We start from the raw sequence: 61733 nt of genomic DNA, 5'->3' as shown, positions 1-61733 counted from the left end.
TAAAAATAAAGATCTCTACTCTTTTACTTTTCCAAAAATCCCGTTTTAAATCAAAAAGGGCAAAATAGTCAACTTTATGCATAAACCGGAAACATGCATTCGAATAGGCTAAGCATAGACTCAATCAAAGAAAATTCCAGAAAGTTCAACTAAAATAAAAATAGTCAAAAATACTTTCCAATACAGATCTCGAACATGCATGTACGAATCCGAATCGATAGTCTACGAAATAATCGTTTTACAAGACTTTCGGTTCCGATTCGTGTCTATACTATAGATTGTCGAGTTGATGATGATTAAAACACCTTCTTATATGTATTACAAGTTATTTATGATGATCAATCAGATTGCATGTCATCTATATCATTAATCATGTCATTTTTCACAAAAATCGCTTCTGTTGACTTTTTAGAAATAGGTTTGACTCGACATTTAGCATGCATGTAGTGGGAATCAGTTTGTATCCTTTAGAGGGTTTGTTTCCCACATAAATACCAATCTATAACAAGTTTCAATTCGAGAAATGACTGAAAGAAATCCGTTTAATCGGAAAGTCAAAGGTTATGAACACCCAGTTTGACTTTTATCAATAATCACAACAAGAATGGATTAAAGAACGAATTGAAAGCTTACAAAGGTCCTATAGGTGTTTAGTGAGCACTAGAAGTCGGCCTTGTTGATCAGATTACCTCCAGAAAGCTTGCCTTGAAGTTCTTGAATGTTGAGAGCACTTGGTTACTATGAAAATGCTCAAGAAATGGATGCAAATTCGGATTTAAAGCAGATATTTGAGGTTTACTGTTGATGTAGGCATGCAAGGCTTCTTATTGGTGCATTTGGAGGCGAAAACAACTGTAATCAACTCAAATTCGGACCCAATTTCACCCAAATACGATTTCTGGTCGCTGGCAGCCCCACGCGGCCCGCTTGGGCTTTACCAGGCGGGTCGCCTGACCCTGGTTCAGCCAAAACAAGTTTTAAACTTGACAGCTTTGGCCCCTGGACTTGTACGCGATGTTTCGGCTACTTTTCTCGACCCGTAAACCCCCAAACTTGGTTTCTAAGGGCCTTAGGACTTTTACCAACATGGTAATGTCCTCGGATAACTTTGCGCTCAACCGAAAAGCCATGAAATTCGACGTTGACGCTTTTAGTCCCTTAAGTACGGTTTTGGCCATAACTTTCTCATACGTTGACGAAACTTCATGAAATTTTTACCACATATTCTAGTGAGTATATTTTAGCTATACAAAGCTTCGGGTCTGCCAAAAGTTCACTCAGAGGTATAAATTAAACATGTTGACACTTTTGGCCCCTATAGTTTACAATACTTCACTTTTGTGCAATTTCCGCGTCGTATGATCCATGAACCATCCGTTTAAGGTTATACACATTATGTAGGGTTATCATAGAGCCTCTTTATCCATTGTTGACACTTTGGACCCTTACGTTCCATAGTTTTCACTGTTTGTCACTTTTAGTCCCTCTAAAGTATGTTTTCACATAACGGAACCTTATGACACGTGTCAAGACATTATTGGACGAAATTTTTCGAGGTGTTACATCCTCACCCCCTTAAAAGAAATCTCGACCCCGAGATTTATTCAAACAAATGGTGATATTTTTCTTTCATCGTGGATTCCACTTCCCACGTGTATTCGGGACCTCTACGGGCATCCCACTTGACCTTAACAATAGGCACGTGCTTCCTTCGAAGCTTCTTTACCTGTCGATCCTCAATCGACAAAGGTTTTTCCACAAATTTTAGACTTTCGTCTATGTGTATATCTGTATGCGGTATAACCAGTGAATCGTCAGCGAAACACTTCTTCAAGTTACAGATATGGAACACATTATGAATAGCACTAAGCTCTTCAGGCAAGATTAACTTATAAGCGACTTCCCCGACACGTTCGATTATCTCGAAAGGTCCTATGTATCTCGGGCTTAGCTTGCCTTTCTTTCCAAATCGCATTACACCTTTCCAAGGTGATACCTTAAGCAACACTTTTTCACCCACATCAAAGTGAAAATCCTTGCGCTTAGGATCCGCATAACTTTTCTGCCTATCCCTGGCAGCTTTTAAACGATCACGGATCTGAACGATCTTGTCTGTCGTCTCAAAGACGATATCTGGTCCAGACAACTGGACATCTCCAACTTCTGCCCAACAAATGGGCGATCTACACTTCCTACCGTATAGGGCCTCAAAAGGCGCAGCCTTTATGCTGGAATGGTAGCTATTGTTGTAGGAGAATTCAATCAGTGGTAGGTTCTTATCCCAACTACCACCTAAGTCGATCGCACATGCACGAAGCATGTCTTCCAAAGTTTGAATAGTACGCTCACTCTGACCATCGGTCTGAGGATGATAAGCCGTACTAAAATTCAAACGAGTGCCCAACGATTGTTGGAAACTTTTCCAAAAATGTGACGTATATCTAGTATCTCTGTCAGAGATAATAGATATAGGTATACCATGTAGCGCTACTATCTTATCGACGTATAATTGAGCCAACATATCTGAGCTATACGTCTCTTTGATGGGTAGAAAATGAGCTGACTTAGTCAGTCTGTCTACTATGACCCATATGGTATCATTTCCCTTTTTCGTTTTCGGCAACTTGGTGATAAAATCCATCGTCACCATTTCCCATTTCCACTTGGGAATTTCAGGTTGCTGAAGCAAACCTGACGGCTTCTGATGCTCAGCCTTGACTTGCGCACAAGTCAAACATTTGGCCACATATTCGGCCACGGACTTTTTCAAACCAATCCACCAGTAATTTGATTTTAAATCCTGGTACATCTTATCAGCTCCAGGATGAACGGAATATTTAGAGCTGTGGGCTTCCTGGAGGATAACATCCCGAAGTCCTCCATAAACTGGAACCCATATTCGTCCGTTTAGGCGTAACATTCCATCTTTGTCGTGGGATAACTGCTCCTCAGTTACTCCCAACTTTTCTGCAGGATAGTTAGCTTCCAGCACAGCTTCCTTCTGTGCAGCTAACACCCTTTCATTCAAGTTATTTCTTATTTCAATGCGCTTGGCATTGATTCTGATCGGTTTACCCCTTTCTTTTCTACTTAAGGCGTCGGCGACCACATTTGCCTTGCCTGGATGGTATCGTATCTCGCAATCATAGTCATTGAGAGTTTCCATCCATCGCCTTTGACGCATGTTCAATTCCTTCTGATTGAACAGATGCTGAAGACTCTTGTGATCCGAATAAATTATGCACTTGGTGCCATACAAGTAATGTCTCCATAGCTTCAATGCAAATACAACCGCACCCAATTCCAAATCGTGGGTGGTGTAGTTCTTCTCGTGCACCTTTAGCTGGCGAGAAGCGTAGGCAATGACTTTGCCTTTCTGCATGAGTACGCAACCCATGCCCGTATGTGATGCGTCACAATACACCACAAATTCATCTATACCATCGGGCAATGTCAACACTGGCGCATTGCTCAGTTTCTGCTTCAGAATGTCAAAGGATTCCTGCTGCTTAGGGCCCCAATCAAACTTAATCTTCTTACGGGTCAACGAGGTTAGGGGCGCAGCAATCCTTGAGAAGTTCTCGATGAATCTCCTATAATATCCTGCCAATCCGAGGAAACTGCGGATCTCGGTAGGAGTTTTCGGTTCCTGCCAGTTCATGACTGCTTCGACTTTAGCGGGATCTACTTGGATACCACGCTCGCTCACTACATGTCCAAGGAATTGGACTTCTCGAAGCCAAAATTCACACTTCGAGAATTTGGCATAAAGCTTCTCTTGATTCAGAAGTTTGAGGATACAACGAAGGTGTTTCTCATGGTCAGCTTGGCTCTTCGAGTAGATAAGGATGTCATCAATAAAGACGATAACGAACTTATCTAAATAGGGTTTACAGACGCGATTCATGAGATCCATGAACGCGGCTGGTGCGTTAGTGAGTCCAAACGGCATCACTAGGAACTCGTAATGTCCATAACGAGTCCTAAACGCGGTCTTGTGTACGTCTTCCTCCTTGACCTTCAACTGATGATAACCTGACCTCAGGTCAATCTTGGAGAAATAACTTGCTCCTTGCAACTGATCGAACAGATCATCGATCCTGGGTAACGGATACCGATTCTTGATAGTGACCTTATTAAGCTCACGGTAATCGATGCATAGACGCATCGACCCATCCTTCTTCTTAACGAACAAGATTGGCGCTCCCCAAGGAGACGAGCTAGGTCTAATAAAACCTTTGGCTAAAAGCTCATCTAACTGCGTCCTCAACCCCTTCATCTCCGTTGGTGCCAATCTGTATGGTGCTCTTGCTACAGGTGCTGCACCTGGTATGATATCTATCCGAAACTCTACTTGTCTATCCGGTGGCAACCCGGGTAGCTCTTCAGGAAATACTTCAGGATATTCTGATATAACAGGGATATCCTCAATCTTCGGCTTCGGCTCATCAATGGTGACTTGTGCCATATAAATGACACATCCCTTCTGCATGCACCTGGATGCCTTGAGCATGGACACTTGTTCCGGCAATCCATGCTGGGTATCTCCTTGAATAGTAAGTGACTCACCAGACGGAGTCTTCACTATCACCTGCTTTCTATTGCACAGAATCTGGGCTTGGTTACTCGACAACCAATCCATGCCTATTACTATGTCGAATCCAGCTAACTTAAAGGGAAGCAAGGATAGCGGGAAAGAATGATTCCTAATGGATATAACACATCCATCTAGAACAGTCGAGGCGGTTTCTATGGTTCCATCGGCTAATTCCACCTCATATTTCACACTTAAGGTTTTAACAGGAAGGTTCAACAGTTTACAAAACTTATTATCTACAAACGACTTATCAGCTCCAGAATCAAACAAGACTCTAGCAAAAACATCGTTTACAAGAAACGTACCGGTAATGACGTTATCATCAAGGACTGCTTCCTTTGCGTCCATTCTGAAGACTCTCGCATTAGTCTTCTTCCCTTCCTCGGCCTTCTTTGCAAACTTTGGGCAGTTGGGCCGAATGTGACCTTTTTCGTTGCAACCAAAACACGTTGCATCCTTCATCTTCTTGCAATCCACAGCTTTATGATCTGTGGACTTGCAGATTCCACAACGTTTCTCCGAAGACTGGGATTTTGTTTCTAACCGACACCTCCCAAAGTGGTGTCTCCTACAAATCTTGCATCTGGGTTTCTCACCCGACTGATGATCACTTTTCCTAGACCCCGACCCTTTCCTGTGGTCGTTGTTCCCTCTATGTCGCTTTTCAGATCTTCGTGAGGTGTCATCCTCACGTTTTCGTTTGTTCTCCTCAGAGCTCTTCATAGCTCTCAATCTAACCACGTCTTGAGTGAGGGAGAGGGATAGATCTGCTACGGATCTAAATGTTGTAGGTCTTGAAGCTTTAACACTCGCCTTTATCTCCGGTGCCAGACCCCCAATAAATCGAGCAATCCTACGCGGCTCCGGGGTCACCAAGTAAGGCACTAAACGAGACAATGTGTTGAACGTAGTAAGATACGCTTGACAATCGAGGTTCTTCATAACTAAGGATACAAAATCCGATTCGATTCGTTCGACCTCGTGCTGCGGACAGAAGTTTTCTTTAATCAGGGCCACAAACTGTTCCCATGACAAACCGTACAGTGTGGCCTTACCGGCAGCTTGTAGGAGTGACTTCCACCATGCTAACGCATCTCCTTTGAATGACTGGGACACGTACTTAACGACGTCCCTATCAGCACACCCGCTGATATCAACCACAGTATCCATCTCGTCAATCCACGTCATGCAATCGACGGCTCCCTTTTCCCCAGTGAAATCTCTGGGCTTGCAAGATACAAAATACTTGTACGTGCAGGACCTGCTGTACGTGTCATGTTTCAGCTTAATCTCCTGCTTTGGGATGCTGCTGTGGTTGGAGGAGTGATTATCATCCTCAGCTTTCTTCGACTCACTCTTTTTAGATGGCGGCTTACTATGAGCCTCAGAATGGGTCTTGGGCTTGACATGCGTCACTGTGCGGGTTCTACTCTGAGTACCACTAGATTCCTTGAACTGCCTATCCATAGCCCTGGCGACAGCATTATCTATCAGTGCTTGCAACTCTGCACCGGTAACGTGAATCTTTGCATTATCTGAGCGTTCCCCAGAATGACTGTTGGTTTCTTCCGATTTGGCCATCGTAGCTTTAAGCTACAATAAAGGACAAGGTCTTATTTAGAACCTAACAGTATTATCGTCCTAGACGATTTATTAACCATGGTATCAAAAACCTTAGCAGTTAATTTAATAAATTTCATTCAGGCTCTTATTAGCAATCAAGGAATGAAAATATATATATTGGCACCATAGGCCTAGTCACAACAGACAATTACTAAATTATAAATTTAGATTTTCATAGGATTATAAATTGTATAATTGAACAAATAATCCTTTACTAGACAGAGAGTCATAAGCCACGACTGTCATTATATAACATAGTTATAACCCGTAGGTATCAAGCCATTAATAGACTTGTATACAGATAAAATCTGTAGATGTTTCTTTCCTTGGCAGGGAGTTATAAACCACAACTGCCACTATATGACATAGTCATAACCCGTAGGTATCAAGTCATTAATAGACTTGTATACAGATATAATCTGTAGATATTTCTTTACTAGGCAGGGAGTCATAGACCACAACTGCCACTATATGACATAGTCATAACCCGAAGGTATCAAGTCGTTAATAGACTTGTATACAGATAAAATCTGTAGATAATTTATTAAAAAGGGTGGCTTGTGTGATTTTACAGATCACGTTTGGCCAGGAATGTTAACATGTTTTCAGATGTTAACAGGGAGTTGAATCCTTTCAACCAGGTTTTACCATCAGGGCCAGGTCTATTAATAAGACATTCAAGCTAGGTTATACCTTACTAAGATTCTTATAAAATGGCAAATCAAGTAAAAATTGATATTTTCCATTATTTTATTATTATTCATGCATATAAATAAAATGATAAATTCAAACTAACCATTTCAAATCTCAATTAAAATACCAGTACATATTTGCCCTAAACGGGACTTTGAAATAACATGGATAACATGAATAACATGAATAACATGCCCGCGCAGGGGCTAAGCAAATAACAACAATAACTAAATAAAACAAAGCAAACCCACGCAGGGGTCAACAGAATAGCATACCCACGCAGGGGTAGAATAAGATAGATATACCCACGCAGGGGTAGAGTACAAGGATAAATGTCCACACAGGGACATGAGTACATGAGACAAAAATCGAAGGATTCAATGATCCCTCTTGCTCTTACCCTTGAGCAGGTCAAATACCTTCTTGAACATACCGCGGTTGTGTCGGCGATCATTCTGCAATTCCCGTCGCATGCTATCAATCCCATGCAGGATTTCCTGAACCTGCGGCGGCGACATCATAGGCGCCGGTGGCGGTGGCTGGTACTGCTGCGACTGCGGTGGCTGGTACTGCTGCGGCTGTGGTAGCTGCTGGTAACCCGGAGGGTAACCAAAAGTAGACTGCCCAGCAGCCCAAGTGTCTCCCAACGGACCACTGGGTGGGAGTGAGCTGTAGTTCACAGCTTGCCAGTAAGGGTCTCCTGTGTAATCATAACCCTGAGGGAAAACATGCTCGAACGGGTTAAACTGAGCGGCACTAGCATAAGCCGGAATCGGCTCTCCATAGTTCTGCGGCGGCAGAGGCGGGATCGGTACGGAAGTAACCTCCGATACGGGATGCTGAGACTCCCCTGTCTCGGACTCCCCGGGAAGAGACGTGTAGCGGCTGCTACTAACATGTGGAGGGGTGCCTATGCGAATCCCTCCGCGCGTAGACATGCGCGCGTTCCTCCTCGGCCTCTGAGGTGGAGGAGGTAAAACTGGTGGCGGCGGTGGTGACGGAGTGATCACGTCACGCCACAGGGCCTCAGATAGGTCCTGCGGTAGAGGCGGCTGCTGCTGAAGCTGCTGCTGCTGCGAGTGGTGCTGCGAGTGCACCGGTGAAACCTGGTGAGACTGAAGCATCGGAGAGTTGTGGCTGGGGGTGAAATACCAATCATGCTGCTTGAATCTCTCCTGAAAGCTGTCCCCACCATTATAGGATGATCCCCTAAATGGCGACCCATCCGATATCTCAATCGGATGGTTAGGCGTACCTGACGGTGGTAGCGAGGGGTCCTTATCCTCGTCGACATCCATCTCGTGACCACCAGAAAAGTGGTCCTCCGGTCCAAGTGGGTTATGACCCACTGGCTCGTCCACAAGAGCATCAGGGTTATACAAACCCTGGTAGGCTGGCGCTGGATACTAGTGCGGTGACTGCTGCAAAGGTATGTAGGATCCATGCGAACCATGGGGCCCATTCTCCGAGTGGGGCCCAAACGAGTGGGGTAATGATGGTGAAGTACTCGCGGATACCGAGTGTCTAGCAGGCTCGGCGAAAGACCTCCAAAGGTCGTTGGCGGCTGTGTTGTGCGTGGCGGATGGTGCTCGCCTATGCGAGGGCCCTGCCTCATGGTCGTGGGTAGTAGCAAATCCTCCTCGACCTCTCATTCGTGGCGGCATAGTGATCCTGTCAAAAGTCAAACAAGTTGCACAACAAAATATATAAGACAATGCAATAATAAATAAAAATAAATTAACGAAAGGTTGAACATTTCCTAAGTTCTTTGTCTAGACTCGAAAATCGAGGAATGTGCAATTTGTGTAACTGAGATTAAACACATTAGGATAGTGTTTAATTCACTCAGCGTTGGCTCTGATACCAACCTGTCACACCCCGATTTCCACGTGTCACCGGTGGGCCCGGTGTGGGGTACAGTGACGTAGTTGGCATCGTCATAGACAATCAACACAATATAATAATGCACAGCGGAAGCAGAATAGAAACATTTCAACTTTAAATAAAGTGCAATAATAATTATCACAGTAGTTGAAATGGATCCACAGGCGGATCAATAAAATAAGATAAAATAGTTCAACAGATATTTGTCGTCCGAGTTTGCGAGACTATTGTGGACGCTCTTTAGGAAACAGCCAGCCTATTTCGTATAGTACCTGCACTTAACCTTTTGGGGAAAATACGTCAGTTTACACTGGTAAATACAAATCAACCGACTCATTTTGAAAATGATTTAAAATTTATTTAAATGCACAAGGCATAAATATTTTATTAACTTGGGATAATTATATAATATAAACTTGTGAACGATTTACATGCACTTGTATCTCTGGTGGCCCGGGATCTACTGTCCGGGCTAGAGATTTAATTGACACACCACATTAAAGAGTTATACACGACGAGTGTACGCCTACACCCCGTGCTCTGGTCGTGGCCATCTCGTAAGATAATGCCAAGGATATCCGGGACATGGTCAATAACCCCCCAAAGCCTTTAAGTAAGACAAGACTGTTTAAACGAAATCACACAAGCTATTCAAGACTGTACACCCATAGGGCGCAGGACTTGTGCGCCCGATCAAGCGGTATTTTAAATACGGTACCCCAAGCCCGCATAGGGAAAATAAGTCAAAATGTATTTACCTGAGTAAGTATGTAACACACAAATGGTAAGAGCGGTAGCTTTTACTGGGCCTCCTAATCTGGAACAAAGGTTTATAATTAACCTATTAGATTCCTAACGGGTCTTTTATTTAAGCCTAAGCTTTGACCGGTTAGTTTTAGGAATGATACGGTTTACGCACGATTAAGCGAAAGACCGGATAGAATGTGATTTAGACCCGACAAGTTTGAATACTTGTATAATATGGGTATACTAAATACATTCTGGATTTTGAGATAAAAATGATAATGTTTGACCCGTCTCGGTCAATTTACGCAAACTAGTTACGTAAACCGAACCGAACGCGATAAGGGCGATACGGGTAGCCAAAAGATTCAAATGCAAGTTCCCTGAGATAATATGCTTAAAATATGATATTATATCAGTAAGTTATGTTCTATATTGCCCGGAAAAATTTTAAACCCAATTTATGCCTTAGAAGGGCATTTTGGTCATTTAAAAGATAATAAAAGGGTAAAATTAGAAATCTGTGTTTCGGGTCTGGTTCATACAGTAAATATACTTAATATAACATATTATATCAGTAGGGTATGACCCATATATCAAATTTATCATTTAAAACCAAACTATGCACCGTAGGGGTATTTTAGTAATTTCACAAGGGCTAAAAATGCCAAAACTGGAAATCTGAGTTCATATACTTATACTTACTGTTTTTATATGAAAATAAGCTAAACACATCAGTGGGTATAGGTCTTATATGTTTAAAACAAGTATAACGCTTACTATGCGCTTAAAACGCTAAATATGCGATTCAAGGGCGTTTTCGGGTTTTCAAATAAAATCTGAGATTTTTATATTTCCAGAATACTTATAATAATTTATTCATCATACAAAATCAGTAGAAAAAGGTTTCGGGTCAAAAGGATGTGTAAAACTCACTTTATGGCTAAAACGGTCAAAACCGACATAAGCCGAAATGACTAGGCGATCTAGGATCCGTTCAGCCAAAAATTAATTAAAAATCATCAAAATTCCCAGAATATTATATTACTTCTGTTGGTAAAAAGTTTCGTATCAAAACGTGGCCAGAAACGGGTTCTATGCGAAAAGGACCGTTTATGTAAATTTATAATATAGTTTTACGCTAATGGCCATAACTCACAATCTGGACCACCAACTGATCCGAAATTTTCGGTGCAAGTTTTATATAATAAAAATAAAGATCTCTACTCTTTTACTTTTCCAAAAATCCCGTTTTAAATCAAAAAGGGCAAAATAGTCAACTTTATGCATAAACCGGAAACATGCATTCGAATAGGCTAAGCATAGACTCAATCAAAGAAAATTCCAGAAAGTTCAACTAAAATAAAAATAGTCAAAAATACTTTCCAATACAGATCTCGAACATGCATGTACGAATCCGAATCGATAGTCTACGAAATAATCGTTTTACAAGACTTTCGGTTCCGATTCGTGTCTATACTATAGATTGTCGAGTTGATGATGATTAAAACACCTTCTTATATGTATTACAAGTTATTTATGATGATCAATCAGATTGCATGTCATCTATATCATTAATCATGTCATTTTTCACAAAAATCGCTTCTGTTGACTTTTTAGAAATAGGTTTGACTCGACATTTAGCATGCATGTAGTGGGAATCAGTTTGTATCCTTTAGAGGGTTTGTTTCCCACATAAATACCAATCTATAACAAGTTTCAATTCGAGAAATGACTGAAAGAAATCCGTTTAATCGGAAAGTCAAAGGTTATGAACACCCAGTTTGACTTTTATCAATAATCACAACAAGAATGGATTAAAGAACGAATTGAAAGCTTACAAAGGTCCTATAGGTGTTTAGTGAGCACTAGAAGTCGGCCTTGTTGATCAGATTACCTCCAGAAAGCTTGCCTTGAAGTTCTTGAATGTTGAGAGCACTTGGTTACTATGAAAATGCTCAAGAAATGGATGCAAATTCGGATTTAAAGCAGATATTTGAGGTTTACTGTTGATGTAGGCATGCAAGGCTTCTTATTGGTGCATTTGGAGGCGAAAACAACTGTAATCAACTCAAATTCGGACCCAATTTCACCCAAATACGGTTTCTGGTCGCTGGCAGCCCCACGCGGCCCGCTTGGGCTTTACCAGGCGGGTCGCCTGACCCTGGTTCAGCCAAAACAAGTTTTAAACTTGACAGCTTTGGCCCCTGGACTTGTACGCGATGTTTCGGCTACTTTTCTCGACCCGTAAACCCCCAAACTTGGTTTCTAAGGGCCTTAGGACTTTTACCAACATGGTAATGTCCTCGGATAACTTTGCGCTCAACCGAAAAGCCATGAAATTCGACGTTGACGCTTTTAGTCCCTTAAGTACGGTTTTGGCCATAACTTTCTCATACGTTGACGAAACTTCATGAAATTTTTACCACATATTCTAGTGAGTATATTTTAGCTATACAAAGCTTCGGGTCTGCCAAAAGTTCACTCAGAGGTATAAATTAAACATGTTGACACTTTTGGCCCCTATAGTTTACAATACTTCACTTTTGTGCAATTTCCGCGTCGTATGATCCATGAACCATCCGTTTAAGGTTATACACATTATGTAGGGTTATCATAGAGCCTTTTTATCCATTGTTGACACTTTGGACCCTTACGTTCCATAGTTTTCACTGTTTGTCACTTTTAGTCCCTCTAAAGTATGTTTTCACATAACGGAACCTTATGACACGTGTCAAGACATTATTGGACGAAATTTTTCGAGGTGTTACAAAAAGGGCACATTAAGACTAACTGCCCTAAATACACCAAGAAGCCTGAGGAAACAAAGAAGACTAATGCCAGAGTCTTCCGGATGGATGCACGGGAAGCCGTTCAGGACGACAATGTGATTACAGGTACTTTCCTCATAAATGATGTATATGCTAGAGTACTGTTTGATTCTGGCGCTGATAAGTCGTTCATAGATAATAAGTTCTGTGAATTGTTAAAGTTACCTGTTAAAACCTTAAGTGTGAAGTATGAGGTGGAATTAGCTGATGGTACCTTAGAAACAGCCTCGACCATGTTAGATGGATGTGTCATATCCATTAGGAACCACTCTTTTCCTCTGTCCTTGCTTCCTTTAAAGTTAGCCGGATTTGATATAGTATTGGGCATGGATTGGTTATCGCATAACCAAGCCCAGATCATCTGCAATAAGAAGCAAGTGGTGATTAAGACTCCGTCTGGTGAGTCACTTACCATTCAAGGAGATACCCAGTATGGATTGCCTGAGCAAGTGGCTATGCTCAAGGCATCTAGATGTATGAAGAAGGGTTGTGTTATTTACATGGCACAAGTGATGGTCGACGAGCAGAAGCCCAAGGTCGAAGATATTCCAGTCATTTCGGAATACCCTGAAGTCTTTCCTGAAGAACTACCTGGTTTACCACCAGATAGGCAAGTGGAATTCAGAATTGACATCATCCCCGGGGCAGCACCTGTTGCTAGAGCGCCTTATAGGTTGGCACCAACAGAGATGAAGGAATTGAGGACGCAGCTAGATGAATTGCTAGCTAAGGGTTTTATTAGACCTAGTTCGTCTCCTTGGGGAGCGCCAATCCTATTTGTTAAGAAGAAGGATGGTTCGATGCGTCTGTGCATCGATTACCGAGAACTTAATAAAGTCACTATCAAGAATAGGTATCCTTTGCCCAGGATCGACGATCTGTTCGATCAATTACAAGGGGCAAGCTACTTCTCTAAGATCGATTTGAGGTCAGGCTATCATCAACTGAAGGTTAAAGATGAAGATGTACATAAGACTGCATTTAGGACTCGCTATGGTCATTACGAGTTCCTAGTGATGCCTTTTGGGCTCACTAATGCACCTGCCGCATTTATGGATCTCATGAATCGCGTCTGCAAGCCTTATTTGGATAAATTTGTCATTGTTCTCATCGATGACATCCTCATTTACTCGAAGAATCAAGCTGACCATGAGAAGCATCTCCATTGCATTCTGAAACTGCTTCGTCAAGAAAAGCTTTATGCCAAATTTTCTAAGTGTGAATTTTGGCTTCGTGAAGTCCAATTTCTTGGACATGTTGTTAGTGAGCGTGGTATCCAAGTAGATCCCGCTAAGATCGAAGATATTATGAATTGGCAAGAGCTAAAAACGCCTATGGAGATTCGCAGTTTCCTAGGACTGGCAGGATACTATAGGCGATTTATAGAAAACTTCTCAAGAATTGCAGCACCCCTGACTTTACTCACTCGCAAGAATAGCAAGTTTGACTGGGGGCCTAAGCAGCAAGAATCCTTCGAAATTTTGAAGAAGAAGTTGAGCAATGCTCATGTGTTGACATTGCCAGATGGGATTGAGGAGTTTGTGGTATATTGTGATGCATCACACACTGGTATGGGTTGTGTGTTAATGCAGAAAGGCAAGGTTATTGCCTATGCTTCACGTCAGTTAAAAGTGCACGAGAAGAATTACACCACCCATGACTTGGAGTTGGGTGCCGTTGTATTCGCACTAAAACTGTGGAGGCATTACCTGTATGGAACTAAGTGTGTGATCTATTCTGATCACAAGAGCCTTCAACATTTGTTTAATCAAAAGGACTTGAATATGAGGCAATGACGCTGGATGGAAACTTTAAACGATTATGACTGCGAAATAAGATACCATCCAGGCAAGGCAAATGTGGTTGTTGATGCCTTAAGCAGAAAGGAAAGGGTTAAGCCCATAAGAATCAATGCCAAGAGCATTGAGATAAAGAATAATTTGAATGAAAGATTGTTAGCAGCACAGAAGGAAGTAGTGCTGGAAGCTAACTATCCTGATGAGAAGCTAGGAGTAACTGAGGAGCAGTTATCCTACGGCAAGGACGGAATCCTAAGGTTGAATGGACGAATATGGGTTCCAGTTTATGGAGGACTTCGGGATGTTATCCTCTAGGAAGCCCATAGTTCCAAATATTCCGTTCATCCTGGAGCTGCAGGATCTAAAGGCGAACTATTGGTGGATAGGCTTGAAGAAGTCTATAGCTGCCTATGTAGCTAAATGCTTGACGTGTGCTCAAGTCAAGGCTGAACATCAGAAGCCGTCAGGTTTGTTGCAACAGCCTGAAATTTCCACCTGGAAATGGGAAATGGTGACGATGGATTTCATCACCAAGTTGCCAAAGACTAATAAAGGAAATGATACTATATGGGTCATAGTTGATAGATTGACTAAATCAACTCATTTCCTACCTATTAAGGAAACTTACAGTTCTGATATGTTAGCCCAATTGTACGTAGACAAGATTGTATCCTTGCATGGCGTACCAGTATCTATTATCTCTGACAGGGATACTAGATATACATCTCATTTTTGTAAAAGTTTCCAACAGTCTTTGGGCACGCAATTGAACTTTAGTACGGCTTACCATCCTTAGACGGATGGGCAGAGTGAGCGTACTATCCAGACTTTGGAAGACATGCTACGTGCATGTGTAATTGATTTAGGTGGTAGCTGGGATAAGCACCTGCCATTGGTCGAGTTCTCCTACAATAATAGCTACCATACAAGCATTCAGGCTGCGCCTTTTGAGGCATTATATGGTAGGAAATGCAGATCGCCCATCTGTTGGGCAGAAGTAGGAGATACTCAATTATCAGGACCTGAAATAGTTTTCGAGACGACGGATAAGATTGTCCAGATTCGTGATCGCCTGAAAGCTGCCAGGGATAGGCAGAAAAGCTATGCTTATAAAAGGCGAAAACCCCTCAAGTTTGAGGTTGGTGATAAAATTTTACTTAAAGTGTCGCCTTGGAAAGGGGTGATGCGATTTGGTAAGAAAGGTAAGTTAAAACCGAGGTATATAGGACCATTCGAGATCATCAAATGTGTATGATCAGTGGCTTACAAGTTAAACTTACCTGAAGAGCTCAGTGGTATTCAGAATGTGTTCCACGTCTGCAATCTGAAGAAATGTCTAGCTGATGAATTACTAGTCATACCACACACAGATGTGCATATAGATGAGAGCTTAAAATTTGTGGAAAAACCTGTATCGATTGAGGATCGGCAGGTAAAGAAGCTTCGAAGGAAGTATGTACCTATTGTAAAGGTTAAATGGGATGCCCGTAGAGGTCCCGAATACACGTGGGAGTTAGAATCCACGATGCAAGAAAATTACCCTCATTTATTTCAGTAAATCTCGAGGGCGAGATTTCTTTTAAGGGGGTGAGGATGTAACACCTCGAAAATTCATGTCCAATATTATATCGACACGTGTTATGACTTTAAACGTGTAAAGGACTGAATTAGAAGGGCTAAAGTTGACAAACAAGGAAACTGCGTGAATATAAGGATCCAGAATGTCAACAATGGATAAATATATTTTAAAATAGCCCCACAAGATGTTTATACCTTCCAACGAATAAGTCATGGATCATACGAAGCTAATTGTGAAAGAAAGTGAGGAATTACAAACTACAGGGGCTAAATGTGTCAACATGTTTAAAGTATACCTCTGAGTGATCTTTTAGCAGACCCGAAGCTTTGTAATGATAAATTATACTCACAAGAATGTGTGATAAAAATTTCACAAGGTTTCGATAAAGTATGAGAAAGTTATGACAATATTCGTGTACGAGGGGTTAAAAACGTCAACGTTGAAATTCAAGGCCTTTCGGGTGATCACAAAGTTAACCGGGGACTTAACGATGTTTGGTTATGCCCTGGAGTCCTTAAAAGTCAAGTTAGAGGGCCAAAAGTTCAAGAAACAAAGTTAAAACCACGTTTAAAAGGTGTAGGGACTAAAAGTGTCAAGATTGAAACTTTTTTTGCTGATATGTTGGGTGGTGGCGTAGCGCCACGGACTCCCCCTTTTGCCGTCGCGCTACGCGACGGCCTGTGCTGGGCAGAAACATGATTTTTGAACTGCAGCTTGTTCTTGGAGGACCTTTCTTGCAAATTATTGGTGTGGGCATCAAGTTAACACCTCTCCAAGCAAATGATAGCTGTCCTTAAACACTTGTATGGCCAAGATTTGTTACTTGGGGGCTACTCAACCACTTGGGATGATCCTATAAGTCCCCCACAACTATAAATAGCCCTTTAGTGCAGCCATTTCACTTGCTCATTCAAACATTCACTTCTACCTCACTTGTTCTTGTGTTCCTGATCATTTCTGGAGTTGGCAAGCATTAGGAGAAGACTAAGAAGTGTAGAAAAGATAGCAAGGACCTTATGTAAGAGTTTAATCCCTCCTTAGTCATTTTAATTAGCTTATATTCCTAAAAGTCAAACCGTCGTAATTAAGATTTGACTTTGTCATTAATCTTAATTCCTCCAGCCAATTTTCAAATTGATAATACCTATGAGTTGATAATTATGTGGGCAATAAACCCTTAAAAGGGCACCCTCTGATTCCCACTCTAACTAGGTCAATTGTCGAGTCAAACTTAGTTACAAAAAGTCAACAGGAAGCTATTTTGTAAATAAACACATAATTATCAATGTGTAAGCTATGGAACCTGTTTTGACACTCATATAACTTGGTATCTAATATAAGAACATATCTAAACATGTTCACCTCGACAATTCTCGGCTTAGGCTCGGTTCGGGACCGAAAGACGCGTAATTTGACTTATGCATTGACTTTCAGTTCTGACCCGTTTGAGCATGAATTAGGAATGCCTTAGAGCTCCAATAGGACCAAATTATCTATAAGTATAACCCTCTGTGATTATACAACTTGGTTCATTGGTTATCCAATTCATATGCATGATTCCGTTAAATGCTTAAATGTTGACTATTATGCCCTTATCACCTTAAAATGCGATTTTGGAAAAAGTGAAAGGATAGAAACCTTCACTACTGATTTATAAACTTGTCCCTAGAATTTGGCATCAGTTTGAGGTCTAGATTAAGAGTTATGCTCATTAGCGTAATTAAGAAGCCTTTAAGTAAATAAACCGCATAATTAGCATATAGCCTATCTAAACCCAATTTTTAGTACCAAACTTATTACCCACTGATGTTATATAATATTTTGAGATTTTTGAAGATTTTTATTTATTTTTAGGATGAGCATAACATAGGGTTCTAAGCTTAATTCGTAATTGCCGGTTTTGCCCTTTTGGGCTACAAAATAAGTTTTACAAATCCTTTTGACCCCAAACCTTTTTCTACTGAACTAATATGATAAATAAAGTATTTTGAGCCTTCTGGAATAATAAAAATATCAGATTTTCTTTAAAAACCCGGAAATGGCTCCAAATCGTTTTTTAAGCGTTTTTAACGCATAGTATATATTAAAACCATTTTTATAAATATAAGGTTTGATGCTTACTGATATTTTTAGTAAATATTTACATTCTAACAGTAAGCAAAAGTCTTAAACTCAGAATTTCAGTTTTGACCTTTTAAGCCTATGTGAAATTACCAAAATACCCTTAAGACACATAGTTTGGTTATAAATGATAAATTTCACATATAAGTTATACCCTACTGATATAACTTAGTAAATTGAGTATTTTTACTGATTACATCAGACCCGAAACTCAGAATCATGTTTAAACTCTTTTATAACCTTTTAAATGACCAAAATACCCCTATGGGGCATAAATGGTTTTAAAAATCATTTTGGGCATAATAGAAGACATCCTACTGATGTCACAACATATTTAAGGCATATTAACTTGTGGAACATGTGCATGACTCTTATGGTTACCCGTTACACATGTTTCGCGTTCGGATCGGTCTATGTAACTAGTTTACATATATTAGCCGAAATGGGTCAAACCATATTATTTTTGTCTCAAAATTCAGAATGTGTTTAAGTTACCCATATTAAACAAGTATACAAGCTTGTCGTGTCAAAACCACATTCTAAGCCGGTCTTCGCTTTATCATGCGTTGTACCGTGCCTTCCTTTGAAAACTAACCGGTCTAAAGCTTAGGCTAAATTAAAGACCCGTTAGGATTCTAATAGGTTATTAAAACCTTCGTTCCAGATTAGGAGCCCAGTAAAAGCTACGTGCACTTGCTGTATTTGAATTATACTTTGCTCAGGTAAATACCCTTAACTTATTTTCCCTATACGGGCTTGGGATACGGTACTATAAAAGTACCGCTTGGTCGGGTGTACGTATTCATTTAAATCGGATTGTGATTAATGTATTGCATGACCCGTTTGATATGTATTATTTGATGTATGGCCTTTGGGGGTTAAATAACCATGTCCCGGATATCCTTGGCATCATTCATGAAATGGCCACAACTTAAGCACGGGGTGTAGGCGTACACCTGACAGTTGCATTATGTAAAAACTGGTATCCCACTATAAGGAATCGACCTTGTGGGCATTATACCTGTGGCGTGTCAGTTAACTTAAGTCCGGCCCTACAAACCGGCCCTAATGGACGACAAATGAGTAAATCTGTATACAAGATTATTTTTAAATAATTGTCCCAAGTTATAAAATATTTTTGCCGAAGTGCATTTAAATAAATTTTCAAACTCTTTTCAAAATGAGTCAGTTAAGTTGTATTTACCAGTGTAAACTGACGTATTTTCCAAAAAGGCTAAGTGCAGGTACTAAACGAAATAGGCTGGCTACTCCAGGCATCATTACTCAAGTTTCGCAAGCTTTAGATGCCAAAATCTGTTGAACAATTTTCCTTTTTATTCGATCCGCCTGTGGATCTGTTTCGACTGTTTTATGATACTTAATATTACAATTTATTCAGTTGAAATAAATCTATCTCTTTTGCTTCCGTTGTGCATTTATATGTTGTGTTGTTTGACTATGATGATATCAATTACGTCACGATACTCCCCACCGGACCCACCGGTGACACGTGGAAAATAGGGGTGTGACATAAAAAATATTAATTCAATTATAATGCAACTAATATTCGTTATAAAAAATTAATTACATCAACTATAAATACTCCTAAATTTTGTTATATATATATATATATATATATATATATATATATATATATATATATATAGTGGGGTTTGGCTACAAAGTCCATTTTTCCTATAAAGTGTACAAAGTCATAAAAAACCACAATTTTAGCCATAAAACACACTCAATACCCACAAATAACATAGTGAATATCACTAAAACACAATATCCAAACCCTAACAGTCCTTAAAAACTTCAAACACACCATAGTACAACTATAAATATAAAACACAACATGATAATCAACATAAAACACACCAATGTTAGTCATTCAATAATCAAAGCCTTATCATCCAAAACACAACACAACACAACACAAAACCCACAAATATGGTGTTTTAGTAATCCTTACTATGTTATTTGTGGGTTCTAAGTGCGTTTTATGATTGATATTATGGTGTTTTATGACTTTTTACACTTTGTAGGAAAAATAGACTTTGTAACCAACTCCCACTCTATATATATATATATAATGTTTGAGAAGAAATTTTTATCTAACAAAAAATGTAACAATAGATACCTATTCTTTAGAGATGAATAATCTGTCACACCCCCAAAATCCACACGCGGAGTATCACCGCTTGGAGGCGTGACATGACCAGGATCCTAACCACCAATCATATTGAACATGTAATATAATTAAGTATAGCGGAAGCATTTAAGTAATCCAAACAATAGTATGTTTGATTTAACATAAGTGTTGAAACATCATTCAAGATCCTTTGCCCACAACGACCTGCTCCTCCCTGTGCAAGCTCCATAATGTACCTAAGGTCCTGCAAGGCATGCAGCAAATAATCAACAAACTAGTTGAGCGAGTTCACAGAAAATAAGTTCAGTAATGGAGTAGTATAGCAAACATTTCGTTTGTTTATCTAGTCATGCATCGTATTAGTTCGTTCATTGTTCATGTATAGTATTGATTCGTATCGCGGGCCATTTCGGCATGTATGCGAAGATTGGGGAAAGTTCCCAAGTATTCTAGACTATGTATATTTGTATCGCGGCCACCCTGGCATGTGTGCGAAGTTTTAGTATATAGTTCGCGGCCTATCCAAGACATGTGTGCGAAGATCAGTCATAATATCGCGGCCAACCCCTGGCGTGTATGCGAAGATCAGTTCAATTGGTATACTAGTCTAGCCGTATCTTATCATTCACCACCCTCACCCTGAGGACTCATATCATTATGTTCTGTTAACTAAGTATGTACGTATAGTTTATTCAATCCCATTCCCACCCTGGGAACCCCATGCCTTGGCTGTGTGAACTCACCTTGGATTGCTCGGCAGATACACAAAGAGTACAGGTAGCAAGTAAATGATCAACCACGTCCTATCATGGTTTATTATGTAAGTCAGGTTCGGTTCAAGTATCGCACGTATGTATCACATAAGTTACCACGTTGCAAGCATACAAGGATTCATGGTAAACACGTACACGTATCGATAAACAATCTAAGTATTCGTCCCAACCATAACCCGGCCCAATAGTATTCACCCAAATAGCATGTCGGCCCAACAGGTAAGCAGTCCAATAGCATAACAGTCGTACGATTGGGCCCGTGACAAAGTAGGCCCAAAACAGTGTATGTGTAATAGCCGGTCTCGAGTCGCAACGGGGATCTCGAGTCGCAACCGGGTTACGAGTCACATCAGGAGATTACGAGTCGCAACAGTAGGTTGCGAGTCGCAATGGCTGGTCTCGGTTCATCATGGTCCGGTTACGAGTCGCAACGGGACTCGCAACCATGATTGCGGCTGATGTCGTTGTGGTCTCGAGTCGAGACTGTGGGTTCCCGACTCGCAATCTGAGTCGCAACCATGCGTGTAACAGCTTTTCCTGAATTCCTTAAATAACAATAACAACTAATCCGTGATTTCAGCAAACATATTCAGCAGTTTCGGAAACAGATCAAATACCGAAAATAACAGTTTCATAGCATCTTCAAATTAGCATCATTAACATATTCATGACAGCCTCAAGAACACGTAATCAGATCATCAAACAGACCTAAACCGAAACATGAATCATATTATTGAACTAGCATGCAACCTAGCCGGCTAACATATACTTGGACCGATTAATCATATACGCATCAAAACAATAACAGGAACATAGTGTCCGATTAACATCATGCAAACCGAATTGTATGAATATTATGACATCAAGAACCTTCATTAATAATCATAGCAAGAACCCTAGTTATCACATAATATCATCACAACCAATCAATCCGAAAGCATACAACATACATCATTCAACCAAGAAAACACAAACCACTAACCGATTGAAAGGAGAGTAGGATTGATCCGTGGACAATGATCTCCGATGGGGGAAAGTCCTTGGCTGCCTTCGGTTTGCGAAGAAGAGAGGGAGAGTTTGTGTGTGTTCTTGATTGCTAAGTTGTGTAAAACTAAAACCCTAGAGGTAATGTGTGTATATATGCGTGTGAAGGGAAGTGGGCCGAAACCCCCACTTGGGTTTCCTCATGGTCTCGAGTCCAACCATATGGACCGAGTGGGTTCTTATAAATGTTTCACTAATCGTTCAAGTAGTAACATATGCAATCACATTAAATCACGTAACATGTAACATTTAATCACTCACACAACCGTGTAACACAAAACATATCATGTATTCGTTCAAGTAACATAGTTCTGGAGTACGGGTTGTCACATTATCCCCAACTAATTGGAAATTTCGTCCCGAAATTTGGTATGCACTCACTGAGGAAGCTAGGTAAGTTTAATCGTTCACTGGTTTTTCCTGGGGTGTCACATCCTCCCCCCGTTGATCTGGAATTTCGTCCCGAAATTCCGAAGTAGTAGCTTCAGCCTCAGTAGTGGTAGCATTGGTTTCGAATAACTGGGGGTACTTTTCTGTCATCCTGTCTTCGCGTTCCCAGGTGTACTCTGGGCCACGTTTGGAGTTCCAACGAACTCGAGCAAGAGGGATTTTCTTGTGTTTGAGGACCTTCATATCCCGGTCCGTGATTTCAACTGGTTCCCCGACGAACTGCAACCGCCCGTCGATAGTAAGTTCTTAAAAGAAGTGATGAGGGTTTCATCTGATAGGCATTTCTTTAAGTTCGACACATGAAAGACATTGTGAACTGCCCCGAGTTCAGCTGGTACGTTCGATCTATAGGCTACCCTGCCTATGCGTTCTATGATCTCGTATGGTCCCCGACCTGAAATTCCAATGGCTTTCTACGCTTGTCCGCGTAGGCTTTCTGACGGTCGCGTGCTGCCGCCATGCGTTGTCGTATCTGTGCAATCTTTTCTGTGGCGTCCATTACAATCTCTGGACCCGTGATCTGACTATTCCCCACCTCTGCCCAACAGAGAGGTGACCGGCATCTACGCCCGTACAATGCCTCGAATGGTGCGGCTTGTATGCTACTGCGCTCATGTTTAATCGTGAGTCGGATGGTTTGTGCATTGCTTGCCAAAGTTCTGACGTGAATCGTGCATCGCGACCCGCAATGATGGACGTGGGCACCCCGTGCCTCAAAACAACTTCTTTAAGATAGATGTCTGCGAGAGTGGAGAACTTGTCCGTTTCCTTAATCGGTAGGAAGTGTGCAGACTTGGTGAGTCGATCCACGATCACCCATATGGTATCGTTCCCATGCTGGGATCGAGGTAGGCCTGTAACGAAATCCATGGAAATTTCTTCCCATTTCCACTGAGGTATCTTAAGCTGCTGAAGTAGGCCCTGTTAGTTTCTGGTATTCAACCTTGACTCTCACTCAGGTCAAGCATTTTCCGACGTATGTAGCAATGTGGGCCTTCCTACTAGGCCACCAATAAGTAGTGCTGATGTCTTAGTACGTTCTATCCGACCCTGGATGTACTGAGTGGTAAGGCTTGTGAGCTTCATCCATCACAAGTTCGCGTAGACCGCCATAAAGTGGGACCTAAATACGCCCCGTTACATAGTAGGCGCCGTCTGCCTTCTGTCCTAATCGTTGTCGTGAGCCGCGTAAGGCATTCAGCCTTGACGTTTTCGGGCTTCCGTGCTTCTATCTGAGCAGTTCGTATCTGTGCTGGCAGGCTAGTCTGGATCGTAAGCTGTAGCGCTCGCACGCGCTGAGGTAGGGTGTCCTTCCGACTGAGGGCGTCCGCCACAACCTTGGCCTTGCCTGAATGGTACTTGATGGCGCATTCGTAGTCGCTAAGTAGTTCAACCCATCGTCGTTGACGCATGTTCAAATCCTTCTGCTCAAGAATATGCTCGAGACTCCTGTGATCGGTGTAAATCGTGCACCTGGTACCGTACAGGTAGTGTCGCCATATCTTAAGCGCGAACACATCAGCTCCCAGCTCTAAATCGTACGTTGTGTAGTTGTGCTCGTGAATCTTGGGTTGACGAGAGGCGAAAGCGATAACCTTGTCGCGCTGAAAAGCAGTCTCCTGGGGCTCTCCCAGCAATAGGTGACACCCTTCTGTGTCAGTAACATAAGTGGCTGAGCAATCTTCGAGAAATCCTTGGTAAACCGTCTGTAGCTCGTGGTGCAGGCCAGTTTCTGGTTGAGTCTACCTTGGATGGATCGACATGGATCCCATCCCTGTTCACTACGCGGCCTAAGAAGTGAACTTCACGAATACTATGACGAACTTGTCTATGTAGGGTTTGCACACCCTGTTCATAAGGTCCTTAAATACGGCAGGAGTGTTCAAATAATATCAAACCATCCATCATATCAAACATAAAGTATAGTAATTAAAATAGTCCATAAAACCCAGTACGATTCGTGTTCAAACCAAACTTTGTTTGAGTAACAGAGACATAATAAAGGAAATCCCAAAACGAGTTATAAGTTCAAACAGCGTCTCCTTGTCCTAGCATGAAAGCTCGACCCCTTGCCTCGTTGCCATTATTGTTGTTGTTGTTCCCATTGCCCTGGTTATTGTTGTTGTTCTGATTCTGGTTCAACTGTGGGCAATCGCGCTTGTAATGACCTTCTGCCCCACACTGGAAACATCCCCGATTTCCACGTTGTGGCTGCTGCTGCTGTGGGTTCTGAGGAGCTGGTGGTGGAAGTTGCTGATTCTGGTTTGCAGGTCGTGAGCTCCTGCAATCTTTGGCTTCGTGTCCTATCTTGAAACATCTCTGGCAACGTTCCTTGCGACACCTTCCACTGTGGTGCTTGTTACACTTGTTACATAGTGGGTGTACTCCCCTGTATCCACCCTGCTCCTGACTGCCAGATGATTGCTGACTCGGATTCTGGTAGTCATTCGTCCTGCGCTGCTGTGCTTGAGACTGTTCGGAATCCCCATCCCATTTCCGTTTGTTGTCGCTGGGTGTAGCAGTAGTAGCAGCTGAAGTGACTGTAGCAGTAGCGTTGACACGCTTAGGCAGTTTATTCTGATCCACTGCCTGGTCGGTGATGCGATGAGCGAGGCGTTGGATTTCCTGGATGTTTTCGAGGTTAGCCGACGTCACGTGGCTCTGAATCTCTGGCGCCAAACCCTTGAGATACAACTCAATGCGCTTGTATGGAGGGTCCACCATAGTAGGACACAGAACTGCCAGCTCGTTTGACCGTTTCGTATACGCTTCGATCTCCGACCCAATCATTTTCAGATTATACAGCTCGTCTTCCAGCTTGTGAATGTCTTCACGCGTGCAATACTCACGCTTGATGAGTTCCTTAAAATCGTTCCATGGGGTGGCGTTAGCAGCTGCCAACCCTAAGATTTGAACTTGGGCGTTCCACCAAGTTAGTGCTATTCCCTCCAAGGTGCCGGTGGCAAACTTGACCTTGCGAGCCTCAGGGCACTCGCACATCTCGAATACTGATTCTAGCTTCTCGAACCAGTGGAGGAGTCCAACCGCTCCTTCTGTGCCGCTGAAAGAGTTTGGACGACAGTCCATGAAATTCTTGAAAGTGCAGACAGGCTGCTGCGCGTGTTGACCTGCTTGAGCTGCTGCAACTGCCGCAGCAACTTGAGCTTGAACGAGAGCCTCTAGCTGGGCTTGAGTCATGTTGATTCGTCCAGACATGATCTTCATAGTAAAAGTAATGTAAATAAGAGTGGCTCGCGAGTAGGGCGATGACAGAAAAGTATGGGCATATAGGTGTTCTCATGTAATCAAAGCATGTGTATCTAAACGTAATGCGAGCAAAGTTCTAAGCAGTTCTAGCAAACAGGCAATAAACATAAACCTTATTACCTAAGATGTCGAGTCTTGCACGTGGAGCGAAGCGTCGTTGTGGATCGTTGAGAGCACTGTTCTGGTTATAGTCTGGTTTTAATAAAAACGTTTTCCCACATTAAAACCTAGTTCCCTATAACCAATGGCTCTGATACCAATCTGTCACACCCCCAAAATCCACACGCGGAGTATCACCGCTTGGAGGCGTGACATGACCAGGATCCTAACCACCAATCATATTGAACATGTAATATAATTAAGTATAGCGGAAGCATTTAAGTAATCCAAACAATAGTATGTTTGATTTAACATAAGTGTTGAAACATCATTCAAGATCCTTTGCCCACAACGACCTGCTCCTCCCTGTGCAAGCTCCATAATGTACCTAAGGTCCTGCAAGGCATGCAGCAAATAATCAACAAACTAGTTGAGCGAGTTCACAGAAAATAAGTTCAGTAATGGAGTAGTATAGCAAACATTTCGTTTGTTTATCTAGTCATGCATCGTATTAGTTCGTTCATTGTTCATGTATAGTATTGATTCGTATCGCGGGCCATTTCGGCATGTATGCGAAGATTGGGGAAAGTTCCCAAGTATTCTAGACTATGTATATTTGTATCGCGGCCACCCTGGCATGTGTGCGAAGTTTTAGTATATAGTTCGCGGCCTATCCAAGACATGTGTGCGAAGATCAGTCATAATATCGCGGCCAACCCCTGGCGTGTATGCGAAGATCAGTTCAATTGGTATACTAGTCTAGCCGTATCTTATCATTCACCACCCTCACCCTGAGGACTCATATCATTATGTTCTGTTAACTAAGTATGTACGTATAGTTTATTCAATCCCATTCCCACCCTGGGAACCCCATGCCTTGGCTGTGTGAACTCACCTTGGATTGCTCGGCAGATACACAAAGAGTACAGGTAGCAAGTAAATGATCAACCACGTCCTATCATGGTTTATTATGTAAGTCAGGTTCGGTTCAAGTATCGCACGTATGTATCACATAAGTTACCACGTTGCAAGCATACAAGGATTCATGGTAAACACGTACACGTATCGATAAACAATCTAAGTATTCGTCCCAACCATAACCCGGCCCAATAGTATTCACCCAAATAGCATGTCGGCCCAACAGGTAAGCAGTCCAATAGCATAACAGTCGTACGATTGGGCCCGTGACAAAGTAGGCCCAAAACAGTGTATGTGTAATAGCCGGTCTCGAGTCGCAACGGGGATCTCGAGTCGCAACCGGGTTACGAGTCACATCAGGAGATTACGAGTCGCAACAGTAGGTTGCGAGTCGCAATGGCTGGTCTCGGTTCATCATGGTCCGGTTACGAGTCGCAACGGGACTCGCAACCATGATTGCGGCTGATGTCGTTGTGGTCTCGAGTCGAGACTGTGGGTTCCCGACTCGCAATCTGAGTCGCAACCATGCGTGTAACAGCTTTTCCTGAATTCCTTAAATAACAATAACAACTAATCCGTGATTTCAGCAAACATATTCAGCAGTTTCGGAAACAGATCAAATACCGAAAATAACAGTTTCATAGCATCTTCAAATTAGCATCATTAACATATTCATGACAGCCTCAAGAACACGTAATCAGATCATCAAACAGACCTAAACCGAAACATGAATCATATTATTGAACTAGCATGCAACCTAGCCGGCTAACATATACTTGGACCGATTAATCATATACGCATCAAAACAATAACAGGAACATAGTGTCCGATTAACATCATGCAAACCGAATTGTATGAATATTATGACATCAAGAACCTTCATTAATAATCATAGCAAGAACCCTAGTTATCACATAATATCATCACAACCAATCAATCCGAAAGCATACAACATACATCATTCAACCAAGAAAACACAAACCACTAACCGATTGAAAGGAGAGTAGGATTGATCCGTGGACAATGATCTCCGATGGGGGAAAGTCCTTGGCTGCCTTCGGTTTGCGAAGAAGAGAGGGAGAGTTTGTGTGTGTTCTTGATTGCTAAGTTGTGTAAAACTAAAACCCTAGAGGTAATGTGTGTATATATGCGTGTGAAGGGAAGTGGGCCGAAACCCCCACTTGGGTTTCCTCATGGTCTCGAGTCCAACCATATGGACCGAGTGGGTTCTTATAAATGTTTCACTAATCGTTCAAGTAGTAACATATGCAATCACATTAAATCACGTAACATGTAACATTTAATCACTCACACAACCGTGTAACACAAAACATATCATGTATTCGTTCAAGTAACATAGTTCTGGAGTACGGGTTGTCACATAATCACTCATTAATGTTTAAAATAAAAATAAACTTAGAACGAAAGTTATTAAAAAATAAAATTAAATGATAAAGAAAATACTACTGAAAAAACAAATAGATGCTTAAACATAATAAATTTCTATTTATCGACGATTTTGGTTTGGCATGACAGCGACACAGTATCTATCTTCAATAAAATTTATATATGTTGAGAAAAAAATTAAACATAATAGCGCAGTTAGATTTTCTTTTATAAAAATTAACATACACAAGTTATTAGAAGAAAAAACAAGTGGAACCAATTCATATCCATCCGATCATATTCATCTCCATTAGGCAATAATATCTATACACTAATTCAGGAAGAAACCCAATAAATTTAGAAAAAAACCCCATTGTAAAAATTGAATCCAGGATCTAATGGTCCCTATTCCTTATCGTGCCGAAAATGACACTAGGCTCTTATTCCACGAACAAATTTTCTAAACTATATCTTGAAAATCGCCATTGTTATAACTTATAAGTTATGTGTGAGTTGAGCCAAAAGTAGCAGTTTCATTTATGTTTTGGGCCTCCAAAACCTGAGACCAAAACAAATGGGTTGGAAACATCAAGTATGGGCCAGACTAGGATATCAAACGGGCTCATTGCAAACCCTAACCACGGTTTGGAGCCTTAAAACATACACGAAGAACCCTAGTCTCGCTGTGCGGCTCTGCATCTCATCTCTCTGCAGCCATGGTAACATATTCAACCTATCTTCTCTCATCTTTTTTTTTCATTAATCGAACTAGCAAGCTGCTTTGACCCATAATCTGTATTATTTATGATTAGATTGTAATGTATATGTACACGCACCGGATTCCGTTCTTGTTTATTTGAGTTCCGGTGAATGATTTGTCGTGCTAGATGAATTTGTAATCTCTGTTTCTATATTATTGTAGTTTAATCTTTTTCATGCTTATTTTCTGATTTGTTTTAAGGTTTTGAGCTGGTTAGATTCTTCTAATTGAATTTATTTATGTAAATTTTACTGTTCTTTTAACCTGATGTACGCGTATTTAAACGATTATTTTAACAAAAAAAAGTTTGTGAATTAGCAAAGTAGCGTATTAAATCTGCCTTAAAACAATTTGAGTTAAATTAGTTCGAGTAAAATGCCATGTTTGTTCCTAAGGTTTGGCCAGTTTTTCCGACCATTGTCCAAAGGTTTGTTTTTTCGCATCATTTTCATCCGGCTCGTTAACTCCATCCATTTTTTCTCTGTTAAGTTAGGGGTATTTTTGTCCTTTTTGGTAACTTAAAGGCTATTTGGTCTTTTTTTCAGGGATATTCGGTCTTTTCTATAAAGTGAAAAAGACATAATTGCCCTTTAAGTTAACTAAAAAGACAGATGTACCCTTTACTTAACAAAGAAAAATAGATGGAGTTAACGGGCCAAATGAAAATGGCAAGATTTCAAAGCTTTTCAATCTAGATGCGGAAAACAAACCTTTGGATGAAAGTCACACAACCATTATCAGTTTGAATAGGATTTATTTTTTCTAATGGTTTATTTCTTTGATATAACAAGACACTAACCATTATCATTTGCACAGATAATTAACCATTGAACACTTTCTATGTGTCTAACGTCTTTGTTCTTTAGTTTGAATTTGTAACGTGATTCAATTTTTGTATGTTTGTTACAGGTGAACGTTCCGAAGACCAAGAAGACTTACTGCAAGAACAAGGAATGCAGAAAGCATACCTTGCATAAGGTGACACAGTACAAGAAGGGCAAAGATAGCTTGGCTGCACAGGGAAAACGTCGTTACGACAGGAAACAATCTGGTTATGGTGGTCAAACTAAGCCCGTCTTTCACAAGAAGGTATAAACTGAATTTTATGAAAAAAATATTATTTAAATTAAATAAAACATTTGTTACATCTTGTTATTGTATATTTTAGGCAAAAACCACGAAGAAGATTGTGCTAAGGTTGCAATGCCAAGGCTGCAAGCATGTCTCACAGCACCCAATCAAGGTTTGTCGTGAATTGCTATATATTTATGTTTGTGTTTTGTTGGTTGGTGACTGATGTTTTATTGTGTGTTTTTGTTGCAGAGATGCAAGCATTTTGAAATTGGTGGAGATAAGAAGGGCAAGGGAACATCTCTCTTTTGATCAGTTTTGTGTAATTTTGTTGCAGCAGCTACTATTCTTTCTTTTTGTTGTAGCAGACTATTAACTGTTTTAAGTTTCTGAAACTTGTAATGCAAGTATCTGTTTTGATTTTACGTGTTGATTCCGGCTTGTGTGATTTATCTGGTGTTCAGTTATTCTATGGATTAAAATGCAAAAGCTTTTTCCGATTTAAAATGAGTCCAAATAGACCTCCATTCGTTTCTTGTTTTTTGCCATCGCCGGTCATAAAACAACTATAGTAACTGAGCCTCTTTTGACTCAAAACTTGTCCTGTTTTTTAAAGATGTATGATTTGACTGAACATATTTTGATCTGTTACACAATCTGTAACACAAGTGCTAGTATGTATGCATGTAGCAACTTACCTGTTTCACAGGCCAAAGTGAACAACAGTGGCGAAGCTTGACCCGAATGACGAGGGGTCGAAAACGTATATACCCAAAAATTTCTATAGAACCAAGGGGTCGAAAACGTATATACCCAAAAAAAAAATTTATACGAAAACTAGGGCTGTACAAGTCGAGCCGAGCCGAGCCGAGCCAGGGTGGGGTCGAGCTCAAGCTCGAAATTAATTCAGATGGTTAAACTTGGCTTGAGCTTTACGTCGGAGTTTAACGAGCCTAAGAACGAGCCAACGAGCCGAGCCATGGGCCGAGCCGAGCTTAGCTCGAGCTGGGCTTGGTTACAAAATGAGCCAGCCTGGTTCACGTCATCTCAAATTGAGTTTTTTTAGCTAGTTTTTCTCGAGCTTCTTTCGAGCGAGCTATGAGCCGAGCTATGAGTCGCGAGCTTTATACCTTTCACTACATATATAAAAGACAAAATTACATAAAACAACCTTTATGTTTGCCTCAAACTTCACTTTATACCTTTCACTATGAAATCGGCAAAAACCAACCTTTATGTTCACGTTTTATTACACACTATAACCTTTAGCACCAACCACGTTAAAAAATTCAGTTAAATGGACTCACATACCTTGCACATGAGGGCATTTAAGTCTTTTACTTTTAAACTAAAACAATTTTTTATTTATTAATAAAAACCCAATTTGTTTCATAAAGCACATGCTATCATATCCTCGATATACATATGTGCTACCATTATTAAGCATTGTGAAGTGCTAGTAGTTACACTATGACGGCTGAAAATGCAAATCCTCCTCTTGTTACCAACAAGAATCAAGATCAAATGTTAACCCCAACAAACTCAAGAAAACAAAATAGTGTTTTCATTAACTACAATCACGTTTCTTCTTTCTTCCCGATCATCTTTTGTGTCGTGTGGCTTCTATACATGAGACGAGGTAATTGTGAACAAGTACTACCGTTACCAAAGCTACAAGTCGGGCTCGTGGTTGGATTACTTGTCGTATTTGTCCTTAGCAATGGTGCACTTTTCTTAAAATCGCGATTCTTAAGGTTGGGATTTGTTGTTGTTATGGTGCCACTCATTGTGATTCTCACTATCGGATTGGTACTCAGAGGGGCATATAAAATAGAGACACGAATGATCCCTGGTTCGTCAGCTTGGCTTAAAATGATGGTATACGATGATAATAATTGGAAAGCTATCGAGTCTTGTATATATAGTACAAGAACATGTCGAGATTTGGTCGTACAATCATCAATGGTTAGAGCTTACGATTTCTCAAGGAGTCATCTCTCCCCAATAGAGGTATGAGTATTGTCTTATGTATTATTCTATATATACAATTCACGTATGATCTTATGAACAATATAACAAATAGCCAAAAATTGAAGCTTATTTACGACACTACGATTACTAAAAAACAATTGTTGAACTTAATAGCAGTATTATTACTTTACTACTATAAATAGTGTCAGATGTCTTTTATTTATTTATATGTGAAACATAGACATATTTAATCTCATTTGATGGTCATTTGCTTCCTTTATTGTTTAATTTGAATCATTTACTTTTGTTAGTTAAAAAAACTAAATATGTAGATTTGTTTATTTTTCTTTGTCAACATCGTGATATAACATTCTTTTTTTTTTTTAAACAGAGTTGTATTCAAAATGAAGTTTTTTTTTTCATAGTAAACTATATAAGTATTGATACCACTATATAACCGTAATCATATCGCACCATACCATGGGTATATTTGGTAAAAGTAGCTGGTGGCTGGTGGCTGGTGGCTGGAAGCTGGTAGTTGTTAGCTAGTAGCTGTAACTTTTTAGATATATTTGGTGTTTGGCAGAGTAGCTGAAGCTTTTAATAAAATGTATAAAATGACCAAAATGGACATAACAAAAAATTTAAAAAGCTTGTGCATTAAAAAGTTCATTATTTTAGAGGTTAAATTAGTCATTTTTTCTCTAAAAGTTTGTAGCTCTTTCGAAACGCTACTAGTAGGAGCGTTCAACCAAAAGCTTCAAGCTCCTAACCTAAAAGCTTCAAGTTCCTTCAAACAAACAAGGTTTTTTTTATTGAGTAGGAGTTTTTTTATTAAAAGCTTAAAGCTAGAAGCTCCTAAAAGCTGCATGCCAAACATACCCCATATCGAACCAAACCGGTATCGACATTTCCATAGGTACTCGTCTTTATGGTCTTCGGTAGATAAAAAAACATGTAATGATATTCTTTTGCGCATATCACGATTTTTTTTTTTTGGGGTTTTCTCTTACTGTTGTTATAGCGATGCTAATACTGTAACAAACCAAAATGATACGCATCTTAGAACATATATATCTTAACCGTTTTTCGTTATTTAAGATTCTGGGGCCGCTAGTTACCGTTAATTTTTCTACTCTTTTGATGATGATGATTTTTTTTTTCTAATTAAAGATCATCATTGTTCTTGTCAAATTTTGCTAGATAAAGTCATAAAACTCATATCATTTACCAACCAATAATTGTAATGATATAATTCAAACTAATGATCTATATGTTGAACAGTTACACATATCATTTCACCTCGTTTCTAATACAATACAAACAAATTGAAATTAAAACACCAAATGATTGTAACTCACATGTCACAAAAGACCCTCTACTATAGTTTTCGTGTCGAATCAAACGTTACTATCTTCGACTAACGGCTTGCCGTAATACCACAAGTACCATTTAACAAACTCCCTCAACCCGGTTTGCAAATCAGTCGTCGGTTTATACCCGAGTTCCCTCTCGGCTAAACTAATATTCACATACGCAAATGAATCATCGCCATCTCCGCACATATCCACCACGTCTTTTTCCACCCTCATCTTCAAATTCTCTTCTAGTATCGCCACCAAAGCGGGTACTGTCACAGGCGACCCGTTACCCAAGTTAAATATCCGATACGGTGCACTTCCGTTCTTCAACCCGCCTGACCCGGTACTTTTACCCGAAGTATCCAATGACGCAACACACCCTTTCACAATGTCATCAATGTAGATAAACTCCCGGGCCGGATCAACCCGGTTCTTAGCCCGATATATTGTTATCGGTTCCCCCTGTAAAATATTCCTGACGAACGAAAAATAAGCCATGTCGGGCCGTCCCCACGGGCCGTAAACCGTGAAAAACCTCAACCCGGTTATCGATAACCCATGAAGACGATTATACGTGTGCGTGATTTCCTCCCCCGTTCTTTTTGTCGATGCGTAAATAGTATCGGGCGGGTCGACCCGGTCGGTTTCGGAATAGGGTACTTTGTTATGAACCCCGTAAACCGAGCCCGAGCTGGCCCAAACGACGGCCGGTTGCGGGTGGGCCGACTTGCATTGTTCTAGAAGCGTGACGAGGCTCGCGACGTTACTACGGACGTAGGCGTACGGATTCTCGACCGCGTATTGTACGCCCACTTGCGCCGCTAAATGCATCACGTGCGTAAACTCCACCGTATCAAACAACATGGATAAAAGACGGGAATCGTTAATATCCCCCTCAACAATATAAACGCCGTTAAGTTCTAACAAATCCCTACGCGTTTCTTTCAACGAACGTCCGTAGTAATTATCAAAATTATCAACCCCTACAACTCCATCACCTCTATTTTTCAAAGCAATGGCAACATGCGACCCGATGAAACCCGCGGCTCCGGTTACAAGTACGGATAATCCATTAGCGCGAGTTACGTGAGCCGACAAACGGACGTTTTTCTCCACGGATGAACCAGGGTCGACGAGGATGATATACGAGGCGGTAAAGGCGAGCAAAAGGAGAGCCCAGATGAAGACGGTGGTGGTGGAGGGGAAGCGGCGGCGAAAGGCGGGGATCATGATTGGATTGGAGGAACGAAGAATTATGCATGAAGGTGATGATAATAATAATGGTTCCTGATCCTCCAATGTTGGCATTGGTTTGTTAGTATTCTTTTCTGCCTCTAACAAGAGAGAGATATGGTGTTGAATTCTCTTGTATTCCCCAACAGGAAGGGGAATTTAGAGACAGATGCAGAGATTGGGAAAGGGTTCCTCTTCTTCTTCACCTGCTCAAATGATGAAAAGAGGTCGTTGAGGAAATATATAGGAGATGGTATATATATGAGATATGATATATTTGTAGTTGGTGATTGTTTTTAGGGAGGGTCCATGGGTTTGGATTATGGGTGTTTGGGTATTGCTATTTTTGGTTTGTTTAGTTGTAATTTTTTTTTCATGTTTAGAACACAAATGAAGAAAAATATAAGTTCTTCAAAATAATACATTGTTTTCCAAGTATTAAAAGATTTATACTTGTGTATATAGTTGAATGATTTATTTATTATCCAAGTATTAAAAGATTGTTAGATTAGTTTCATGACAATAAAATTAAAAACTAATTTTTATGTTTGTTAGATGGCGATGTATGTTAATGTCATAATGAAATAAATATTTTTTCTTTGCATTCCAAATAGACATTATTTATTTGTTTTCAAAAAGATAAATTATGTGGAATGTTTTATCAAAAAAGTTTGTATTTACAATGTATACTATGTATAAAACCCTTGCAAAGCAAGGTTGTAGATTTAGTCGCTCCTCCGTTAGACTAGTGGGTGTGGAGGAGGGTAGTCCCTCGAGGATGATGTGCCACGTAGGCGTTCACGTCAGCGGGTGTGGAGATGGGCCTAAGGTGTGAGGATGAGCCCCTTTGTATATATATGTATACATGTATATGTGTGTGTTGGAGGATCGATATCGTCACCACCAGCTTGCAGAAAGACGATGATTGTCACACCCCAACCGATGGCGGAAACATCGGGATGAGACGAAGTGTGTAGATTGCTCAAAACGTCATAACACTATGTGACAATAATTAATTTAAATTTAAATTTCATTTCAAAACTAAATGTCATACATAATTCAAAAGGAAATAACAACTTTGTTTCATAACATAACATAACCAACAAAGTGATAGATTAATCTAGGTGTGTATCTAGTCCACCCTAAACTTGTTTCATGAATCATCCATACTTCAAAAATCAACCTGCAACATGTATTAAAATAGAGTTTCAATGCAAAAGCAAAGAGCGAGTATACAAGTTTGTTTACATAGCATAATAGAATAAAAACTCATATCCAACATGAACATAATAAAATAGTTTAAACGTGCTAGTTTACGTAGTCCATGTGATAGCCCAAGTTTCCCAATGCGTTTAAAGTACCTAACCCAAAGTTTAACGGGAGGTTGATATGTCTCCTCCTAACAATACCCCAAAGAATAACGGGGAGGTGCATTACTCCTATAGCGCTACTATTGTTAAGGCGGAACTACACACAAGAATTAAACGTTCACATTGCACAAAAAGTCTCAAGATTCACAAGTTTCATGTTTCATGTTTAAATGGATAGAGTAAGTTTCAAATAAGTTTCAAGTGTCGTGTGCGTTTAATATAGAATACATGTTGCACCCAAAGTGTTAAAAGTAGAAATGGGTTCGAGTATACTCACGGTTTACAAGTGGTGACTTGAAGTTCCGAGAGCAAGTTTGTAGATGAGTTAGTTTGGAGCACCTTGTCCTTCTACACAAGGAAACGTAGGTGTGTGAGTTTGGCGTATACGGAAGATTATAGATTCGGAGTTTAAAATATAAAGAAAGTAACATAGGTGAAAATAATCATCTTGTACACATAACTCTTGTTCTTGACACTATTGAAACTCAAAAGAGTTGGTATGATTTCATGGATTCTAAGATCCATTAGAGTCGTGACAAGGGCATGGTCATAGATGATGTAACGTCCACTTAACAAATAACTATTAAGTCATCATCAAGTCTTAGTTACTTAGATGTATACGTATAGAATAACTTAGATATTATATAGTTTTACAAGTCTTAAGATTCAAGCATGAGGTAGGAGATTAATGTCTCCATTTAGGTACCTCTTTGTGTCATAGAATACATACATGAGGTAGGAAGAACAAGCTTCCATTTAGGCACCTCTATTGTTCACCACTACGCTTGTTGTTATAAACGACAAGGAGGGTCATGAACATACAAGTATCAAGGTATGAACAACAACTAATCTATAGTAAAACATCAAGTAATGAGTGGATTCTTATGAAGGATAGCCCAAGCTAATCCAACCATCACACATACATCAAGCTTCACACTTGAACACTACTTGTGGGTAAAACCCTAATTAAAACAGAAAGTTTATGAGGTTTTAACCTCTGATTTAGATGTCTCAACCATGTTTTTAAGCTTAACCAACCATGAGAGGGGTTGTAAGCATTAGGACATTGGTTTGAGATGTGTTTCACACAAGTTAGATGAAGTTTGCATAGGTTTGAAACAAAACAGAAAGTTTTAGTCCATTTTAGGGCAAATCCAAGCCTGATTCTTCCAAGGAAAAACCAAGGATTCAAACCCAAGGAAATAACAAGGCAATAGGAAGAAGAACCAAGTGATTTGGTTGAGAAATGAGCAAGTTACACTCACTTTTGTAAGTCTTCACGAATCTGTCCAAAACTCAGATTCTCAGCTGATTAGAGAGTAGTTTAGTGAAGATTAGAGAGTTGTGAAAGTGTCAAATGGGTTGGAGAAGGTGGGTATTTATAATGGAGGAGTTAGAAGGTGATTGGAGGTGATTAGAGGTGGATTAAAGGTGATTGGGTGGTTTAGGTTAATGGGATTTCGTGCACAATCAGCTCAAGAAAACACATTCTGCCGAAACAAGGGCGTCGCATGACGCCTAGCACCCTCGCGTCGCGCGGCGGGTGTGGTTGTCCGACTTTTGTTTTTGTTACACTTTAGCCCCTGAAGTTTGTAATTGATCCCTTTAGGTGCATATTTGATAGTTTAGGGACTTGTTTTGATGTAAAAGCATAGTTTAAGGTGTAGTTAAGCATGATGATCATAACCGAAGTAAGTTTAAGCGTATAAATGTCATAACCAAGTATCGTTCTCGTTCAAAACACGTTCAATGCGTAAGTTCAGTTTAATTACAAGTTTCGCACATAGTTTCCAAGAATCACGATTAAACATAGACTGATTCACCAAATTGAACATACGAGTATACATAGAATGCGTTTAACATAGATGTAACAAAATATAAGCTTCATTAATGATCCAAGTCTCGATTTGATAAAGATTACAAGGAAAGAAACGATTACAAGAATACAAAGTTTCCAAAAATAGAATTACGAATCAAACTTTCTATAAATGGAAAGTACAAAATAGCCGGGCGTTACAGTCTCCCCTCCTTTAGGAAATTTCGTCCCGAAATTTAGGAAGACGTAGGGAAGAGATGAGGATACTTTGACTTCATATCCTTTTTGAGTTCCCATGTAAATTCAGCGCCACGTTTTCCTTCCCATCTAACTTTGACGATAGGAATCTTGCTGCGCCTTAATAGCTTGACTTCTTGCTCAACGATTTCCACTGGTTTTTCCACAAAATGCATAGTATCGTTGATTTGAAGATCTTCGAGAGGAACTTGGAGTCCTTCATTAGCGAGACATCTCTTTAGGTTCGAGACGTGGAACGTTGGATGAACGTTGCTGAGCTCTTGGGGTAAGTCGAGTCGATAAGCCACCTTACCAATCCTTTCGAGTATCTTGAAAGGACCGACATAACGAGGGGCAAGTTTTCCCTTTTTACCAAAACGGACCACTCCTTTCCAAGGAGATACTTTGAGTAGGACATGGTCCCCAACGTTGAACTCCATTGGTTTTCGTCCCTTGTCAGCATAGCTCTTTTGACGATTTCGAGCCTTGAGCAGATTGTCACGGATTTGGAGAATCTTATCCGTTGCCTCTTGTATGATCTCAGGGCCAGAAAAATGCTTATCACCAATCTCGTGCCAGCTTAAAGGAGATCGGCATTTGCGACCATACAATGCCTCGAAAGGAGCCATTTGAATACTAGAGTGGTAGCTATTGTTGTACGAGAACTCGATCAAAGGTAAATGCACATCCCAAATACCACCAAAGTCGATGACACAAGAACGGAGCATGTCCTCTAGGGTTTGGATAGTACGTTCAGTCTGTCCATCCGTTTGAGGATGGAAGGCCGTACTGAGATTTAAATGAGTACCCATAGCGGACTGAAAAGTTTGCCAGAGACGCGAAGTGAATCGACCATCACGATCAGAAATGATGTCGAGAGGAACACCATGATGGCGTATGACTTCATTGGTATAGATACGAGCAAGTCGTTCAACCTTGAAATCCTCACGAATGGGAATGAATTGTGCGGACTTGGTCAAACGATCAATGACCACCCAAATACTATCGTAACCAGCAGGTGTACGAGGAAGTTTAGTTATGAAGTCCATCGCAATGCTATCCCATTTCCAAACAGGGATCTCAGGTTGTTCGAGTAGGCCAGAAGGTCGTTGATGCTCGGCTTTGACTTTCGAACAGGTAAGACACTTGGAAACGTACACAACAATGTCTCTCTTCATACCAGGCCACCAATAGGATGTACGTAGATTATGGTACATCTTGTCGGCGCCAGGATGAATTGAGTACCTAGATTTGTGTGCTTCGTTCATGATAAGGTCACGAAGATTGTCGCGATCTGGGATCCAGACGCGATCACAACAATAGAGAAGACCATCAGGTTTCGAAACGAGTTGACTTTCAGAAGCCCCACGTATTTCTACAGCCATGGAACCTTCATTGATAGACGAGTATTGCGCTTCACGAATACGATTGTGAAGATCGCTCGAGATATGAAAACAACGAATGACATTGATGCGTGTCAGTGTGTATATGTTTTTAATAAATACTTAAGCCCTTTTTACACTTTTAACCAAGTTTTAAATTTATAAAACACGATATTCACTAACACTAAACACACATATGGGCAAGTGCACCCATCGTGGACGTAGTATAGTGTTGGTAAGATACCGAGGTCGTCCAAGGACACAAGAGCTTTTAATACCGGTTTATCCTCAACGTCTAACCAAATCAAAAAGTTAGAAAAATGTTTTAAACTAAGAAAAATAAAAACTAACTAAATGCTGAAAAATAAAATAAAATAAAAACAGATAGACAAGATGAATCACTTGGATCCGACACGTGTATTAGTATAACCTTTGATTATTTTCGCACTTTTGCACTTGTTTAAGAGATTATCTTAGTTATTGTAGTAGGCCCCTCTTTTGAAGGCGACGTTACCCTCAACCCAGTAGTTTGAGTCAGCAAGGATACAATCCTAAAGGGTCGGATTATTGAAAGATAATGAATTAAGTTATTAATGCAAATTATGGTAGGCCCCGCTTTTGGCGGTGACGTTACCCTCGGCTAAGTAGTCTGAGTCAGCAGGGATACAGTCCTAAATAGCCGGGTTATAGTATTAATAGTAGTTAGCTTATGAGGGGGTCAAAGAGTTTGGATCCCCGCCATCCAATACCTATGGGCATTGAAGGAGATCCTACTAAATTTGACCCAGGTCCCAAGCAGGACCTCTAAACGCTGAACAAGGGCAAGACCTTTACCAAACCGTTCCCTTAACCCCCGACCAGGTAGCCAACATATCTCCATATAGACCGTGGAGATATGAATGGTGAAAATCTTTTATTTTATATAGACAGTAAAATAATGCCAAGACACCACGGACAAACGATAAGGAAAGATCACCTTCAACATAAGTAACTAGTTATTAAAGTCATTAATACAAAACCAAATAAAAAGTGCAAAAGATTAAAAATAAAAAGTATTATACTAAACACTTGTCTTCACCAAGTGATGTAAGAGACTTAGGCAAACATGGCCTTGATTGTCAAGAACTCTTACGATCAATCTTGGATCCCGAGACGACTCACACACTCTACGATGGACAATGGATGATGGTGGTGGATGATGGTGTTATGGTGGTGGTGGGTGGTGGATGAGGTGTGAGAGAGGTGGTGTGCCAAGGGATGAGGGAGAATGAAACCAAGCTCCTCTATTTATAGGATGGACAGAACGCTGGACACGGCCCCGTGTCCATTGGACACGGCCCCGTGCCCGTCTGACACTCTCTCTCTTCATTAATTGTAATTGCGAATTACAATTAATGCGCCTGCTGTACTTTCAACACGCCCCCGTGCCCGCTGGGCACGGCCCCGTGGTGAGCAATGGAAGCTTCTACTGGTTTGTCTTTTCTGCTGCTTCCTGGGCACGCCCCCGTGTTCGCTGGACACGGGGCGTGTTCAGACTCTGTTTTCTTCTCTTTGTTTTGGGAGGTGCCGTTGAGGGTCCGGGCAGTCCACTTTTGTTCCTTTTCTTGTATTTATGGTAGAATTAGTGGTCTTTTTGCTTCTTTTGTGATTTTGAGCTCATTTCATCCTGAAAATACAAAAGGAAGACAAAAACACTCTTTTTCCAACATTAGTACTTAAAAAGGGTTAGTTTTATGCCTTAATTGATGTGTTTTATATGTTGCATTTTACACACATCAAATACCCCCACACTTGAACTTTTGCTTGTCCTCAAGCAAAACTCTTTTAATGTGGCTTACACTCCCAAATGGAATAGGTAGAAGAGAAGTTTTTTAGCTTGTCCTAGAGTGTCGGGAATCCAAGGTTTTTATAGGTTTTATTTTTATTTTATTTACAATCCTATTCGTCATGATTTATTTTGAACTTTTCATAAGATAAACTACTTATTTTGGTATAACATGACTTATTAAAATTCCATTTATATACAAGTTCACATACCTCACGGGAGATCACTCAACACTCGGCCGAAGGTGTATATTTAAGTGAATCGCTCGAGAGCGGCACGGACTTACGTTTTCCATAGGCTTGCCAAGCGATCAATCCTCCTCCTTTTTAACTTTTTACCTTTGTAAATATCAAGAGGACTTTTGGGGTGAAGGCTTGGGTTTAAAGGTGGGTGGTTGGTTAGTGGTTAGTAAAAAAGGGCGAAAATCGTAACAAGTGTCGGTTTTCATACCCTTTTTTTTTTTTTAGTGACATTTATTTTTGAAGTATTTCTCCAAACAAGCTTTTGTAGCTTTTGTTTGCTTTTGACTTCATTACTCATATTTTTTTTATTTTTTATTTTTTATTTTTTTATTTTTTTTTTTCGTCACGTAGAGGGTATGTTTATGAAAAACCGAGCTTGTTACTAAAATAAGGGTGAAAAAAAATGAAAAAGGTTTTTGGTGGGTAAAAAAAAATTGTTTTGGGGGTAATGAAATGAAAGGTTTAGGCTCAAAGGGGTTTTTCTAGGGGGATTTTGGGTAGGTAAAAAAATGAAAAATAATGGTTTTGAAAGAAAAATAGTTAGTCCTAATGCCTCCATCATTTACTTACTTGGGTTTAAGTTGGTAAGGACCGGGAATGTATCGTCGTGGCAAGTTCTAGATTTGTAAAGACCGAGCGGCTATTCACACAAGAAACGAAAAATGAGCATTTAATCTAAATATGTATATTTTTATGCTCAATAAAGGCTCAAAACTCACTTTTGTGGGAATGGGTTTTTAATGTGACCAAGCATATATAATCGAATTTTAGCTAGACTTGTTATACCGTTTCATAATTTTCTTATGTTAGTTCTTTTTATCACGACGCTATCGGTTGTAAAAAAATATATATATAACCCTTTTATAACTTGTTATTCCCAACTTAAACTAAGACAAGTAAATAAAAAAAAATGAAAAAGTTTTTTGAAAAAAAATTTGGGGTGTTTAGCGGTTCCAATAGAGTTTTGTGTAAGGCTTGTTTTAGGATTTTGCAAAATTTCAAGGTTTTAGCATCCCCCCCCCACACTTAAATTACACATTGTCCTCAATGTGTCCAAAAATGAAGTTTTTGGTTGATTAGAATATGTAAAAGTGTGTTTAAAAACAAAGATTTGTGTTACTGGCGCTCTGGACACGGCCCCGTGTCCATTGGACACGGCCCCGTGGTGAACTGCCAGTAACGAAAAACTTACAGAGGGTGGACACGGGGGCGTGTTGGGTGAACACGGCCACGTGTCCGGCAAAAATCTGCAGGTCAGTAGCCAAACAGCAGAACTGGGAGATGGGCACGGGGGCGTGTCGGCTGGACACGTCCCCGTGTGGACAGTCTGTTAGCCACAAAAATAGGTTTTTCCCCCGGTTTCTTCATCCTAGGGCTGCAAGTGCCAATGTTTAGCACTCTAACCCTTGCATTGCACCTGTTCAATCATTCAATACCATCCAACCAAGCACAAACCATCCTAATCTTATCATTGCCAAATATTATCCAAACATAAAGTAAAAACAAAATAAAGATAAAAAGAAAAGAGTTAAGGAAAGTAAATTGTTTGACAAATGGCACGCAGGCCATGAATTGTTCGATGGATAAGAAGGGTAATCAAACCTGTGGGCTCATCACCAGCTAGCCCCTTGTTCCTCCCACTTTCCTACTCCATATCTTCATCACTATCTCCACCTCCGCCTCCCTGCCCCGCCATGTACTCCCGGATGCTACCGATATCATCTTGTATATCGTTGACGCTGCGTTCGATAGCTCCAACCCGGAGGTGTGTGTTGTTGGCGAGGTTGTAGGTGTTCCTGGTGCACATGAGGTTTTCCTGCAAAAGATCATGTAAACTTTGGAAATTAGGAAAACCGCCTCCTTGAGAGGAGGATTGACCCGGATCGCCTTGGGGAGGGTATTGATAATGTGGAGGTGGTGCATGAAGAACTAGAGCCTCCTGCGGGTTCCATGCATAGCCTTGCGTTCTCTGAAAGCGCACCGTCCCGTCCTCCGCTTCATAAAGCAAGTTCATGGATCGGCAAATGTTATAATCGACCCGTCCCGACCATGGACTCCTTTCGAAGGACCTTGGGATATTCGTGAAGTGCTTGAAGAGACGGTACACCCATCCTCCGAAGAAGATTGGTGTAGGAGCAGAGGCAAGGCGGTTTAGGTGCATGTTTCGCAGTAGGAGGTACGGAACATCTAGAGGCTTCTGGTTGTGGATGCAGTGAAGGACAACCAAATCTTTCAACCCAACAACGCCACTACTGTTGTGGCATTGGTTCAGTGAGTACGATAGGAGCCTGTGGATATATCGGTATAGCGGGTCCCTCAGTTTGGTACTTTTGGTGCTGCTTGGGTTGTAGATCCCTTCACCGATTTGAGCCCATGCGGCTTGGCGTTCAGTTGCGTCCAAGTCTCGCAATCCCCCGGTATTCTCTTCATTCCCCGCTTCTTCATCTTTGTACAGCCCAATGATTGATCCGAACTGCGCCATGGAGGTTCTATAGGTCGTTCCTCCACATCGAAATTCGACCGCCTCGTGATCAAACGGTTCGCATCTCGAGTTGAAGACGAACGTACTATAGAACTCCATTGTGCATTGATGGACTGACCGAAGTCGGGCAGTCAATGCGACGTGCAGTGGACCCGTCACTATGTTGTTGAAGCGGTCCAGTTGGTTTACCATTGTCAGCAAATCAGTACATGCCCGCCTTGGATACTCTTCGGGCCTTGTTTGTAGGACCTCGTAGCGAGCCCTGGCGTCAAGTTCGCTGGCGTTAAACCGTGTGAATTTAGACATCTGAAAAGAATACAGCAAAAGTTAGTGCGAAACATGGAAATTCAGGTTGAAAACTGCAAACAGTGGGCTGGACACGGCCCCGTGTTCAGCGGACACGGCCCCGTGTCCAGGCGTCTGTAACACCTAATTTTCATTTTTTCGTCCCGGTTTCGAAAACCTGAAAATTTTTAGCCTAGTAGCAGCGGTTTCCCCCGAAAATGAAACCCTAAGTGTCATTTTTCCAAAATCAAACCATTTACCCTTTCAATTTTGTGTTTTTCGGTTCAAGAACAAGGGTTTGTGTTTTTAGTTGGAAATCGGACAAATCTATCAACAATACATGTCTATTTACTTCCTACTACTCTACTCTAAACTACTACTAACAATTTTCATCAAAAATTTTGAGTTCGATCCGGATGAACATGAAGAACCCTAGATTTCCCCCAATTTTTGATGTTTTAACTCCATGCAAGTAACTAATCTAACTACTAAGAAGGATAGAATCATACCTTGATGTCGTTAGGTTCGGTGGTGACGTTCGAAATCTGCAGAAAATCGCCTCTAACCAGAGAGTTTTCGGCGAAACGGGGCGTGTGGAATGGTGTAACTGATAGAAAAAGAGGGTTTTATCCCGACAGTCGCCTCGACACGGCCCCGTGCCCAGCGGACACGGCCCCGTGCCGGGTGAAGTTTTTGAAATTTTTTTTTTTTTTTTTTTTTACGTGTTCGTGTGCATGCCCCTTATTTCCGAAAAATGGTTAGATGATTTTTCCGGTTTTGAACGTATACTTACCTGTAACATGTCGGATATGAGTTTATTCGTTGACCGTTTGAAGTGCGATTTCCTCTTCCTCATCCTCAATGGATCCTCTGTAGAGTTTCAGCCGTTGGCCATTGACCTTGAATGGTGTCCCATTTCGAGTTTTAATTTCTACTGCACCGTGTGGAAAAACATGGGTGACTGAAAAAGGTCCCGACCACCTAGACTTTAACTTACCAGGAAACAATCGAAGTCGCGAATTAAACAATAGAACTTGGTCTCCAACCCGAAATTCATTAGATTTAATATATTTATCATGCAAATTTTTCATCTTTTCTTTATAAATTTCGGAGTTAGAATATGCATAATTTCTAAGTTCTTCTAATTCGTTTATTTGACAAAATCGATTTTTACCGGCAACTTCTAAGTCTAAGTTTACGTTTTTATTGCCCAGTAGGCTTTGTGAGCGATTTCTACTGGCAAGTGACAACTTTTTCCATAGACGAGTTTATATGGGGTTGTGCCTATAGTGGTTTTATAAGCGGTTCGAAAAGCCCATAAAGTGTCGTCTAGTTTGTCGGCCCATTCTTTTTTATTTATTCCTAGGGTTTTCTCAAGTATTCGTTTTAAACCTCGATTAGTCACTTCGGCTTGCCCATTTGTTTGAGGATGATATGCTGTTGAGACCCGGTGATAGACCCCATACCTTGTTAATATTTTTTCGAGTTGATGATTGCAAAAATGGGTACCTCTATCACTTATTAATGCTTTTGGTGTCCCGAAACGAGAGAACAACTTTTTCAGGAATTTTATCACTACTCTTCCATCATTTGTTGGAAGAGCCTCGGCCTCTGCCCATTTAGACAAGTAATCGACTGCCACAAGTATATATTTGTTTCCCTTTGAAGGTGGGAAGGGTCCCATGAAATCGAGTCCCCACACATCAAAGATTTCGCAAACGAGAATGCCATTTTGAGGCATTTCATTTTTGGAAGAAATATTACCTGTTCTTTGGCAGGCATCACATGTCTTTACAAGGTTTTGTGCATCCTTGTAAATGGTCGGCCAGTAAAATCCCGAATCAAATACCTTTCTTGCGGTACTTGCGGCACCATGATGTCCTCCGTATGGACCTTCATGACAATGACGGAGTATTCTTCGTGCTTCATTACCATGGACACACCTTCGGATGAGTTGGGCGGCACACATTTTGAAAAGATAGGGGTCTTCCCAAAAGTAATGCTTTACATCAGCAAAGAACTTTTTTCTTTGATGATGTGGCCATCCTTTGGTGACTATACCACTGGCTAAGAAATTAGCGTAGTCGGCATACCATGGTTCTTGTCTGCTTTCCATCATTTCCAGGGACTCCGTGGGAAATTTTTCGTTGATTTGCTCGTCCCTGGTTGTCTCCAAAGCTGGGTCTTCTAAGCGTGAGAGATGATCCGCAGCAGTGTTTTCTGCTCCTCTTTTGTCCTTGATTTCAATGTCGAATTCTTGGAGGAGTAGAATCCACCTTATCAAACGGGGTTTTGCGTCTTGCTTCTTGAAGAGGTACCTGATGGCTGCATGGTCTGTATAAACTATTGTTTTAGAAAGAACAAGATAAGAACGAAATTTATCAAAAGCAAATACCACCGCTAGTAACTCTTTTTCTGTAGTTGTATAATTTTCTTGTGCATCATTTAGAGTTTTACTAGCATAATAAATTGGGTGGAAATGTTTTTCTTTTCTTTGTCCCAAGACTGCTCCAACAGCAAAGTCGCTTGCATCGCACATGATTTCGAAAGGAAATTTCCAATCCGGTGCTATCATGATAGGTGCATTGACTAGCATTTCCTTGAGGGTTAGAAATGCTTGATTGCATTCCTTGTCAAAGATGAAGGGTGCATCTTTTTCAAGCAATTTTGTTAGAGGTCTTGAAATTTTCGAAAAGTCCTTGATAAACCTTCTATAGAATCCGGCATGCCCTAGGAAACTTCTGATTGCTCTCACGGAGGATGGAGGAGGTAATCGAGAAATAGTCTCTATTTTTGCTCGATCAACTTCCATTCCTTCGCTTGAGATTTTATGCCCGAGTACTATTCCCTCTGTTACCATGAAATGGCATTTTTCCCAGTTAAGGGCGAGGTTAGTTTCCTCACATCGGGATAGCATTCGTTCAAGATTATCGAGGCATTGATCATATGAGTCTCCAAAGATGGAAAAGTCATCCATGAAGACTTCCATGGTTTTTTCAATCATATCATGGAAAATGGCGACCATACAACGTTGGAATGTTGCAGGTGCATTACATAGACCGAATGGCATGCGTCGATATGCAAAAGTTCCGTAGGGGCATGTGAAAGTTGTTTTCTCTTGGTCTTCTGGTGCTATCGGTATTTGGAAGTAACCTGAAAAACCATCTAAGAAACAATAAAATTTATGACCGGATAATCTTTCTAACATTTGATCAATGAATGGTAAAGGAAAGTGGTCTTTCCTTGTTGCTTCATTTAATCTCCTATAATCTATACCAGTGTTGCAAAAGTCGGATTCCTCGGCCGAGTACTCGGCGAGTACTCGGTCCTCGGACCTCCACCTTGGCGACTTCCTCCTAGGCGGTCTCAACTAGTCGGCCTCGGGAGTACTCGGTCCTAGTCGGCGCCTAGTCGGCTTAGTCGGAGCCTAGTCGGCCTAGTCGGAGCCTAGTCGGCCTAGACGGTCTAGGCGGTCAACGTGGTTTGTTGACTTTTAATCGGTCAAAATCGGCCTACTCGGCCTTGTACCCGGACTACTCGGCCTTGTACTCGGACTACTCGGCCTTGTACTCAGACTAGTCGGACTTGTATTCAGAATATTTGAACTTTAAACATGTTTCATTTTAAATTATACCCAGTTGACATGAATTAAGCTTATTTTAACACTTAAATAATATATAACAATTAATTTTCTTTATATTTACCATGTCCGCGTACTCCCCGAGTACTCTCCGAGTACTCCGATTACTCCCAACTCCCCAGTCGGCCGACTAGGGACCGCCTAGCGACTTTTACAACACTGATCTATACAGACTCTCCATCCTGTGACGGTTCTCGTGGGTATTAATTCATTTTTCTCGTTAGTTATTACCGTCATACCTCCTTTCTTTGGGACTACTTGGACGGGACTTACCCACGGGCTATCGGAGATAGGGTAGATTAGTCCGGCGTCGAGTAGTTTGATGACTTCATTTTTAACCACTTCTTGAACATTGGGGTTCACTCTTCGTTGTGGTTGAATCACCGTTTTGTAGTCATCATTCATTAAAATTTTGTGCGTGCACATGGAAGGACTTATTCCTTTAATATCTACAAGCTTCCAAGCGATCGCATTTTTGTGTTTTTTAAGTAGGTTAACTAATTTTTCTTTTTCTTTGCTAGTTAATTTAGACGAAATAATTACAGGTAAACTACCATCTTTGCCTAGAAAAGCATATTCCAAACCTTTAGGGAGTTCTTTGAGCTCAATGGGTGGGTCTTTAGGAGACACCTTATTTTGTGGCTCGTCTAGATCAAGAACTTTAAAAGTTTGTTCTATGGCTACCTCTTCATCGACAAAGTGGTCTTCTTCGTCGGTTGTATCGGGTGGCTCAGCTTCATCTTCAATTAGGGGGTCATTATTGCCAAAAGGATATTTCATTGAGCGCTCAAGATCTATGCTCCTTTTGAATGCCCCTAATTGAAGAGGTAGATTGTTGAATTTCCGGTTTTTCAAAGCTTTGTGAGTTTGTACAAAAGGTTTTCCCAAGACTAGGGGGCATCATCTAAAATGACGAAGTCGGTTGGGATTACCATTTGATTCGTTTGAACCAAAACATCTTCAACTACACCGATTGATTTCACTACTTTTCGGTCGGATAGAAAAATGGGTATTTGAAGTGGAGTATAATCACTAATACTTAGCTTTTCAAAAATGTAGTTAGGCATTATGTTAACACAAAGATCTTTATCAATAGTGATATTGCTAATAAACGAATTTTGAAAGAAACATGGAACCGGTGTGATGTTAATTTCAAAAGGATCTTCTTTTATTAGCGAGGTTTGATCATTAGTTAACTTAACACTCACTAAGTCATTAGTGTTTAACTCTTTTAAAAACTTGGCATGAGGGGTTATTAAACAATGATTTTCGAAAGTAGGTGACAAGAGAATAATTTCCTCAAAATTAGACTCTTCTTGAATTTTAACATTATCGGACTCACCATTTTCGTTGTTTAACTCATGTGTCTGTTTTTCACTTTCTTGTTCTTCCATTTTTACACTTTCAACTATCTCTACGTTATTATCATTTTTTAATTCTTCTCTTGCGCGGGATTCCTTTTCCCTTGCGCGAGATTCTTTCATGCAACGTTCGATAGTTTTAATGTGTTCTAATATCCTATTAGTTACTTCGGTGAGATTGAAAGAATTTGGATCCTCAAAGCTTGAATCCGGTTGTTCGATCCTTGGTTCCTCATAGTACTCATATGAAGTAGATGGTTCGCACCATTGTTCTTCATTGTAAGTGTATGATGGATAAGGGTCGAAACTTTGATCTTCATAGTACTCATATGAGGTGGGTTGTTCACGCCATGGTTCCTCATAATAAGAATATGAAGGTAGTGGCTCATATCTTGAGTCCTCAAAGTATGAGTATGAAGGTTCATACCTTGGTTCATCAAAATATGAGTATGAGGAAGGAGGTTCATACCTTGGGTCTTCATAGGATGTGTATGAAGTTGATGGCTCGTACCTGGGCTCCTCATAATGGTTGTATGAATTGGATGGTTGATATGAAGTACTATATTGAACCGAGCGTGCATTACGACAATTAGTGCAATAATTACCTCTATAATCATCCTCATCATAGGTGTAGTTGTAACCTCTTGAGTATTGATCCATAAGAATCACTCAACAGACCACAACTGAGTCTCGGGACCAGAAAACAAAAATAAGACGGAAACAGAAGCTGGACACGGCCCCGTGTTGAGTGAACACGGCCCCGTGTTCAGGGACTGTATCTGGGCGTTTTAATTAAATTTACTGGTCACGTTGAGCACGGGGGCGTGTTCAGTGAGCACGGCCCCGTGTTCAGACTCTGTATCTGGTTATCTACTCTAAAATATGCAGCACGGGGGCGTGTTCAGCGAGCACGGCCCCGTGTTCAGGCTACTGTAAATGCAAAACTAAACTAAAATGCAGAAAAATGCGCGTGTTTTGAAAAAGGTTTTGAAAAACTGATTAGGCCGTCGATTTTAAGCTTTCTTAAAATCCTTGTGTCCCCGGCAGCGGCGCCAAAAACTTGATGCGTGTCAGTGTGTATATGTTTTTAATAAATACTTAAGCCCTTTTTACACTTTTAACCAAGTTTTAAATTTATAAAACACGATATTCACTAACACTAAACACACATATGGGCAAGTGCACCCATCGTGGACGTAGTATAGTGTTGGTAAGATACCGAGGTCGTCCAAGGACACAAGAGCTTTTAATACCGGTTTATCCTCAACGTCTAACCAAATCAAAAAGTTAGAAAAATGTTTTAAACTAAGAAAAATAAAAACTAACTAAATGCTGAAAAATAAAATAAAATAAAAACAGATAGACAAGATGAATCACTTGGATCCGACACGTGTATTAGTATAACCTTTGATTATTTTCGCACTTTTGCACTTGTTTAAGAGATTATCTTAGTTATTGTAGTAGGCCCCTCTTTTGAAGGCGACGTTACCCTCAACCCAGTAGTTTGAGTCAGCAAGGATACAATCCTAAAGGGTCGGATTATTGAAAGATAATGAATTAAGTTATTAATGCAAATTATGGTAGGCCCCGCTTTTGGCGGTGACGTTACCCTCGGCTAAGTAGTCTGAGTCAGCAGGGATACAGTCCTAAATAGCCGGGTTATAGTATTAATAGTAGTTAGCTTATGAGGGGGTCAAAGAGTTTGGATCCCCGCCATCCAATACCTATGGGCATTGAAGGAGATCCTACTAAATTTGACCCAGGTCCCAAGCAGGACCTCTAAACGCTGAACAAGGGCAAGACCTTTACCAAACCGTTCCCTTAACCCCCGACCAGGTAGCCAACATATCTCCATATAGACCGTGGAGATATGAATGGTGAAAATCTTTTATTTTATATAGACAGTAAAATAATGCCAAGACACCACGGACAAACGATAAGGAAAGATCACCTTCAACATAAGTAACTAGTTATTAAAGTCATTAATACAAAACCAAATAAAAAGTGCAAAAGATTAAAAATAAAAAGTATTATACTAAACACTTGTCTTCACCAAGTGATGTAAGAGACTTAGGCAAACATGGCCTTGATTGTCAAGAACTCTTACGATCAATCTTGGATCCCGAGACGACTCACACACTCTACGATGGACAATGGATGATGGTGGTGGATGATGGTGTTATGGTGGTGGTGGGTGGTGGATGAGGTGTGAGAGAGGTGGTGTGCCAAGGGATGAGGGAGAATGAAACCAAGCTCCTCTATTTATAGGCTGGACAGAACGCTGGACACAGCCCCGTGTCCATTGGACACGGCCCCGTGCCCGTCTGACACTCTCTCTCTCTTCATTAATTGTAATTGCGAATTACAATTAATGCGCCTGCTGTACTTTCAACACGCCCCCGTGCCCGCTGGGCACGGCCCCGTGGTGAGCAATGGAAGCTTCTACTGGTTTGTCTTTTCTGCTGCTTCCTGGGCACGCCCCCGTGTTCGCTGGACACGGGGCGTGTTCAGACTCTGTTTTCTTCTCTTTGTTTTGGGAGGTGCCGTTGAGGGTCCGGGCAGTCCACTTTTGTTCCTTTTCTTGTATTTATGGTAGAATTAGTGGTCTTTTTGCTTCTTTTGTGATTTTGAGCTCATTTCATCCTGAAAATACAAAAGGAAGACAAAAACACTCTTTTTCCAACATTAGTACTTAAAAAGGGTTAGTTTTATGCCTTAATTGATGTGTTTTATATGTTGCATTTTACACACATCAGACATCTACGTGAGCTTTATGACTAAGTGCATCGGCCACGACATTCGCCTTACCAGGATGGTAGCGAATCTCGCAATCATAGTCATTAAGTAATTCCACCCAACGTCGCTGTCGCATATTGAGTTCTTTTTGGTCAAAGATGTGTTGCAGGCTCTTATGGTCAGTGAAAACCACACACTTAGTACCATATAGGTAGTGTCGCCAAATCTTTAACGCAAAAACAACTGCGCCAAGCTCGAGGTCGTGGGTAGTATAATTTTTCTCATGTATTTTGAGTTGGCGAGAGGCGTAAGCGATGACTTTGTCTCGTTGCATGAGCACACAACCAAGACCACGATTTGATGCATCACAATACACCACGAAATCATCAGTCCCATCAGGGAGAGCGAGAATAGGAGCGTTGCAAAGCAAGTCCTTGAGAGTTTGAAAAGATTCCTCTTGCTCAGGACCCCAAGCAAAAGGTTTCTCCTTTTGAGTCAACGAAGTGAGAGGAACGGCGATCTTTGAAAAATTCGAGATGAATCGACGGTAATAACCCGCCAATCCTAAGAAAGAACGGATTTCAGAAGGAGATTTAGGCGCGGTCCAATTCTTCACAGCTTCGATTTTTGAAGGGTCGACATGAATTCCTTTTTCACTAACAACGTGCCCAAGGAATTGAACTTCTTTGATCCAAAACTCGCATTTAGAGAACTTAGCGTATAAACGTTCACTACGCAAGAGTTCGAGTATAAGACGAAGATGACGCTCATGATCGGCTCGAGATTTAGAATAAATGAGGATATCGTCAATAAAGACGATTACGAAGCGATCCAAGTAAGGTTTACAAACACGATTCATGAGGTCCATGAACACAGCGGGTGCGTTGGTTAAGCCAAAAGGCATAACCACGAACTCGTAATGTCCATAGCGAGTACGAAAAGCGGTTTTGGGAACGTCCTCTTCGAGGACTCGAAGTTGATGATAACCAGAACGAAGATCGGTTTTGGAGAAACAGGTAGCGCCTTGAAGTTGATCAAAGAGGTCGTCGATACGCGGAAGAGGGTAACGATTCTTGACGGTGAGTTTGTTGAGCTCACGATAATCGATACACATGCGAAAGGAACCATCTTTCTTTTTAACGAAGAGCACGGGAGCACCCCAAGGAGAGGTACTTGGACGAATGAAACCCTTCTCGAGGAGTTCTTGAAGTTGCGAAGATAATTCTTGCATCTCGGAAGGTGCAAGACGATAAGGAGCCTTGGCAACAGGAGTTGCGCCAGGTACGAGATCAATACGAAAATCAACGGATCGAGGAGGAGGAGGACCGGGCAAATCTTCAGGGAAGACGTCAAGGAAATCGCGCACCACTGAAACATCACTTAGGCTCTTTCCCTTGCCTTTTTCTTCCACAACGTGGGCTAAAAAGGCAAAGTACTGTTTGCGTAAGTACTTGTTTGCTTGTGTGCAGGACATCAACTTTAGTCCCCTTGAAGGTCGGTCTCCATAAACGTGTAAAACATCACCAGAGGGAAGAGGTAAGCGAACGAATTTCTCGTGACAAGCGATTTCGGCATGATTCTTTTGAAGCCAATCCATGCCTATGATGACGTCGAAACTACCCAGTTGCATGGGTATGAGATCGATAGAGAAAACGTGCTCGTTAAGAATAAGACGACAATCGAGGAGAATGGAATCGACTAGGATAGACTTGCCATTGGCGACTTCAACGAAAAACGACTTAGGTAGCTTAGAGCGTGCACATTTTAACAATGATTCGAATTCTAAGGACACAAAGCTTTTGTCCGCCTTTGATACTGGTGCGGAACGAGACGGGCTTGCGTGTTTCAACCTTAGAGTCGACGGAAGAGTGAGGAGTTTCAGAGGCTCGGATCTCGGAAATGACCTTTGGAACGACGCCAGCAAATTGATCGGCCATGAAAGCCATCATCTTCTTGGTGGAGCGAGACTTTGACTTCTTAGACGCGTTGGAGTGACGAGAAGACATCTAAGATTCAAAAGAACGAATAGGTGAGACTTGGTCATAATGTTTGTTTAAGAAAACGAAATTGATCACATAGCATAAAGGTTCAACTTGATTTACATAGCATAAAAGTTTCAATTTGATTCACATAGCATAAAAGGTTCAATTTGATTTACATAGCATAAAAGTTTAAACGTTTCATATAGCATAGTCATGAATTCCACATAGCATAACATGAATAAACGAAAGCATTGTAACTTTAGTTTGTTCACGAGGGATTATTATTGTTTGTGATTGCGATAACGTGCGAAATGATTAAAACGACATTTGGAAATGAATGAACGTTCAAGTATAAAATCACATGTAAATTGAGATACATAAAAGAGAGGCTCAATAAAACATTGGATTGTTTCGGGTAGAGAAACGTCGACTATTCCAAAGTGGGTCGAAAGTTCTTTCGAATTAGAGATATTGTGCTTTGGCCTATAAGTAAGATACTCTCGTCGAGAAGTGATTAACGGTATCTTACCCTTCCGGTTACTACACATCTCTAAATGATTGAAACATTCGGGACTTTGGCGAGAATAAAAATCGAGGAATGGGACTTAATCGACAAGATGCGGGTTTCACCCCTAACTTGACGATTTCGTACCCTAAATGTGGTTGGTACTCGTCGATCAAAATAAAATTTTGACACTTTGACGAGGGTCCACTAGAGTTGAAATGGAAATTACCATTAAGTTGTGGATGTCACTCCTAGCTTAATGGTGAAATTTCGTGCAAAAATAGATTAAAGGTAGAATGAGAGTCGTTTACCAAATTGTGGGTTTCACGCCTATTTTGGTAAATTCTTCTCGTTGGTGTTACAAGACTATAAAAATAGCATAAGTGTATTCGTGTTAGCCTTAGGGAAGGCACATAAATTTAATCAAAAGTATAGCTAGGAAGCATGCATGGTAGAGTACAAAAGTTTTAAACAACAAATAAGAGGCAAAATTCTTAGAACTATAGATTAGGGCAAAAGCATGGCAATTTTCCTAATTCCCTATAGTTATGGCTCTGATACCAATCTGTCACACCCCAACCGATGGCGGAAACATCGGGATGAGACGAAGTGTGTAGATTGCTCAAAACGTCATAACACTATGTGACAATAATTAATTTAAATTTAAATTTCATTTCAAAACTAAATGTCATACATAATTCAAAAGGAAATAACAACTTTGTTTCATAACATAACATAACCAACAAAGTGATAGATTAATCTAGGTGTGTATCTAGTCCACCCTAAACTTGTTTCATGAATCATCCATACTTCAAAAATCAACCTGCAACATGTATTAAAATAGAGTTTCAATGCAAAAGCAAAGAGCGAGTATACAAGTTTGTTTACATAGCATAATAGAATAAAAACTCATATCCAACATGAACATAATAAAATAGTTTAAACGTGCTAGTTTACGTAGTCCATGTGATAGCCCAAGTTTCCCAATGCGTTTAAAGTACCTAACCCAAAGTTTAACGGGAGGTTGATATGTCTCCTCCTAACAATACCCCAAAGACTAACGGGGAGGTGCATTACTCCTATAGCGCTACTATTGTTAAGGCGGAACTACACACAAGAATTAAACGTTCACATTGCACAAAAAGTCTCAAGATTCACAAGTTTCATGTTTCATGTTTAAATGGATAGAGTAAGTTTCAAATAAGTTTCAAGTGTCGTGTGCGTTTAATATAGAATACATGTTGCACCCAAAGTGTTAAAAGTAGAAATGGGTTCGAGTATACTCACGGTTTACAAGTGGTGACTTGAAGTTCCGAGAGCAAGTTTGTAGATGAGTTAGTTTGGAGCACCTTGTCCTTCTACACAAGGAAACGTAGGTGTGTGAGTTTGGCGTATACGGAAGATTATAGATTCGGAGTTTAAAATATAAAGAAAGTAACATAGGTGAAAATAATCATCTTGTACACATAACTCTTGTTCTTGACACTATTGAAACTCAAAAGAGTTGGTATGATTTCATGGATTCTAAGATCCATTAGAGTCGTGACAAGGGCATGGTCATAGATGATGTAACGTCCACTTAACAAATAACTATTAAGTCATCATCAAGTCTTAGTTACTTAGATGTATACGTATAGAATAACTTAGATATTATATAGTTTTACAAGTCTTAAGATTCAAGCATGAGGTAGGAGATTAATGTCTCCATTTAGGTACCTCTTTGTGTCATAGAATACATACATGAGGTAGGAAGAACAAGCTTCCATTTAGGCACCTCTATTGTTCACCACTACGCTTGTTGTTATAAACGACAAGGAGGGTCATGAACATACAAGTATCAAGGTATGAACAACAACTAATCTATAGTAAAACATCAAGTAATGAGTGGATTCTTATGAAGGATAGCCCAAGCTAATCCAACCATCACACATACATCAAGCTTCACACTTGAACACTACTTGTGGGTAAAACCCTAATTAAAACAGAAAGTTTATGAGGTTTTAACCTCTGATTTAGATGTCTCAACCATGTTTTTAAGCTTAACCAACCATGAGAGGGGTTGTAAGCATTAGGACATTGGTTTGAGATGTGTTTCACACAAGTTAGATGAAGTTTGCATAGGTTTGAAACAAAACAGAAAGTTTTAGTCCATTTTAGGGCAAATCCAAGCCTGATTCTTCCAAGGAAAAACCAAGGATTCAAACCCAAGGAAATAACAAGGCAATAGGAAGAAGAACCAAGTGATTTGGTTGAGAAATGAGCAAGTTACACTCACTTTTGTAAGTCTTCACGAATCTGTCCAAAACTCAGATTCTCAGCTGATTAGAGAGTAGTTTAGTGAAGATTAGAGAGTTGTGAAAGTGTCAAATGGGTTGGAGAAGGTGGGTATTTATAATGGAGGAGTTAGAAGGTGATTGGAGGTGATTAGAGGTGGATTAAAGGTGATTGGGTGGTTTAGGTTAATGGGATTTCGTGCACAATCAGCTCAAGAAAACACATTCTGCCGAAACAAGGGCGTCGCGTGACGCCTAGCACCCTCGCGTCGCGCGGCGGGTGTGGTTGTCCGACTTTTGTTTTTGTTACACTTTAGCCCCTGAAGTTTGTAATTGATCCCTTTAGGTGCATATTTGATAGTTTAGGGACTTGTTTTGATGTAAAAGCATAGTTTAAGGTGTAGTTAAGCATGATGATCATAACCGAAGTAAGTTTAAGCGTATAAATGTCATAACCAAGTATCGTTCTGGTTCAAAACACGTTCAATGCGTAAGTTTAGTTTAATTACAAGTTTCGCACATAGTTTCCAAGAATCACGATTAAACATAGACTGATTCACCAAATTGAACATACGAGTATACATAGAATGCGTTTAACATAGATGTAACAAAATATAAGCTTCATTAATGATCCAAGTCTCGATTTGATAAAGATTACAAGGAAAGAAACGATTACAAGAATACAAAGTTTCCAAAAATAGAATTACGAATCAAACTTTCTATAAATGGAAAGTACAAAATAGCCGGGCGTTACAATGATGACGGGACAGGCCTAAGGGGGGCGGTGTAGTCGGCCCTAGCCGGAGCTCGCCGGCCCGGGGACGAGCCCCACACCCGATGGCCTTAGATTTTATATTAGCATCCTACAAATATCTCATAGACTACTAAAAAAGGGCCTATTTCCGACCAAAGCTTTTTGTAAGAATTTGGTCGAAAACGGCGTTTCCAACTAATTTCTGATAAAGTGGATTTTTTTCAAAAAAAAATATCTAGTCAGTAAAGTTTCCCGACAAGATTCTGATGATTTTTCCAACAAAAATGCGTAACCATTTCCGACAAAATTCCAACTAATTTCTAACTACATTTTTCCGACAACATTCCCATGATTTTTTTCGACAAATTTCCAACAAAAGACCATATTATGATTTCCGACAAAATTCTGACTAATTTCTAACTTGATTTTTAATGCCAGTTTTTATTTATTTTCTACTTTTCCGACCATTTTCTGACTTAAAATATTATTTATTTTTCATTTATCTTGTGACAGATTTCCGAGCAAACTTTCTATTTTTAAAATATTTTTCCTACTATTTTTCGACCAAATTGTTTTAATTATATAAAATAATAAAAATACAAACAAACTCAAAAAAAAAATCTTGTTTACAACATTAATCTTCATATTAGGATACGATTATCATATTGCATTGGTTATCAAATTGTTTCAATGGCTCGACTATTTGTCATTGCATTTCTTCTCTCACTTGTTGTTGAACCTCTTAAACTTGGTTATGCAACATATCCACTTGAGATTGCAAGTTTTGCATTTTAAAATGGAAAACCAAGCCCAAGTAACTAACTTTGTGTCTTAATTTAAGTAACTTTTATGGCATGTTTGGTAGCAGTAGGACTGCCCTTTTTAAACCAATGCAATAACCAAACCCGACCCGAGAAACTGGCAAACCCGAATTACCTGAACCCAACATATATTTATACCCGAACCCAGGTGACCTTATTCAATTCAGTGTTTGGATATTGTTTATGTGATTTGGGTTCACCTGGAAAACCATAACAAGTTTACAATACAATATAACCCACACAAAAATGCTAAATGGTCCATTTTGTTGTTTTATAGTTGAACTACTAATTTAATGTTGATAACTCCTTTTATTAATTCTCCTCAATTACTGTTATATAGTAGATAACCGTATACTCATAATAATCTTTTTAGCTTTGAAATACACATGGTTTGTAAGCTCATTTAACATACACATGATTATTTACTGTTTTTAGCTTTCAAATGTAGTGCTAAACCTTTGCTATAATTTGCCATTTTGTAGAACTAGTGGGGAACCCGCGCGTTGCGGCGGAGTCGACAATACGCGGCAAAAACATGTTACGCATCAAACAATCAGAAGTGAAATGAGGATGGCATGGGACGTCGTTGGCTGTCTCTTTGATATTTGTTTTTGTCTTTAACTATTGCCAACCACCCTGTATACAATAAGGTCTTATAGCATATTTCTATATTAAAAATAACAATACAAATTATAGACATAAGGTTTCCCACATGCACAGAACTGCCCTTCTGTTGCATCACTCTAAACCATGTCCATTATGGGATGCCAATACTAAACACACACCTGTAGCAATAATATGGCTAGGCTCAAGAACCTGTTGCATGTAGCCCACAAAGTCAAGTCACAAGTGAGACTCATAACTGGGCCACAAGTAGCCAAGCTTTCATTATAGTTTATATTTTGCCTAATTTATTCATCATGTTATGCAAAATAACAACATAAACTTTTTATGATTATATAGAAGTTGTCATGCTTTCATAAAATGTGTTTTTTAGAAAACAACCGTATGTGACAAGATGTATTACAAATAAACTATAAAGTTACAATGGTCAATGCACATACCCAAAACAAACCTCTTCCTTTCTCAAAACATGTGTCAGGAAAGCAAGAATACATGTTTTAACGTAAAGTTGTGCTCGTAAATAGTTGCCAACGATGCTCAAATGTGGATCCCTGCAACAACATAAGATAATTTAGTCACAAGCAGCAAAACACAAAAAGAATTCTAGTAAATGTTACATACATAATGGTTTTCCTTCTTTTCCTTTTTAGGTCAATTTGAAACGTCCATGGAGTCAAACTATAATTGCTTTTCATAGTCTCCAACCTTGCCTTTCTGCATAAGCACACATCCCATCCCGGTGTGTGATGCATCACAATATACCACAAACTCTTCTATTCCATCAGGCAATGTCAACACAGGTGCATTGCTTAGCTTCTGCTTAAGGATATCAAAGGCTTCTTGTTGCTTCGGTCCCCAGTCGAACTTAATTTTCTTCCTTGTCAGGGAAGTTAGGGGTGCAGCAATCCTTGGAAAATTTTCGATAAAACGCCTGTAATATCCTGCCAATCCCAAGAAGCTGCGAATTTCTGTGGGCGTCTTCGGCTCTTGCCAATTCATGACAGCTTCCACCTTAGCGGGATCCACTTGGATACCACGCTCACTGACCACATGTCCAAGGAATTGGACTTCTCGAAGCCAGAATTCACATTTCGAAAATTTGGCATAGATTTTTTCCTGCTGAAGTAGTGAAAGAATACATCGAAGATGTTTCTCATGATCAGCTTGATTCTTTGAATAAATCAGAATGTCGTCTATGAAGACGATAATCCAAGTATAGTTTGCAGACACGGTTCATGAGATCCATGAATGCCGCTGGTGCATTAGTGAGCCCAAAAGGCATCACTAGGAACTCGTAATGACCATAATGAGTCCTAAATGAAGTCTTGTGTACGTCCTCATCTCTAACCTTCAGTTGGTGATAGCCTGACCGCAGATCGATCTTAGAGAAGTAACTTGCCCCTTGAAGTTGGTCGAACAGATCGTCGATCCTAGGTAATGGATACCTATTCTTGATAGTGACCTTGTTAAGCTCACGGTAATCGATGCACAGACGCATCGATCCATCCTTCTTCTTGACAAATAAGATTGGTGCTCCCCAAGTAGACGAACTAGGTCTAATGAAACCTTTGGCTAGCAATTCATCCAGTTGTGTTCTCAATTCCTTCATCTCTGTTGGTGCCAACCTATAAGGTGCTCTAGCAACAGGTGCTGCTCCAAGGATAATGTCGATTCTGAATTCTACTTGCCTATCTGGTGGTAAACCAGGTAGTTCTTCAGGAAAACTTCGGGGTATTCAGAAATGACGGGGATATCTTCAATCTTGGGTTTTGGCTCACCAATGGTTACTTGTGCCATATAGATGACACAACCCTTCTTCAGACATTGAGAGGCCTTGAGCATAGATACTTGCTCCGGTAGTCCATACCGGGTATCTCCCTGAATGGTAAGTGATTCACCAGACGGAGTCTTGATCACCATTTGCTTCTTATTGCAGACAATTTGGGCCTGGTTATGAGATAACCTGTCCATGCCTAAAACTATGTCGAAACCGGCTAACTTCAAAGGAAGTAGGGACAACGGAAAAGAGTGGTTCTTAATGGATATGGAACATCCATCTAATATGGTTGAGGCGGTTTCTAAGGTGTCATCTGCTAATTCCACCTCATACTTCACACTTAAGGTTTTAACAAGTAAACTCAGCACAAAATTTATTGTCTACAAAAGATTTATCAGCTCCTGAATCAAATAGCACTCTCGCATAAACATCATTTATAAGGAAGGTACCTGTGATCACGTTATCGTCCTGCACAGCTTCCTTTGCATCCATTCTAAAAACTCTAGCATTAGTCTTCTTTCCTTCATCAGCTTTCTTTGCATACTTTGGGCAATTTGTCTTGATGTGCCCCTTTTGAGCCAAGCTTTTGCTCGGTCTTTCGTTACCATCTTGGCCAAGTCTTATAAAGACATGTAGGCTAGGTTATACCCTTGAGATTCTTATTTAATATATGGTAGGCAGATTATTTTAAAAAGGAATGATTTTGAATTATCTATTTCGTATATAATGCACATATGACAAAAATGAATTTCATAAACTTAACATTCCATTAGACATAAAAAGGATTACACATTGCCCTAAACGGGACTTTTAATAGACGAATTACCTACGCAGAGGTTAAACTAGAAAACAAGTCCACGCAGGGACCAATACTAGGATAGATGTCCACATAGAGACTGAAAGACAAGTCCACGCAGGGACTAAATACACACATAAATGTCCACGCAGGGACTTGATTGAAATAGGAAATACAATAATACATATTGATGTGTGTAAAATGCAACATATAAATTACATCAAATGAGGCATAAAACTAACCCTTTTTAAGTACTAATGTTGGAAAAAGAGTGTTTTTGTCTTCCTTTTGTATTTTAAGGATGAAATGAGCTCAAATTCACAAAAGAAGCAAAAAGACAGCTAAATCTAACATAAATACAAGAAAAGGAACAAAAGTGGATTGCCCGACCCCTCAACAGCATCCTCCCAAGCAGAAAAGAGAAGTCAGAAGACTGAACACGCCCCGTGCTCAGCCAGCATGGGGC

The 61733-nt window shown here is 40.4% G+C and overlaps 2 protein-coding genes and 1 long non-coding RNA gene across 3 annotated transcripts; 1 reads left to right on the top strand and 2 right to left on the bottom strand.

Annotated features, from left to right (window-relative positions):
• Positions 1-28564: 28564 nt before the first annotated feature.
• LOC118483184 (60S ribosomal protein L44) lies at positions 28565-30244 on the top strand. Its single transcript, XM_035978715.1, has 4 exons — positions 28565-28682; positions 29633-29812; positions 29892-29966; positions 30047-30244. The coding sequence occupies exons 1-4, from the start codon at positions 28680-28682 to the stop codon at positions 30104-30106; spliced, it is 318 nt and encodes a 105-aa protein (XP_035834608.1). The 5' UTR covers positions 28565-28679; the 3' UTR covers positions 30107-30244.
• A 2795-nt stretch (positions 30245-33039) lies between these two features.
• LOC118482729 (UDP-glucuronate 4-epimerase 1-like) lies at positions 33040-34356 on the bottom strand. The gene has a single exon (XM_035978365.1). The coding sequence runs from the start codon at positions 34354-34356 to the stop codon at positions 33166-33168; it is 1191 nt and encodes a 396-aa protein (XP_035834258.1). The 3' UTR covers positions 33040-33165.
• A 24686-nt stretch (positions 34357-59042) lies between these two features.
• Positions 59043-59399, bottom strand: LOC110883013. The gene is made up of 2 exons (XR_002560323.2): positions 59316-59399; positions 59043-59245 (listed from the first exon to the last, which is right to left on the bottom strand). It is a non-coding gene; the product is annotated as an uncharacterized LOC110883013 (long non-coding RNA).
• Between the last annotated feature and the right edge of the window lie 2334 nt (positions 59400-61733).

The sequence above is a fragment of the Helianthus annuus genome, chromosome 10 (assembly GCF_002127325.2).
Source record: "Helianthus annuus cultivar XRQ/B chromosome 10, HanXRQr2.0-SUNRISE, whole genome shotgun sequence".
Taxonomy (NCBI): domain Eukaryota; kingdom Viridiplantae; phylum Streptophyta; class Magnoliopsida; order Asterales; family Asteraceae; genus Helianthus; species Helianthus annuus.
Note: the sequence above shows the minus strand (reverse complement) of the source record. Positions and strands in the feature narration are given on the sequence as shown.

Coding starts and splice junctions, on each gene's coding strand:
- LOC118482729 (XM_035978365.1), bottom strand. CDS start 34,356: ATGATCCCCGCCTTTCGCCGCCGCTTCCCCTCCACCACCACCGTCTTC.
- LOC118483184 (XM_035978715.1), top strand. Junction 29,813..29,891: donor AGCCCGTCTTTCACAAGAAG/GTATAAACTGAA, acceptor TGTATATTTTAG/GCAAAAACCACGAAGAAGAT. Junction 29,967..30,046: donor TCTCACAGCACCCAATCAAG/GTTTGTCGTGAA, acceptor TTTTTGTTGCAG/AGATGCAAGCATTTTGAAAT.